This window comes from Plutella xylostella, chromosome 28 (genome assembly GCF_932276165.1).
Source record: "Plutella xylostella chromosome 28, ilPluXylo3.1, whole genome shotgun sequence".
NCBI classification, from domain to species: Eukaryota; Metazoa; Arthropoda; class Insecta; order Lepidoptera; family Plutellidae; genus Plutella; species Plutella xylostella.
Window position 1 is genome coordinate 5,236,984 of NC_064008.1, and position 72,089 is coordinate 5,309,072.

The 72,089-nt window shown below is 35.8% G+C and overlaps 1 protein-coding gene and 1 long non-coding RNA gene across 2 annotated transcripts; both read right to left on the reverse strand.

The window, feature by feature from the left end:
* Positions 1-3,013: 3,013 nt before the first annotated feature.
* LOC105392428 (zwei Ig domain protein zig-8) lies at positions 3,014-32,707 on the reverse strand. Its single transcript, XM_048631377.1, has 7 exons — positions 32,575-32,707; positions 20,937-21,070; positions 15,732-15,809; positions 15,403-15,535; positions 7,435-7,554; positions 3,803-4,000; positions 3,014-3,290 (listed from the first exon to the last, which is right to left on the reverse strand). The coding sequence occupies exons 1-7, from the start codon at positions 32,675-32,677 to the stop codon at positions 3,160-3,162; spliced, it is 897 nt and encodes a 298-aa protein (XP_048487334.1). The 5' UTR covers positions 32,678-32,707; the 3' UTR covers positions 3,014-3,159.
* On the reverse strand, positions 26,302-27,563 carry LOC105387181. The gene is made up of 2 exons (XR_960750.3): positions 27,113-27,563; positions 26,302-26,659 (listed from the first exon to the last, which is right to left on the reverse strand). It is a non-coding gene; the product is annotated as an uncharacterized LOC105387181 (long non-coding RNA).
* Positions 32,708-72,089: the final 39,382 nt, after the last annotated feature.

The window sequence follows — 72,089 nt, forward strand, 5'->3', positions numbered from 1 at the left end:
AAACAAATTAAATAAACACAACAAAGTACCAGTCACGTGACTCGCAACATTGGACGGCATCGCAATTTTGGATATTGCATCCATCTCATGCATGTTATATGAGGCCATCGGAGGCAATGCAATTACTGATGCGGGAATGTTCGTACAGAGCCATCCGGGTGGTATTATATAGATGTGCGCCACTGATTGTTGAGATTTTTAGTGAAGGCGACGTGGTATTCATGATGTATTGAAAAATATGTTTGGCAGTCGAAAATACGTAATCTAAGTAATTGTGGACCCGCGTGGCGTAACCGCTTATGTCCCGGTGACCCATTGGTCAACCAGACGCAATATATTTATTATCATTATATGTGAGGGGTAACCAAGGAATATTACTAGGTACTTTTTTATGGGCCTAAAAGATAATGAAAAAACTTCAAATATCCTAGTGTCTTTTTCACAATGTCTGGATAAAGTGCCGGTGTCAGATAAAACATCCCAGTGATAAATATTAATGTTCTGTCAAATCTCCTTGCATTTGTATTTTTTAATTTTTACCACTATTTCTTTACAACTTTAACATTGTAACTTCTGATTCACCGAACACAATGATCGATTTGAATTCGAGTCGATTCTGAATGCATATATTCTATTTATGTCCTATATTTTAGTCCGGTTAAATCCTTAAATTTTAAATTTCGACTCTCTGACAGCTTCCGTCTCATTTTCCACTGGTTTTTCTTTTATTTTGACAGTTTAAAAATTAAATCTTGTGCCTTCATCGCAAAAAATATTCATACAAACTTACTTTGGTAGAGTTGGACAAAAACCTAATGGTTTGTGACTTCTTTATTCTTGGGCAGGTGACTGGTAGTGGATGAGGAAAGCTGAGTGATGTGGCGCTCCTTGGTGACGAATATGCTCAGCAATAGGAGCGGTAAAAGCTCAATCAGTGTCTCTTGTACTTAACGATAGGGATAAATAAAATTATGTTTGAATGTATATTTTAATTAAAACTATGAAGTCGTCCCTTTGGTTGGTTAGGTATTTGAATGACGATGGCAAAATTTGCGGCTTAAATGATAACAAAAATAAGGGAAGGAAGTGTCGTGATGAAACCTGCACAATCATATAGATCCACATCATACCAACCCAGATTGGACCAGCGTGTAATTAATATTATTTAGTAAGCTAAGTGCCAATTTCTCCATAGTCGGTTATCTCACCGACAGGGATTGATTTATAAATTAAACGTCATCTCCATAATATTAAATTCATGACAGATATGTCAAAAATCAACCACTACTCCCTGGTTATGCTCTAACCGACTTTGGAGGAATTAGCACTAAGCGCTGGAGCTCATTGACCCAATGAAAAATAGAGGATGTCATCATTTACATCTGAATAATGACTACCTACTACATATTTTATTCCCGAGTAAATATGCTACTTTTTATCCCGGTATTCCTGGCTGTAAATTCTATTATTTAATGAAAGGTTTGCAAGGAAAAAGTATGAGAAAATGTAAACAAATATTTATAGAGTTACTATCTTTATTTGTCAAAGTTTTCCTTAAAACTAGAGTATATAAATTTCAATCTATAATTTTATTCTGTTTTGACCATTCACTTTAAATAACTGATTCATAATTGTTTCACTCTATAATCCATATAAATTATGTTTCATCTGAAATCATTCGGCTAATAATTTAAATTAATTGAATCGTCCAATTCGATACAATTATTTTATTTTAAAACTACTTTTATTTACAGTGTATTTACAATTTAATTTACAGAGTAAAATTGAAATCGTTATAACAAAATTTGTAATATACTTATAACAAACAAAACTAATGTATGAAGATACGGTGTAAATTAATGAACACTAAAAATACTGATATGAAAAGAAAGGATCACAATGACATTATTAAATAATGAAATAATTTAAAATACAAAGTTTATCAAAATGTAAAAAATATAGTAAAACAAGGTGTTTTAAACGTAATTAAGGTGAATTCCTTTTTAATAACTTTGCTGAAATAACCTAAGTAAGTAGTCATAGTTACTTTCTAATTATTAATAAGATTGTATTTACAGTTTTTCAGGAAGGCCATGTATTTAACATAATTTATTCCTTAAAATATGATCTACATATGTTTTGTTATAATTATATACAATATAATGTATAGAAATTTACCTAAACAGTGCATCGTGAAGAATTTATTTCATCCAAGTAGTATAACGCCCACTTATAAAGAAGCATTTACGAAAATGGCGGACGTTCTTCAAATTCATCTCGAGTCAGTGCTAATCTTAGATTAATAATAACAAGACGGTGTGTCACATACTAAAGCTGCGTACAGACCGGCCAAACGAACGCCAACGAACGGGTTTCGTTGACCTTCGTTGCTGCAATCTGCCCTGTATTATGTATGATAAATATCCATCGTTGTGCGTTCGTTGGGCCGGTCTGTACGCAGCTTAAAACAAAGCAAAAACCTGTCCGCATTTTGTTTACTGTCAAACTGTTTTAATTAAGTTCAACCTAATGACAACCACTGTACCAATGAATGAAGTCACAAATCTTCTAACCGAACTGATTCAAAATAAGAGTCAGTTGAAGAATTGGGGTGTTAATTGTCAAAACGTTTCTTTTGCACTGACGCTCGATCTCTAGTTTGTATTAAGATATTGTTGGTACTAATGAAACGTATAAACGCAGCTATATGCTGGGTATGTTGCTCCCACTTTTGTCGTAAAATTTCAGTGATTGCACGGACTTATGTATATTCTTACATCTGTAACCATTCTTAACCGCCATTTTCATATTGTTCTTTTACTTTGTGCGCGTTATTAAGTAAATATGTTAATCATAAACATGAACTTCATAATAACATTATTTTGCCGTGACAATACTGATAATCATGAATTTATAATTCACCACAATGCATGACAAAATCTAATCGAACATAGCCATCATTCAAATTCACTTTACAATTATCTCACTTGCTAACTTTAACGGTATCGTGTAATAATTAGGCTTTACTTATCAAGAAGTGAATGTCCACTAAAAACCACCGCACGTAAAACTTCCAACTTCCAAAGTCTTTTAAAACCAACTTTATTGCCACACCAAAGTCACTAGTCACAAATGTTCTAATTTCCCTCACTTTAGCTTTCACCTGTAACCGTCGACGGCAGTGTAGAAAGTGGCTAAAGTACAGTAAAGTGAGATGAGTAGGTTCACTGATAGAGCACAAGGACTTGCTGTGTTGGCGTTGCCGTGCTGCATCGCTGCCGGGTGCTCGCCTGGGGGGAAAGGAATAGTGTTAGTTTATGGTTTATGGTAGAAGGTTTAAATAATATTTTGCGACATTCAGTTACGCGTCAAAAAATCATATTGAGTCCAACAACTTTCCAAAAGGGAGATGGCAGGTCCGTTTAAGAAATTATCAAGAATAATTGCTGTCCTAAATATATATGTGTTTAAATTGCATCTCGCAGTCGTATTCTGCCAATCCACGACGCGTTAATGCGTCATTAGACACCAGCGGAAGGGTTTTTTCTGTGATAGCAAAGAAACTATACAGTCAGAATAGGGTCATTAGATGCATTGACAACGGTGGCAAAATCTAGACGCAAACACGTGTCATGACTCATGAGGCACCAGCAGAAGGGTTTCTTCCACGATAGCTATGAAAGAAAATCTGCGTTAGTCGCTTTGCGTGAGGATCCGTAGAATTGCGCTTAGCTGGAGTTAACTCTCTTATAACAGCATCACCTCTTTAGCATGTAGCACAAATGTCCCTAGAACCCCCTACCATTGATGACGTGCACGTGCACGGCGGCGGGCGCGGCCATGGTGGGCACGCAGCTGTAGTTGCCGCTGTCGCCGGGCAGCAGGCGCTCCACGAGCAGGCGTGACGTCAGCTGCTCCGTCCACTCCGTGCGAAGTCTGATCCGGGGTGGTTCTTCTAGCTCGTTGTCGTCTGTCTCTTTGTATTCTATTATGTTTGGACCTGTTGGAAGAAGAGTTTTGTTACTGTTGTCATTTGTTTCGAATAAACCGCTACTAGGTTTACGTGGTGTAGGTCGCCCTCCGGCTAGATGGGGTGATGACTTGCAAAAGGAGTCTCGTAATGATTGGATGCGGAATGCTATATATATATATAGACTGCAGAAAGACGCGTGCTTTGGGAAAAAGATTTGTCAGACTAGCGTCTGACACCCACCCATGTGTACCTACAGATGATACGTCACTTGTGAATGCTCCTTCTGTACATCACTATGGTTTGAATGCCTGTCAGAGACAAACACAAGTGCTAGGGTTTGTCACCGTAGTGAACGGCTAGATAGTTAGATTAGACGGTTAGTTGGTCAGGTTAGCTTCAATAGCAATGACTGCTCAAAGCTAGCCGGACGCACGTATTTCAAATTTACAAACTGATATGTTTTTGCTGCACCCAACTATCTAGCTCCCATTCGATTCTCGGAATCGATTTAATTTTCAAGTGTATATTTATAAAATTTATAGTTACTACTACCCCTTCACTTTATAGTGTGCCTATAAAACCCCCCATCCCTGTACAATTCTAAGAAACTCTCCCGTTTATCTGGCAATGAAGACTCGAATGCACACCATTTTCATTTCATTTAACACATGCAGTAATGCAAGTTGAACGGCGCTTTTAAGGAGCACTTTGTTCTCATTTTGAAAGGTCTATTTTACAAAAGGTTTTAAGTCGAAATTAAATCGGAATAAGATGGGGAATTGTTCGAAAGGAGCCGATTTGCAGATGGAGAAAATTTACTGGTTACTTGAAACAGAGAGTGTTATTTGACTATCTGTAGCTACGAAAAAATTGGATCAAATTTCACTGTATGTACCTATTTCATAGAAGTTTTGTTGCTCGCGTCACTTTTAACTATGGCAAATGTTGAGTAGATATATTATTCACTAATTTCCAACAATCATACAACAAAAGTTGCTCAGATGACAAAGTGAGTCACCCGAATTCGGCTTACTGGACCACTTTAGCAACACCTGTATACAGAAGTAGGTACACATTAAGATACTTTGTGATTGACAGAACTCCAGTGAAAAACATTGGGGGAAGAGTTTTCAAATTATCCTCAACTCTCAAGTTTCTCTTACTTCCCCGAAAAACCTATCACCATTCGCTCGCGAAAGCCCCTGTTTCTTCAAGTTTAATCAAGTTAGTTTTTTATCGGATATTCTGAAACGCAATAGCCTCGTTTGTGATAAACATTTGAAAGTAGTTCAATAAGGTAACACGCAACTTGTATGCTGAATTTTATTTTAACATTATTTTTCTGCAAATAGTAAACAACGAAACTATGTCTAACATAAGGAGTACATATTATAACGTGTGATCTTAATACTTCGACGACAATAATAACTCGCAGTTCACTGTTTCGATGAATTACATTGCAATGGATAGTTTAATTTGGAAGAAAAAAAAATATGCATCGATTCTCGCATTTTCGTAGGTAACCCATAAGTAAGAGAACTATTTATACGAAATGAGCATAAAACTGCTTGAGACACTCTTCAAACACCTTTTAACTAACGACAGATCATTTCAAAAATAAACCAATTTAATTCACCCCGGAGATTCTATAGGCTCTAAAGACATGAATATGTATAAGATAATAGAAAAAAATAATGAAATTGGCTTTGGAAGTACAATCTGAATAATTGAGACTTTCTATGTATAAATTCAGGGCCGTTCCAAAATTGTACTTCGCCCGGAAAATTACTTTTCGACGTTCCCTCTAAGCCGCGATTTCGAAGAGTTTCTGAACGACATCGGTGAGCCACTATCCGCCTTGGAAGTACCCCATTTAACCTGTATTCATTAGTAGTACAAAATTACACCATTTAGCAGCATAATACATTGTACTTTTTATATTGTGTGGCTATCCAAATTTGCAGTGGCAGTTACAGCATAGTTCAAAAATACACTCACGGGCAATGAAAAAGTTCCACTCACAAAAGGCAGACACTAAACAATCCCAATTCTTTCAAGCATTAAATTTAAAATTTTAACAAAATATTACCGTTTTAGTTGGTAATATCCTGATGCTCTGTTAAATATATTTCAATGTCCTTCTGCAAGGCGTTTTAGCGTTTAGGAGTAATTTGATGTTTTTCTCAGTGGTACCTTTTCATTGTCCGTGACTGTATCTACTTAATATCTACCAGTATAGAAATATTGACTAATTTATAAAATTAGGGTGTCCACTGTCCAGTACTGGAAAAAAATATGCAAAACACATAGACTAAAACTTATATTTAGCTATTTGACACATTTATTTATTTACATAGTAGGTACTTAACTATTGCATAGACGCTATGCTAATAAGTGGGACACGCAATTATACAGGTATATTCCCGTTGCTAATATAATAAAACTGCCAATGTAACAAAAACCCACCCAATATGAAAGAAACAACTTTCCGCACGCATCAGCAATCGTGACATGTCTATATTTAAAGCAATATGCCCTGCGACCTTCACGCGAAGAAAGTCTCACTTATTGCAATGTCACTAGGGGTGAACGAGTGTACGCGAGCGTTCGGAAATAAAACACATTTCTCGTCTCATATCCACTCGCTGTCAATCATACGCGCTTCACAGCTTTCGCTCGAACATTTTCTGCTTTGCTCCACAAGTTTTTGAACGGATCTCGCGCAGCAAGTTTTCCTTCAGATTTCATAACGATTGTGCTGATGTCAATTTTGCTTTGGATGTTCATGCGTCTAGTAATATTTATACTTACCTAAGTATTGTGGACCATTATAGGACACATTCATGACATTATAGTATGAATAATATTGCATAAGCCCGTTATTTTAGTCCTACGTAACCAATAGAGTTACTTGTACATACACGGTGTTAAAGCGGGTGACTGAAGACTACCTAGCCATCTACGACGATTAATGTAACAGTTCAAACTTACAAGTGCAGCAAAATCATCTTTAACAGATGATGATTATTATAATTAATCTTGTTAGATCAAAATCTGACGGCAGACTTTATATTTATAAATGCAATTCTGTAGCAATGTGTGTGTAAATTTTGAGTGTTATCGTTGAAGACTTTCTTATTTCTAACTGCTACCGTACCACCAACGACACACGGGAAAATAACAATCTTTAAGCAGCATCGTTTGCCTGTCAAACATCTGGCAGATCCATACAAGTTACGTCAGTTTTAACAAGCGAGTGTCGCTGCTTATTGATTGTTTCGCCCGTGTGTCGTTAGTGGAACGGTAGCAGTTAGTAAGAAGATTTTTTAAACAAAATAGGAACCTACCTTCTTTAAATTTACAGTAACACATTGATACAGTTTTTTCTGTAAGTTACCTAATTGATAATTATCGGTGGTGGTAGCATCACTGTATGTCGTATCATATACTCAATTACTCACCCTTATACCAGAAGATGGTCCCCAGGTCGTGCGGGCCCTGGCTCAATATGCACGTGAGTGAGAGCGTGCTGCCGGTCTTCACGTACAGGTCTGCCGGCCCGGGGATGTGCGCTTTCGCTTCTGTTGGCGAAATGTATAAAAGTATTAGTAGTGGAAATTGAATGAGTCAGGCGGCGATACGGCCCGAGACGTACGAGTATCTTGTGAGTACAGCGAGGTGGCTTGCTTGCAAGTGGCGGACGTTAGTGGAGACCCTCTGCAACTCTGGGGTGCCATAGGACCACAATACACATATATTAGGGCCTCCGCTGCGTTGAGTGGACGCCCCCAGGTGCGGCGTTACATGCCCTCGCGGGAGGCAAGTTATAGGCCTTATTTTGTCCACGCGACGGACTATATTATGTACCTACATATAATCCGTAGGTATATTGCAAGCGCTATTTTGACTAAATGTTGATTAAATGTATGCGTCCATCTATCGGTATCGTACGTATCGGACCATCATGAATCATCGGATAATATTTTTTCCCTACCCTTCTGTTGAAGTTATGTACTACGATTATAAAGGTAAACAGGCTTTCATTCATCATATTCAGTTTATTGTTAGAAAAATCCTAAAATTACAATCTAGGCCTAGACGTAACGTTAGCTAGATTGCTTTCTTCGATAGAATCGTAATTCTGCCTCTTGTGGTTATATTACGCTGTATTTATCAGAGCGAATCAATCCGTTGATTGAATATTAATTCCAGCCCTTACAGATTCAATATTCTAATCCCGTGCAGATGATTGAGGGTCAAGGGTGAAGGGAACTCAATTAACCGATGTATTAAGAGGAAATCTTTAGCCATAAAAATATTTTTGTAAGGTAATGTTATAAATAGATGTATTAATATATTTTTTGGGGCGCAAATGGTAAAAAGTACCTATTTAAGGCATAAGTCGTAGACTCGTAGATGGAAAAATTCCGATGGCTCAGTGCAATACATAGCACTAAATACCTACATCTTTCATTTATTAGGCCCTTATCTAATAATATTTTTTTACTATCATAATAAGGCATAAGTACTTAACCCTTTGGTGCGTTACTTAACCAGCCATTTTTGCGCTACGACAAACCCAATTAGAAATTAGGTAGGTTTTATAAATTAAAATTCGTTCAACAGAAATACCTCCCACCCTTTTATCAAAGTTCGTCAATGCTTAAGTTATAAGTCATAAAAGGTATCAAATTTTAAAATATGCTGAGTCAGTGAGCCATTGTCTTTACAAGAGTATAGCACGCGGGTTTCCTGAATAAACCAAAACTTCAAAAGTGATTTATGTATGCAATGAACTAAGACTGAAAGCGTTATTCTAATACAAAATATTCAAATATTTAAAATATGTTCCTATGTTGTAGTTTTTCCTCATATCTTAAGAAAGAACAATTATTTGATTTGGTTTAAAGTTCCAATAAATAAGTACCTAAGCTACTTACTATTTTGAGGGACTGCCTTCGTCTACTTAGTTACGAAAATATTAAAAAAAAATATAATAAAACTATTTTCAACCCTAGCCTCGAACTATGCTGCTTATCAGAATACAAAATATAAGATTCCCTACCTACTTGAAAATTATCATAATCCGCGTTATATTTTAAACATTGAATCCATTTTAGTGAGGTTCGTGGCATCAAAGGAAGATTAAAGAAGATCCTTGACAAACTTGAGGGCTTTAGATTTTGATAAAATCTTTTACACCACTCGATTTTTAGATAATGTATTTTTTATCGCAGAGAATAAATTTTAGTGTCGAGAAGCTAATTTTCAAAGTAAATTAAAATTTATATTGAATTCGAAAAGCGTTTGCTTTGATTTTTAGAAATGAAGACTTTAATTACCAGACAACATATAGTCAGAAGTTTTTTGTGCCATTGATTGTAAGCTTATCACATAGACCTATTACACAGCTTATCATCATCATAATAATTAGTGTAAAGGTACTCGTATCATTGTAAATACTTTATTTTATCTCTACCTAAAAAACATTATAATAAAGAAATACGAAACCACTGAACTCAAATGTACAAAAACGTTTGACAAATCTGTCTTGTGTAAATCATAAACGAAAACCGCCATCAAAATATATGTGACTAATGAGAGTGAAAGGAAAACAGTCTTTATTTCGAGAGTACTTAGCGCCAGCCAATTCTGCCTCCACTCAGACATGTCATCGACCTCCTTAAGGGGAGGCTCTACGAGTCAAGGACAGATGCGCTTAACAAGCTGACAGCGCTAGTTTCAAGTTACGTGCGCCATTCGATTTGAAAATAATAACCAATAAATGTTTGTAAGTTCTTTTAATCTTCTTGGTGTGTTAGTGTCATACACTAGAGCTGTACAGGGTGTGCAAAAGTGGCTATACTAAGCCGAAAGGGAGTGATTCTAAAAACTTTTGTTCTACAACTTTTGTAAATTCGCGAAAAAAATCAGCTCTACAAAGTAAATTAGTGTCACGTGACCAACAAAGTTTCTATGAATTAAATCATTTTTTTTGTGTATTACTTTTGCAGCCCCCTGTATAGGTAGATTAGGGTATATTGCGATTATCGTCTATTGATAACTGCCCCGGATACGCCAGACGTGTATAGGAACAAACCAACCAGTAAAAAAAAAACATAGGTACCTATGCAAGTTTGTGGACTGTGTTAAATAAACACAAGAAGATACCAACTACTAATTACTCGTATTTCAGAGCTTAAATACCTACAAACAATTAAATTAAACATTAGGGAATTTCAGCATAATACGATAACTACCTTTAGGTAACTTTCTCATTTGCAATGCTTGCTTTGTAACGTAATGGCTGTAAAAGCCATTTAACACAAAACACTTCTGAAAAATTTCCATTTAGGGTCTACTATTGACCTACTGTATGGATATAACCTGACGATGAAGATAGTACCAAACCTCTGATACAGTATCAGAATATTATTGTGTTACCATAAAAAAAAAACCTTGTTTAAAGGTTGTTAAAGACAAAATTTGACAGATTTATAAGGCGGATTTATAAGACTGCAAACTGACAGTGTTTAGCATGTGTCTAAGTTTTGATGGTAACACCCTATATTATGTTTTTAGGTAAATAGTGAACTAACAGCCGAAAATGCCTTAATTTCAGAAATATTTTATTTGAAACACTCACACCGTATTTCTCACGACAGGCGCAAAAATAACTGCTTAATTTACTGACAGAATCGCTACATGAAAATCAATGGCCGTCGAAAATAGCAGAACGTTTTTCTGCAAGTCACTGAAAGATCTCCCCGTCTCGGGAAAAATTGGGATCACTCAACCAATTTAAACGGATCATTGCATTATTTGAAGCTATTACTCACATTATAACGTTATCGTTATACGTAGGTCTTGACGCTTAGATATCCCGTTTGAAAGGTTTTTTGAGTTGTGGGATATTTTCATATCAAAAATTAGGTAAGTACCTAAACATAATTATATCGTTTTTTGAAGACGATAAATAGTTGCATTATGCTGCAAGAATGAAGCTGATACATTTTATATAAGCAACAAAATTATTACTCGTAAAAACTGCATCCCTGAACCCTCAAAACTTATACACCAAAACCAAAAATGCTTCGGAAATCGCATGAATTTTGCATGAAGACCGCCTCACCCCGCCTTCACTAATACCCGTGAGGTCATCGAATACGAATGGATACGAAAGTTTGTGCACAAAAGCAGGGGGAACTAATAAAATGAGCAAAATACGTTGTATCGACTTTAGTGCCCTCTAGTGGTAGCCATGTGACCCTATCAGCATAATTTTATTATTGGATTCGGTCTGTTTTGCTTTTTGTGGGCAGGACAGAGTGCAACCTATAAAGAATGTTGATGTTTGGCAGTTTGGGTGGCAGAGAACCCTTTGCTTTTATGGAATCACAGCAGAATTACAAGCGAGCTGTGACTTGTATTTTGGTTTTTATTATATTTTCTTATAGCGTTCCTTCTACTTTACGCGAATGGGTGGCAATAGCAATATAGAGAACTACAGACGTACTTTGTATTGAAATCACATTGGAAATCAAACTTATCTCACCTATTCTATTCTCTACGGGGGTGTTATGTTAGTGATTCGGCTAGCTCATTCAAAGGGAACCTTTGTGCATATCCCCTTAAGTTCTAGACTGCCGTCCAATTCCCACTTAGCTGGTCCACTGCGGATTGGTGGGTTTAGTCATCTAGAAGTGTTAAATCAAGATTTGCAGGTTTCCTCACGATTTTTTACTTTACTGTAAGAGCACATGGCATGAATACAGTATTACTTAAAATTCTTTTTAGGATCTTATCCGTTATGCTCCACTAACTAAAAAACGCCAAAACTCCATCCGCTTTTAGTTCGTTTCATCTAGGTACATATTATTTTGTCTAAATGAAAAAAACGGCTCTCTACAAAATTACCTCACATGCTTCCAATGCACCTAAAGTGGTTTCTGCACACATTTCTACCCCACACCGAGTTGGGGGTGCAATTTACCGCCCCTGTCCTTGTAACAAGCGCGAAAGTTTACCTTCATTGTCTATGTCTAGACTCTAGACTGCAGTCGCAATCCCTAGAGTGTAGAAGTGTAGTCTTGCCCTATAAATTAGGATGGTTATTGCGCAAAAAATGCATTTCGGAGACTGTTGTGATGTTGTGTTGCATACTACTATACATTAACTTCTCCATTCTAGGTACTGGGTATTGAAAAGGATTTAAAAATTATAATTAGCATGAAGAGGGCGTAGCAGTTTTTGGAAAAACACTTTCATACTGAAGTTTTTTTTTCAATGGGCATTGCCAGTTGTAGACTTCACCTTAAGACCTCATTTCAACAATAAATAGACGATTATTTTATGATTTGCCTTTTTCTTCATTGGTGAAATCGGGCCTAAGTATAATAAAATATTTTACTGTAATTAAGAAAACTTTCAGCATTTTCTACGAAATCTCGAATATGCGTGTGTACAAAATTAATTAAATGTTTACGGCTAAATTTAAGGAGTTGTTTGCCGTGTAAATCTTTTGTTTGAGTTTCAATATCTCAGCTTAGAAGCTTCTTTGAACCTTCTCCGAATTCCAGTTCTTGCGGGATGCGGGTGCTAACGAAAGACATCGTATAATTTTATTTGTTATTTATGATTTTAAATAATACATTCGTATAATATTGATTAATTTATGCATTTTTCATTTAGAAATGGGGTCCAAATACCTATTTCTATAAATTATAAAGGTCAACTTTTATTATTACGGAATCAACTTTGATGTGTGAAAAAATATCTATCGCTCTTGTTCGAATCTTGGAACAGCTTTTTTCATATTTTTGTTTTGATCTCATTACAAAAGTGTGTCATTAGGCCAGATTTATTCTTGACCTGCTAGATCAAGTTTACTGTTAAAACCCCATTTATTCTATTCTATTCTCTGTGAGGGTGTAAGTACCTGCACCTGGCTCTCTCGAATGGAACCTTTGTGCATATCCCCAAGGTCTAAACTGCCTTCCTAAGCTTGGACCATTTCCCACCACGCTGGTCCACTGCGGGTTGGTGGGTTCACATATCTAGATGTGCTAGATCTAGATATGCAGGTTTCCTCACGATGTTTTCCTTCACCGTAAGAGCGATGGTATACATTGTACTTAAGTTAAAAGAACTCATTGGTACATGTCAGCGCCGGGATCGAACCCGCATCTCAGGCGTGAGAAGCGGGCGCTTACCCGACTGAGCTACCACCGCTCCCTTACCCGACTGAGCTACCACCGCTCTCTAAAACCCCATATATTGTACCCATCTTATTTATACCTACCAATATCAAGTTCTAAACCTATTATTATAATTGATTTATTTATTGAAACACGTGAATTCAACTAGAAACTTGCCACGAACATCGCGTGTTCCGTGCTTCTTTCTCAGTGTAACAAAGTTTCTTCTCCATATTATTGGTTTTCCTCCTCTACTTAGTTCTACTCTATATTATGTAGTATGTTATTCTTCGAGGTTATTATTAATAGTATTTTTACTTTCGTATTTTATGTAGCCATCGTGTGATGTTAATCCTAACTAATATTATAAATTCGAAAGTAACTGTGTCTGTCTGTCTGTCTGTCTGTCTGTTACTCTTTCACGCCAAAACTACTGAACGGATTTGAATGAAATTTGGTATACATACGTTCTAGACCCTAGGAAAGAACATAGGCTACTTTTTGTCCCGGAATTCCCATGGGAAAACTTTTTAAGGCGAAGCGAAGCGCGCGGGAACAGCTATGTAGGTATATTTGGTAATCATGTAAATAGGCATACTGTATTTCCTGGTTGTGATGTGGTTTTCCCTAATTACTAAGAAACATGTGCAGATAAATTAATATACTCGCGATTTATGAAAAAGTTCCAGTAACATAGCACCAAATAACTCCTAAACGGAAAAAAAACTAGCTTGATGACGCCGCCACCGTCTGCACTATTAATTGTACATTTAACAGCGCATCTGAATATTACCTACTAAAAGCGTAAACAATGTGTTAAAATAATAAACTGAAAATTTAAAAAATGGGTCATTGATGTCTGAATTTAATTTAATCTTATTCTTAATCTGTATTTTGTCTTTGTATGTTTTTTTTTATGCAAAAAAGTGTCTATAAATAAATAAATAAATACTAGGTAATATCAATTATCTCTGAAGTATTCTTTTAAAAGTGTCAGCGACATACATCGAAGTACTTGCAAAGCACAAGAGACAAGGGTTTATCACAATTATGGAGGAATCAGACAGTCAGATAAGCGCTATTAGCTGACTTCCCAGGATGCCTTAGACGTACACCTACTATAATACCTATGATAGGAGGTACAAAAGTTTATAAATACGGAATTTCTTAGGGTATGATAATAATATGTGGGGACATCTCACATATGGCCATCCAACCCCAAGCTAGGCAGAGCCTGTGTTATGGGTATCGGACAGCTGACATATCTACACAAATACATAGATAGACATACTAAATATAGGTACATAAATATAAACATCCAACACCGGAGTACAAATATCACTTACACCCCTTTTCAGCTTAGTATGCCACGTTTGCATGTGTGTATTGTGTACTTTACTGAAATTAAATAACTCATGATTTCCCTACACAAATTCAATGAAACAAAAAACTTTAACTATTACAGACTACAGTGCTGAGCCATTTGAAACCCTTTAAAGAACTAAACCTAAAGCATCGATCCCAAGAGCAAAGACTAGGCGACCCAGATACGTCAACAGTGGCAATACTTCGGACCATTGTTCCTTTGAGAATAGAACCAAATAGATTAGGACAAAGTTCGTAAGCTAGTTTATCCGAGTAAGAGACAATTTATACTACAGTTTATCCTAACTGTCTCTGGAAGCCTAGTGGATCTCTGTTTCAATTTACAAAACTCGCTGAAAGTTATTGGTGGCGTTGCATTCGAGTTCGATTCTGTTACAAATGACGGAAAAATTGCTCAGACGTTTAGTATTGCTACAGAAAAACAAACGGCTATTGAATCTAATATATTATATAGGAAGGGTGCTGTTTCGGCAGCAGTTATTAAGCCTAGTCGGGACAGTCGGGTTGCCCACCTACCCGACAACTCTCTCAGCACAAGCTTGCTGATCGAATATTTTGTGATGTTGATGCTTGCTGATCTACAGGGTGTTGCAAAAAGGGTATACTAAGCCGAAACCAGTATGTGCAGCTGCATGTTATATCTAAGCCCGAATCTAAAATTAGAATTTCAAAATTCGCGAAAAAAATAATCATTCTCCATAGTAAAAAGTCACATGACCAACTAAGTTTCTATGGAAAATGAAATATTTTTTCACTGTTCAATTCTGATTTTAGTTTAGATAATAATATAACATGTATAACCTTTTTGCAACACCCTGTATAGCAGAGCTGCTTACTCTTACTTACCAACAATATTGAGTTGGAACGCCAACGACATCTTGGGTTCCGTATTGACTTGACACTCGTAGATGCCAGCGTCCCTCTCCTGAGGGAACTTGATCTGCAACGTCCAGTTCTCCGACTTGTCTGGTCGGATCACCTGGAAATTCAACTTTGTTATTATCGTGTTTTGTTTCATTTTCGATTGGTGTTTTGTTTTTGACTGATGGTGGTTGAGTATATTCGCTGCTTCTTTTAGATCTTTGTTGCCCTGGTACCAGGTAGCTTGAACTATGATATGAAATGGCATGTTACCTATTTATTAATTATTTTTTTGCGTAGTTAATGTTACGTACTTGAAACCTCTGATCAGAAGTATATGTGAGGATCCCCGCTGTTAATATGTGAAGATCTCTTTTTCTTATCCATGATACCTGAAACAAGTTAATTATGTATTGTGGAGATATTTGAATAATGTCCTTAGGTATAAATAGATGATTGGATCTAGTCAGAACCCAATAGGGATAGGCTACGCCACGAAATGATCATCTTTAAAATCAGATGTGCCTATAGAGAAATATTTTAAATGACAAAATGTACATCTAAATGTACTATTAGTCTGGTTACCACAAAATTATACAACAGTTAGTTTACCAACAACTAATTAAGTCCAAATTAACATACGGAACACAACACAATTTGCATAAATCAACACACCTTAAGCACGACCACATAAAATCTTAGCTTTCTTATCGAAATAAATCATGTCTGTAAAAAGGGATGTAGGGTTTGATGGGTGGGATTTTATAAAAAATATTCACTCACGGAAGGTCAATTTGAAAAAAAAAACAGCTCCATTACAGATTGAAGTATAATGGGGCAAAATGTATGAAATAGCTGGTTGTTAGTTTTAGCAATTCATTTGAATTTCATAGACCAATACGAAACTATAGAATCTCTTGTTTTCGGATAAGAGTAAAACTAACTTTTACAAACTGGCTATGCTGAATTAAAAGCTAAATTTAAGCGAGTACTGCGACCAACTAATAACAAAGTTCCTTAATAAACTCTCAAAACCCTCCTCCTTGGCAAAAGCCACTTCCTCTTTTTAAAATTGCGGAACTTTTTACAATTCAAATTCAAATCGCTCCTAGAAATACGAATCCAGCGATCTGGGTAGCAAAATTAGTATTTATTCGATACAAATGCAATTTTCACAAACCGATAACAAGGTAATGCCGTTCCGATTTCAAATAAAGACATAATAATGGCTGCCGTCGCGGCCCGCTTGGATAAATTGAACCCAACGCTTTGTGGGCGTTTAGTTTCGCTTCGGATATTCGAATATTTTGATGGAAGGCAGTTAGCTCGCTCCTCTGATTGCCCCTTTAGGGATTAGTGGTAAGTTTTGCATTTTAGCCTCGAGTACCTACCGAAGATTTTGCTGGTCTGTCTCACCTTGGAGATATGGAATGAAATCTAGACTTATATTTCAATAAAATTACCATTGCAATTACCTACAATAATCTTCATTTGCACCAAAGACAGAAGAATACAAGAAAATTTAAAACAGTACAAGAAGGCATACTTTGAATGAACCGCAACTTTGTCGCAATGCTTTAGATGAGCATAAGTAAAAAGTAGTCTTAAATATGTTTTGTAGGACGATGTCTTTCAAATTTGACTACAATTACAACCAACGGAAACATAGCACAAACTGTAAAGTGTCACGTTGATCCTTTCCCCCACTGTACCGAGTAGACGAGATTGGTCACGCTTCACTTAGCAAGTGGTGCACTAGGGGTTAGACCGAGCAATAAAATGTGAGACATTTTCTTGACGCACATTGTCTAGCGATAGGACGCGCACGTGAGCTCATAATGGGTATTGTTAAATGCAGTTAAGGAAATGTTATTACATAATCTTGGTGCTAGGATCAATAAGCAGCAAACAAGAATAGCGCAGAGATAATAATAATATGAAAAACATCGTATCTACGATTGTTTTGTATTTAACATTTAAATTGCTTGCTTTAATGGGAGCCAAAGAATTATGTAAACTTGTGTCTGAAAGTAAAAACAAGTAGTGTAAATTACGAGAAGTACTTACTAGTATGTTATTCTTTATTGATCGATTTAGCATTTTTTAATGACCCACTAGCAAGGCTCGTGGAGTCCGTGCACTCAAACTTATACAGGCACTATGCACTGTCTAAACATTATAAGAGGGGGTAGGTATCAGTAGTATCTCACAGATAACCTTTGTAACGAAACATTGTGCAACACAGGGTAAATAGGCATAAATATAAATCCATAAATACAATAGAAATAGCTAGCTTCAGTTGTAAGTTGTAACCCATTAACCTTGCCGCCCCTTAACCGCCTGTCCCGTGCCAGTGATATTGCTCTAATCGGAGACATCAACCAGCTACCGTACATAGACAGAGAGAACCTATTCGAACTAAGGTACAGTCGCCCAACACTGGTAGCAAACATCACCCAGGAGCTGTTGTGCTCATACAGAAACCCCATGGATGTTGCATACGCCCTAAGAGAAGTATACTCAGGCATATACGCAGCCACAACGCGTATCCAATCCCTGCAGCTGAAAAGGTTTACAGACGCAGCAATTCCAAAATCCCAAACCAACACTCTATTCCTGACGCATACACAGGAAGAAAAAGAGACCCTGACCAGCCAAGGGTTTGGAGAAGGAACGGGATCACGCGTCTTAACCATACACGAAGCACAGGGATTGACGTACGAATCCGTCATTATCATAAAAACAAAAGATAAAATAAAGTTGCACGATAGCATACCTCACGCAGTAGTGGCGCTGTCGAGGCACACCTCCGCCTGCACCTACTATGCGGATGACACCGAGGACGCTATCGGCAACCTCGCTAAAACGGCAATAACAGCACCGAAGAAACGGATCCTCGAGTACAACCTAATGATGGCAATAAAAAATCGGGACAAAGAGGTCGTTGCCCAGCAATCAAGGCTTTTGGCAACGCAAAATGGAGCGGAATAGGAGAATTTTGATTTTAATTTTATATTGACGGCCAAACAGTATTGCATGTATTTTATAGTTTTGTTATGTATAGTATATAGCATGTATTGTATAGTTTTGATATGTAGGTATTGTATAGTATATCATGAATTAATATTATCTGTATAAGAACTAACCAATAAAATTAAGATAGTTTTAAGAACACTGTCACACATTAACACCAGGCAAAACAACAGCGATGACAAAAGGAGTGTGTGGCCACTGACAGGCGTCTGTTAAGTTCTCTGAAGACAGCTGACACTGGCCCTACCCTTCAAATGTTTGTTGCCATTATAATTGTAAGTGTGACTGTGTGAAACAAAGAAAAAAAAAAAAAAAAAAAAAAAAAACAAGAAATGCACAACTGGGGGTTTTTAGTCGGTTAAAGGCCGACACTACCTGGGTCCCCTTCCCAGGTGTCTGTGTCGATTTTCCTCAAGGAGTGCAAAAAAAAAAAAAAAAATTATTAATAATATATAGGTATATAGGTATATATATAAAAGATAATATATATATATTATAAGCTTCCACATTGAGTAGTGAGTAGTTAAAAGATGAAGACAAAAAACAACCAAACTCTCACAATATATTGATCTCTCAAAAAGGCACGGACATAAAGTCTGTGGAGTGATAATAAAATCTTTAAAAAAAAAAACCCATTAACCTTCCACTAACGAATACTTAGTTCAACGTAAAGTCACAATTTAACGTCTAGAAACCGTTTGTCGGGAAAAGTGGCATCCATTTGCATCGCCCTATTCATAGTCTGGACTTGTTACTGAAATAGGAAAATCAATAGCCAGTCTCTCTCGCCATTTGTAAACGGCCTACAAAATTATTAGTGCAAATATTATGTAGATGTAACTTTGATTTGGAGAGCTTAGCAATCGTGTGGATTTTTATGTTATGCAGAGAAAATATCGTGCAGTAGCAAATAGCGAGACCAGATTTTATCTTCAGGTGAAATGAAGTCAGACAGATTTGCGTCATTCGCTGACTGCCCTGAGAGCGCCGGAAGATAAGCCATAAGAAACTGATGTTAAACGTCGCTCAAGGAGGATTCTATTCTATTCTATTCTGAGAGGGGGCGAAGTTCCTGTACGTGGCTCTCTCGAGTGGAACCTTTGTACATATCCCCTTAATTTCAGCTCAGCCCGCCTAGCTCCCGAGTAAACTGGAGCAGCAAGCCTGGGTGTTGCAATAGCTGAATCAGGAGACTTCTTAATTAGTAAAGACAGAAAATGAAGCAACCCACAGGCTTGGCCCTGAGTTGCTCAACCCAGCAGTGCAGTAAGGCGGTCTGTCAGACCACCGTCATCACATTCCATCACTTATGTAGCTAAGTAGGGTAAGGTTGCGTATATTGGACCACTTAACTTCTAATAGCTATATAAATTAAACTATGTATCATATTTGTATGTTTTTGGGTTCTATAGGTAGATTTTGTTTCCTGCTTTACGTTTTCTTTGTTACAAACTAAAATACAACGGCGTTTTGAAAATATTGTCAAAAAAGGGTTATATTTAAGGTTTCCTTCTTTGGACCAGGGTATCCTTTATTGAACCTCTCAGTTTCAATGATTGGACTTCGATAGAATTGACTTAGTGGTCCAATCATGGAAAAGCTACAGTAAACAATAATAATTGAAATGAAAACATCAAATTGGAAAAATCAGACTCTTTTTTTATGGCTTAGGTACATTATAAGTAATTAGTCTTAATTTTAATCATGTCGTCTTGTTTTTGTTAAATCGAAGGTGTTATATTATTTTCTCTGCTATTTAGTAGCCTTCTGACATCATTTCTGATAAAAAAAATCTTCCAACCCTGGACTTAAATGAGCAGAAGATCCCCTAACTCACTTTTCATCTTTGGCAATCTTATTTGTTATAATGCTTCCGTGTAGCTGACATGCTAAAAGCAATAAAATATTTTTATAAAAAATTTGACTTAAAAGTAGCCATGATTGGACCGGTCCAAATCAAGCAACTGACGCAGGTCCATTAAAAGCAACTTTCTACTTTTATTCAAAACAAGTGGCGAAAATTTTTTTGAAATAATTCCTAAATATCTTTACAAATAGTTTGACATAACACACGTGCAAATAACTGATAAAAATAATCATAATTGTAGTACTTACACGGTAAACAGTAGCACGTATTTTTAACATGAAGTAGGGTTGTGAAACATGGACGCATATCCCGACTTAACGCCGTCCTAGGCGCTACTGGGAGTTGAGGGGTATGGATAGGGGGTGTTGAGCATCACGTTTGGAAATACGTTGGATTTTTAATCCCAATAGTTTCGGAAATACTTCACTGGTCCAATCAATGAGCCGGTCCAATATACGCAACCTTACCCTAACTAAGGGATGAAAAAAGGTTGTCTGGTAGTGATTGCTTTAAGCAATAAAGCCACCTTTTTGTACTGTTATTTTTGTGATTTTTTAGTTTATATAAGAAGTTTTTTTGTAATATTTCGACTTGTTTATCGTATTGTAATGTAACTCACGGCCTTATCTCCCAGTTGCTCAACCCTGCAGTGCAGGAAGGCGGTCTGGCCGACCACGGTGGTCACGTTGCGCGGCACGTTGTACTCGAAGTACGGGAACGAGCCCACGCTGTCTTCGCCGTAGTGCGCTGTGCCTGGGGAAGATGAGAAATGCAAGAGTTAATAATAATAATAAATATAAAAAGGTATATTTTCACACGGGGTGAACGTGGAGAAGAGACCGCGACTAGGCAAACGTTATGTAGATGGAGTGACGACTTGCGTAAAGTTGCCTGGTAATGATTGCAGTGGACTGCTATAGACTGATGATGTTGATGATATTGGGACACGGCCTTATACGGATTACACGGCCTTGAAACTACACATACCTTGCTATAATGAGTGACTTGTTAAACGTATTCTGCAGTGGAGACCGCGACTAGGCAAATATAGTGTAGGACGCCCTTACGTCACGACTTACGAAAGGTGCCATGTAATGATTGGATGCGGAAAGCTCTAGCATCGCATCCAGTGGCGTTTCAATGTCAGATAGTATGGTAGGCAGATTAGTTCCCAATTTTGCCGTAAGACTTCAGTGGTGGTTCACTGTAACACCCCACTTCTTCTAACCGGTACTAAAACATGTTAGCATTTAGGGCTGTAACTTTTTTATGCCAAACACGATGTTCACTTTTATGATGCCAATAGTGTTATATCTCGTGTCCATAAGGACATAAATGCTTACGATAGTAGGCAAGAAGGTAACTTTTTATGTCAGTTCCTAATTGGACGAATTAAGGGTTGGCGACTTGGGTAGAACTTGTGTAGAGCTCTTTCATAGATCTAAAAATAATACAGAGAAGCAATGATACTACACTCATGGGCAATGAAAAGGTTCGAGTGAGAAAATTACCAAATTACTTCTACGCGGAAAAGGCTAGCTTAATGACGCCTTCTGCAATATTGAACTACATTTAAAAGTACACCAGAATATTATCAACTAAAAAACCGTAACATTAACCGTATATCAAACCCAAACCGTACCGTAAACATTTTGTTCAAATTTCCTATTTTAAAAGTGTAAAATAAGTGAGGTTATTTAAGGGCGGAATTTTGTAAGTGGAACTGTTTCATTGCCCGTGAGTGTATTACAGTTATTTTGAAAGATACAAGACAAGAAGAAGAATTATGATTTTTTAATTTACGCCCAAAAAAAGTTAAGTCTCAATTTTGTATAATCTCTACCAATACAAGTCTGGCTGTCGGTATAGTAATTTGGTATATGGAACAAGTTTATGATTTAAATAGAATGAGAGTTTTTTCATGTTTCATGTAAGTAAGTTAATACGTATGTCAGTTTAGAATAAGCCTTAATTTTACATGTAGTGTACACCTATAATTATCAGTGCATTTAGTTTTAAGTCTAGTTTTAAAACAGTGATTGTATAATGTAACTGATGTTGGTGAACCTAATAAATAAATAAATAAATAAATAAATAAATAAATAAATAAATAAATAAATAAATAAATAAATAAATAAATAAATAAATAAATAAATAAATAAATAAATAAATAAATAAATAAATAAATAAATAAATAAATAAATAAATAAATAAATAAATAAAACTAATTTGGCCGTTCAAAAGATAAGTACCTAGGTTTGTAACATTATGATAGTTTTAACTTCTGTAATGTTTCTTGATTTATGATGATGATTAATTTAACTATAAACTTTAATCACAGATACCTAAAGACGAAAATCGTTAAACTACTAAGGTACCGGTTACTCATAAAATCCAAGGGCTGCTCAAAATTGTACTAAACCTAGAAACTTGAGCGCTAAATTGTATTTTCTAGCCTTCCTCAGAAGCCTTATCTATTTACTTTTACTATCAACAAAACTTGGTATACAGTAGGCTACTAACTTTGTCGATAAAGGGTGTTCGTAATTTTATTTTGTCCCGAAAGTGTTTACAGCCTTTTGACCCATTTGTGTATTTACTGGAAAGTCTGATCACTCTCGGCTGCTTTTTACTAAAATATTACTTAAATTAATATTGTTATAATGTGAAAAATTGCATATAATTATTATGTTTTTCTTCACCGAGAGTACTTGGTCTAGTTGAATGTACTTAAATTCCTTATTTCAAAAGAATTTATTAGCAGGCAGGATTCAAACCCACGGCCTTACGAATGGAAACCGAGACCTTATCCGATACAAAACCACTCTTCGAAAATTCTAACTGATGATAATGCCAAATATGGTTGATAGTAAAGTTTTTAGAAGGGACAAGTTAAAATGACCAGCCTGCTCGGACATTTTTGAAGGGACGAGGCCATCGTCCATCGATGTCGACCTATCCAGTTAGACGAGAGATGAAAGACGAAAATGTGACCTTTACCGTAACATGCTAACGGTCACGTTTGAAGTTTTACTACTACGGCGAGAGTTTATCAGTGATCTAGCTACCACTGAGATTGGAATTAAGAGATAGACTACAAATTTTTGAAGTAAACAGATTTACTTAAAGAAAGATTTTTTTTATTTAGTTTCCCACTGCTGGGCAAAGGCCTCCCCTTTTTCCTTCCACACCGTTCGATCCTGGCGTAAAGAAAGTACTAATAATAATTGCTGTTATATTATCTAGTCGTATACACGAAATTGGCTAAGTATATCAAACGAAATTGTACTCTCGATAATAACAAATGTTATGACCAACAAAATTTCTATGCAAAAGCAGTTTTGTTTGAGAAAAAAATTTAAGTTGTGTAGGTATCTTGACCCCCTTTTACTTATTATTATTATTAAATTCTTTATTGCACAAAGTAAATTCGTACAAAGGCGAACTTAATGCTAGCAGCATTTTCTACCAGTAAACCTTTGGTGATGTTGAAAAAGTGATTGGTAGTGCTTACGATAGAAGATGGTCTAAATTGAATACTTACTACCTCTATATATACTTTTTTAATACCCTGGAAGAATAATACACTCACAAGCAATAAAGCAGTTTCAATAACTGGAACGACAAAGGAAAAACGAACTTTTTCATTGCTCGATAGTGTATTTAGTTAAAACCCAGTATTCCTGTAAGTGTGAAAATTTTAGCGACCTCCCACCACATGTTATTAGAACTTCCTTCACAGAAACGGTGATAAAGAAAGTTAACCGACGCACATTTACTTTCTCCCACATTTACATACGCAATTAGCTGACCCCCACAATTGTGGTTTCAGCGAAATAAGAACTCTCTTTCAACAAATAGAATTAACAAGTGGACTCCAAATTTTACACGCGCCGGCTTATACCGTTATGTTCGTGAATTTCAGGGTCGATTTCTTTTAAAATATTCAGCAAGACGCGGAGGATATTATGTAAACGTATGTGAAATTATTGTATTGTTAAATACTGTGACTAATAGATAGATAGATAGATGGATAATTCTTTATAGCACACAAACTCAAACGAATGAATCGCGTCAGTCATAATTATAATGCTGGCCTTTAAAAATAAAGTAAAAAAAAAGTCAAAAGTGCGAAGTAAACATCTCACATTGAATAGTGGCTCTGACAGTACCGGTACAAAATTAACGAGGCAAAACTCCGTTAAATATGTGGCATTGTTTTGTCAAACAAACTAAAACTGCTAGTTTGTTACTCGAGTACTGTTTTAGGTTAAATTGTACGAGCTTTTTTGGTACATTTTGTATCAAAGGTGCTGTTTGTAATTATTACTGTAGTCTTCCATAAGGTTTTTTTAACATTCAACTACTTATACAGGGTGTTGCCAAAAGGGTATACTTCTATGAACTTTGCTTATCACATGATTTTTAATTTGAGTTATAGTAGTTTTATTTTAACGACTCTCCAAAATTCTCGTCAAAGTTCAATCTGAGTCACCCCTTTTCGGCGAACTGAACTCACTTTCACTTTTGCAACACCCTGTAGCCCTACTCTATGCTCTACACTTGTTTTTACGTTGCTAGAGATTTTAATACTGAATATTGTATGCATCCCGCTGCAGTTCTGACGAACCGAATCCGGAATAGACGCATCTTTTTCGCATTTCACAATGAAATTGTGCTAAAACCCGAGTGGAACATTCGTGCAGCTAAATTTTTCAAGCTTTTAGCGAGTACAGGTCGCCGGTTCGTCACTTCCAATGGGAGATTTTCAACCATAGACCACAACCATAGACAAAATCCTATTATAGGTGGCGCTAGTAAAATTTCATACTCAACAGCACTGCATTTCTATTAGCCGGCATGGATACCAGTCCTTTCAGCCAATACACAAACCCGATGGATGTGAATTCAACCATATGCAGTAACTAGCTGTTATATTATGCATAATATTAAGTTTTAACTAGTTTAAGACAGCTTTGTACCATTTATAACATCTACTGTCCCCTCAAAAGAATGCAGCTCATAAAAAAACGACAGGCCGTATGCCATCTATTGGTCGATTTTGGAACTTTTAAACGTCAAAAGAAAATCTCCCATTGCCTGATGACGAAATGTGGGTACATCTGAATCTGTACAGAAGAATGCCCCATGACCCATTTCTTGCACCGGAAATACCTATAATGTGTTAAGTTTTGTCTTATTCATAGTTCTCCTTTATGTATAATTCACAAAAACTCAAAATTCAAAAACAAAGGTTCTGAAAATCACGCACAAAGAAAAACGGACTTACTGCCAAAAATAAATTTCTTCTAGCCAACCTTTAGCCAAAAATTTTGTGACGTTCATTAGTATTGATAAAATTCGGTCATTAACGATGACTAGTAGACATTATCATTTCACAATAATCCAGAGACTGACCTCTAAAGTTTCAGATATTGTATTCATTTACAAAAAAACCAGCAGAAAACTGCAGAAAATTAAAACTAAATTTGCATTACGGGAAAAAGGGCAAAGCTATGTAACTCGGTTTAACCTTTCCCAGTTCTAATTTCCACTACCATTTCAAACATTCAAAGCTTTGTTTTTTAAAACAAGCCACCTTGTAATCGCATTACTCGAGATAACTTATCTCTTTTGCTCCCGCTAATGTTCTTTTAATTTGCGGTCTGCAATAAGAACAGTGAGTCTTAATGCCCCTACTGTAATCGTGTTAGTACTTGTTTAATGCGTTTGTAATATGAGTCTTATGAGCTGCTGCGTAGGATTGCTTTTTGATTTACAGCTGTGGCTTTAAAGTTTAAACAGAGTTATTTGTCGGAGAAGAATTTGAAAGTGATCCGTTTTTAGCATACTGTCTTCCTCTGGTCGTTCGTAATAAGACATAGTAATAAACTTAATTAAAGAAATCTGCTCAGAAATGTTGACCGGGAAACTGAATATGAATAAAATACTAATCATAAAAATGATTCAACATGTATGGATCCAAAATGCTGTCGCCTAAATAAATCCTACAGGTGAGGAAATAAAAAGGACGAACATAATTTAGTTTAAAAAGAAGATTTATTTTAAATAAGTAGGTAGATAGGTCGTCGGTTAGGCCAAGGTCAAGGGTGTCACACGCGCACTGGTTCGGTCAAGAAATACCGCACTCTCCTTGGCTTCCTGTCGAAGTGCAGGTCCAGGTCCAGGTGCAGCTCCAGGTCTAGGTCCACGTCGGGGTCGAGGGATCCGACGAGGTCAGCTACTCAGGTAGCGGGAGGGGAAGCCCGGGACAGTCGCCCAGGGTGAGTCTTCCGTGGTCCGGAACTAGATTGGCCGATTTAATCGGTCCGGTAGTTGTTCCTGGAATCGCAGAGCAAGGAAGCGATTAGATTCCAGCAGCGATACGGATGGCAAGTTAGCCTTAGGTTCGTACGGGAAGTCTAGAAATACTGCTTAGCTTTTCCAAAGGCAAAAGGAATAAAGGTGGCGTTATGAACAGTAATGTAAAGTACATGATGATTGATGAATGATTAAGTTAGGTAAGATAATTTACAATGTAACTAAAATATATGCAACTACGAGATTAAGACTATTCTCATAGTTCATTAAATCACTAGATCCAGTGCATACTTAGGTATGCATTCATACAAGAAATAGATAACAAGCACTGTAACAAGCAAAAGGCAAGGCACTAATTTAACCAACGGTTATTTTCAATGACAAAAGGTCAACGGTTTTATATTTAAAAATGCACAGCATTAAACACAATGATACACAGCTAATTACTAACATAAGAAGGTTTGCACAACTTACCCAGATGGGAACAACGTATAAACACTTATTTGAGGAATTATAAAAATTATTAACGTCTAGATTTGACGAGTTAGGTACTCGCAGACAAGGTACGTATGATATTTATTATAAGCGGCTAGTTGCCAGAGCGGTGAGCAGAGACTGATCGCCGTGCAAATCAATGCGCCCCTCCCGTAGTCGGCCGGTCGCTTATCGCTAGATCTAAGGTGAACAAAGGGTGACGTCGCGAGTGGACGAAACTATTCGCTACTTATAATTGGAAACGGTTTGTCGGTGACAACGTACTTTAGAACCTACACTTTTATTATCACTTATCGTAATAGAACTAGATCACTTAATTAAAGTATGTTTATTTATTAGGTTTATTAAAATTAGGTTTTAGGTTTTATTTATTATAAGTTAGAATAGGTATAATAAGGTACTAAGATTAAGGCGTTTCGTAACGCTACGTTACAATGCATTTAAATTTATGATATAATAAAATTATCGCATGCTGACAGACTCAATTATTTCAAAAGAAGGATACGCCCGTCAGAACAGATTTATGCGATTTTAGGGCCAACGCGAAGGTGTCATTTTCTAGAGCGGTGGGGCCTGTTTTTACACTAGTAATATATACTTAAGTCAATGTGACAGACACACGGGTATGTTACACATACATACAAAAATAGACGTTTCTATTCGTTAATGTCTATTTTCATAACATTGCAAAGTCCGTTTCTGGAGAAACTAGTCTATTCCCGAAACGCCTTTTCGCAAAACAGCAGATTTCGTCTTAACTAGAAACTTCCATTTAATTCCCGATAACTAGCGATAATAGTTTCCTAGTACATTAATATAATACTACGTGTACCCGAAAAGCTACTTTTGAATTGAAGTTGGTTTCTGGAAAAACCTAATCTTGAAATTTCCTGCTCTAAAACAAATTAGATAAATAATTTAATATTTTAATCGTATTATAACGGAAAACCGAAGACATGCAATGGCGAAATCAACTCTGTATAATACAAAATATTCCTACATTATGTTATGTTTCATAACTTAAATAATATGTGAAAATTTTATAGATAGGTACCATGTCGCGTCGTGTTAGACTCCAAAAAAGCTGCATAAAATAATGACACTTTGTCTATTTAAACTATGCTTTGAACATCCAAAAAATCCGATCCAAAATCCAACGGCTGAAAATTTGTTGCTAAAATATTCTCCGTGACAAAATGTATTTTGATTATTTGAAATTGTGCCATAGTTTTTTTGCATACATCACAATCTGGATGCACTAAATGTGGTTTACTTATACAGGTTTTTTTTTTTTTTTTTTTTAAGATTTTATTATCACTCCACAGACTTTATGTCCGTGCCTTTTTGAGAGATCAATATATTGTGAGAGTTTGGTTGTTTTTTGTCTTCATCTTTTAACTACTCACTACTCAATGTGGAAGCTTATAATATATATATTTTATCTTTTATATATATATACCTATATATTATTAATATTTTTTTTTTTTTTTTTGCACTCCTGGAGGAAAATCTACACAGACACCTGGGAAGGGGACCCAGGTAGTGTCGGCCTTTAACCGACTAAAAACCCCCAGTTGTGCATTTCTTGTTTTTTTTTTTTTTTTTTCTTTGTTTCACACAGTCACACTTACAATTATAATGGCAACAAACATTTGAAGGGTAGGGCCAGTGTCAGCTGTCTTCAGAGAACTTAACAGACGCCTGTCAGTGGCCACACACTCCTTTTGTCATCGCTGTTGTTTTGCCTGGTGTTAATGTGTGACAGTGTTCTTAAAACTATCTTAATTTTATTGGTTAGTTCTTATACAGATAATATTAATTCATGATATACTATACAATACCTACATATCAAAACTATACAATACCTACATGCTATATACTATACATAACAAAACTATAAAATACATGCAATACGGTTTGGCCGTCAATATAAAATTAAAATCAAAATTCTCCTATTCCGCTCCATTTTGCGTTGCCAAAAGCCTTGATTGCTGGGCAACGACCTCTTTGTCCCGATTTTTTATTGCCATCTTTAGGTTGTACTCGAGGATCCGTTTCTTCGGTGCTGTTATTGCCGTTTTAGCGAGGTTGCCGATAGCGTCCTCGGTGTCATCCGCATAGTAGGTGCAGGCGGAGGTGTGCCTCGACAGCGCCACTACTGCGTGAGGTATGCTATCGTGCAACTTTATTTTATCTTTTGTTTTTATGATAATGACGGATTCGTACGTCAATCCCTGTGCTTCGTGTACTTATACAGGTTGTTAAGAAAGGGTACCTAGGTAAAGCCTAACGAAGGGAAAAATTGTTTAATAAGCTCAGACGTTATTCCCAACAACAACAAAGAGTAGTCCTCGTTTAATTCAATTTGCTGGTATTACTTTTAGACGCACTCGAAAATACTAGAACTAAAACAAGTAAAGCTTGAATCCTGCTAGCTGGAACTGGATCGCCTAATTCCATTACACATTGCCACTAAGATAAGAGTCCTTTACACCGCCGGGTCATAGTATACTCAGGGCAGTCAGCACTCTTTGGGAAAATGAATTAAAATTCAAATCTAATAACCATCTTCTTAGCTAAGGTTAGCTAGCTTGTCTAAATAAGGGATTAACTGAAGGTATACATTCTCACAGCAAGTGCTTGGTTCAAAAAGGCTTTTACTTTAAAATCATCATCATCCACCGCATTCTTCCCGGTCATTTTTTTTTATTTTCATGCATCTTTTTAGGTAAATCACACCTACTTTCAGAGCACGAGTGATTAAAATTGATTTATGTACTATCTGCTAAAAAACTTTTAAGTTTTAGCATAAAAAACTTACACCTAGAATCTTCCGAAGTTCAAAGATAACCTACTGACATGATTGTTTTAAAGCAGAGTGCACACTACACACTCACGGCACCTGTATGCAGTTTTATCTTTAAGCAGCTTAGGGCTTAGACTATTAGGTCAAGTGGTCGGTTCTGGTGTGGTTTCATCTTTAAGCGAGTTATATTACTTATGGAGCGACGGGAGCGAAGCCTTATTATGCGTTCTGCTTTAAGATTGTAGGTTAAACGGATTTTTAGTGGAGTAAATTGCGTACCTCGTACCACGGTACTGTAATGTTCAGTTGTCCTTTGTTTTAATAGAGCTTGAAAGTTTTTTGGTACGGGGGAATACCTACTTGCATATTTATTTTATTTAGGTACTATCTCTCATACAACTCAAGACGTGATAGCGATGTTTTTTGAGAAAAAACACTTTCTCCACAACACCCAAGGTTATCTGGAAGAAAATAGTCTATTAATAGCAATGTAAAGAATCTCGCTCTTCTGCTCAGCTTATTCAAATGTAACTTTTGGACGCGCCACTAAAAGTAACTTAAGTTAGCTAATATAAAAACTCTTTGCAGCAAACTCAAAAGGGTGATTCAATTTTACATTTCATCGCGCCATCTAGCTCTGTCCCTTTCTGGTGTTCCTCGAATGCAAATGAGCAATCATACCATTATGATAATTTAATTTAAGAGGCTTGAGGCAGTCCTGTGTCACAGTCGTGTTATACAGGGTGTCGCAAAAAGGGTTTTGGGTCCCAGTGTATAACAAGTTATTCAATAATGTAAGAGCAACATCTGAGTCTGATGATCTAAAAATTAATAAGATTTAAGGTAAATGCGCTTGTCAAAATTATTGGGCGAAAGGCACTACTGTCCGCCTGTTTTCTGCTTTCTTTTATAAGATAGGTAATATGAATTTTCTGTCATCTTCAAAATGTATCCACTCAGCTAATGTATTTAAATTCCTTATTCTGCCCTTACTGCAAAATCCCTGCATATCTACGGGTCGATCACTGATAAATTTTCTCATTCAATGTATTGGCACGACAACATTTCAACGTTACAGCGCGCCGCCTCTTAATTAAATACGTTAATAGTAACTGCTACGCTAAAAATGCTTTCTATTCCGTTTTGTATTATTATTATTTCGGAATTACATATTTCTTCGCATTGTTCCCGTTCTTAGATTTCGGATAATTAGATAATTAATTTCGTCGTGAGTACGTCGGAGTTCCTTTATTAACTCGACTCACGTTACGTTAAACGTTACGTGTAGTTAGGTAAGTACATCAAATTATTTATATTAGTAAAGAATATTGAAAAGGGCAAAGGTTTTTGTGAAAAGTTTTTAAGTTATGTTAGTTTTAGCTGAATTTCCCTCTTGGGTACAAAATAGAATTTTTGCGTAAGAGCCGGTTATATAGCCAAAACAATTTGACTCTACATACTGTATTTAAATAAATCACTTTCATGATGAAAGTTGAAAAAAGCTTGCATCTTAGGCGTCTTATTACTTTTCCTTACAGCTTCATAATATGTTTCCTATCTCCTGTAGGTTAACTGGTAGAATAATGTTCAAGATGTAGTTTAAGATTTTTTTTAAACTCTCTTTAGCAATAGTACAGTGATTTTTGTATTTTTACAATTTATTATAAGTACTCTTAAAGTTTACTCATTTGAGAAATATAAACAGAAAACTAGCCAATTTATAAATCCAGGCGGCAACATTGTCAAAGGACCCTTTTAACTATAAAGGGACCATCTGTGCTTGGAAAAAAACTTGATAAATCACATTAATTTTGTAGAGGTACCTAGTTGTGTACCTACCTAATGAATAAAATTTATGTAGACAATTGAATGGATATCATGCAAACGAATTCATTACTCGGTACAGAAATGAGATAAACAATTAACGGCTTTTGAATCGCATTTGGGTAAATACAATGTATACTTGTATAGTTACTAGTTAGGCATATCATATAATCACCATGTTATTAGAATCAAACATTTCACTCATCTTGTTTGCTAATTAACAATTCGGTCAATATAATTAAACAAATATTTATTTATACATCAATAAATTAATGCTATCATTTTATCGCTATAGACCAAAGTAATTTTCAATAAACTATTGTTACAAATATTATGAAAGTTATGGCTGGTTATTTACCTAGTTTAAAGTATAAAATTAATGAATAGATTTCACAAAATTAAGTTTTGCGGGTATCAAATTTAATATTGTTGCCATTATTATTGAAACAAACAAAAAAAATAAGATAAACATAAAGATGAAAATGCTTTACAAAAAATACATGTGTTTATGGTTGTATTTTTGTAACCAACACATTTTTAAAGATGGATTAATTTCGAATTTACCAAACCAATAATGAAGCAATGCATAATTTTTTTATGGTATGTTCAATAACCCAACCTAACCAACGTTAAACACACTAAAAGTAGCATAACTTTTGAACTGCTGATCCAATTTTCATGAATCATGGATAAGAACCCTCGGTGTAACATTATCTACAATCCTATAAAAACAAAACCAAAATCGATACAACTATTTGGGAGCTACGCTGCCACAAACAGATACACAGACACACATACACTTTAAACTTACCTTGAGACTCATTGAAGAAGCCCAGCACGATGACCACAAACACGCACAGGCCCCCCTTCATCCGGTAGCCGAGCGCGCGGCCCCGCGCCCCCGCCCCGCGCATGGCTCAGAGTCGTCTGCGCCATGAGTTCACGGTGGACGGTGGATAGGTGACATATACTCAATGAGAGCCAAAGAATAAGTTTCCGAAAACTAAAAGTCGCATAACTTTTGAATTGCTAAACCGATTTTAATGAAACATAGCTTAGAACACTCGTAGTAAAATTACCTACGTTCCTAAAGAAACAAAACTAAAATCGGTTCAGCCGTTTAGGAGTTACGCTGCCGTAAAGAAATACACAGATACACATACCTTGAGACTCATTGAAGAAGCCCAGCACGATGACCACAAACACGCACAGGCCCCCCTTCATCCGGTAGCCGAGCGCGCGGCCCCGCGCCCCCGCCCCGCGCATGGCTCAGAGTCGTCTGCGCCATGAGTTCACGGTGGAGTAGAGCTCTGGGCGCCGGCTGTGAGCTGAGTGGGTCGGCATCATCTGGAAGAAGAGAAGGTGGGTTAGGCTTGAGGTGAGGATATGTGTGTTGATGGCATGTGTGGAAGTCAGGAACTAGCCTAGAATGGGTCGCAATACGCGCGATGTGAGTGAGCGCGATGAAAAACTTTTGAAGGTAGAAGTGAATGTCCTTAGTATTGAGGTTAGAAGACAACATATGTGTAGAAAGGTATGCTGGTTAATCCTTTCGGCGACAAACCTTAATTCGGCTCTGGACGCTGGACCAGGTCATTCGTCTCTCTAGGAGGCTTTTTTCCAGAGCAGAGAACTGGTAACTGATTAATATACTAACAATCTAAATATAATTTATACGAAGATGTCACGCGTTTCCCATCTCCAAATGAAGTAGCTAATATCAGTTGTGAATTTGTAATTTATAGCATCAATAAAAACTTGCAATCATAAAAAACTCATTTTGAAAGTTGGAAGTGTCTTTTTGTGATACACACTGAATTTTGAAAGGAAAAGTTTGATTGTATTTCTACCACCTAAAAGACTGTTTTTCATAAATATAAAAAGTGAGAATGAAAAAAAATGTTTTAAGGAAGCAATTATTTTGTCGCAAACATGACGCGGGATGTATACGAAGAATGAGGGAAATCTGATGTGACAAGGTTCTGCGTGAAATTAACTAAGTTGTCGTTTCCTTATATATTTTTTATTCGCATTTCCCTTAGAACTTCTCAATTAGCGAGTTTACTGCTTACAAAGAAAGTTGTGAAACTTCCGTCGGGGCATTAAAAGCGTCTTTAGAATCACCCGGAGTTTGTGAAAGTTTTAATGTCTTCTAGTAAAATTTTCTTTGTGTAGCGGTCACGGTTGGATGGGCAAATAAAAAACAGATTCTGCGACTTGCCTGCGACATTGCAGCCGGATTATATCTTTAACCGGCTGAGTTATCGTGCTGCCCTAGTCGGAGTATGGCTTTAGATCGTAATAAAATTTAAACCTATTGTTGGTTTTTAGGTTTGTTTAATAAAAATGGAAACTTATTAACTGTAACATGGCTGGCGTTATGTTATTCAATTATTTACACTCTCAGTGACAATAGCACCAAATTACTCCTAAACGAAAACGACTAGCTTAATGACGCCGTCTACAATATTGAAATTTATACATACAGGCTGTTGCAAAAAGGGTATACTACGCCGAAAGGGAGTGGGTGACTCATGGCGTCTTTCTGAACAACTTTTTTGCTACAGAGACATTTTGTAAGTGAAACTTTGTAGTGTAGAAAATATTGACATATTATTATTTCTCCGCTGTACAGAAAACTTAAAAAAATTACTGAACTACCCCATTGCTACTAATCTGTGGATTACGTTGATGCTCTAATGGGCTCAATGGCTCAAGAAACATCATAACTGGGGGAGTTTAATCAAGCTACATACTTACTGGGTAATTGAGTAATGCGATGTGAATAGATTAAACATACTAACTTGGTCATGGTCTTTCATTTTACAAGCATAAGTAGGTTCATAATGAAAATTATTGAGGGTGGCTTATATCTAACATTTATTTGAAATACTCTATTCGTTTCTTGCTTGGACAATATAGCTACCAACAGTAATTAAATTATAATAATAATAATAATAATAACGCGGCAGGGCAGCTTGTGGCGAGCTGTTGGGCATTAGCGACCCCTCCCACCCGATGCCGGGGAGAACCGCTGTTCCTCATCTCTGGCTTGCCTTTATTGGTTGTCCAGAGTGAACACTGACGAGGAACAGGATCTCCCACCTCTTGCTTGCCTTCATTGGCTGGCTTGAGTGGTGTACCGCTAGAGCAGATATGCTCGGAGGAAGGAAGTATATCCAGTAAGTGCTTGTAGGGGTCTTGACCGCGCGATTGCTCTGAGAGCCTTGGTATACCTCTCCATCCTCAGCACCTCATGCCATGTTGCCCCCTTGTTGCTACGTCACTGTAATGTGCTAGCGACTGTTTTGGGGGGCCCATTTAATGTGTGTGCGAGTCACCCCCTGCCTTTTTATCCGTGTGTGAAACATATAGGTCCAGGCAGGGGCCATAGTCCTTCCATAGTCCCAGATACCCAGTCCATTTAGCACCTCATTCCATAGCCCTGTATTAGTTTTCTCCATATCCTACAATAGTCCTGCACTAACCGGGGATTTTCCTTGGGTTTACTCCATAGTTTACACAGGGAAAATCGTCGGTTTGTGTCACACTTCATATAGATTAATGTTGTCAAACGGGCCTCTACATGTTGGCTTCGGCCCCATGCACGCCTTCCAAATGCCCGGGACCCCATGGCCCCGTGATGGTAAAGACACAACATAATAATAATAATAATAAACGTTTATTGCAGGCAGTTACCCATAGTTCACAAATTACATAAAAAGTTATACATTAAAATTAAAATAATACATACAGTGGTATATAAAAATAATTAAAACACTAGTTTTCTACCTAAAACAGGTAGGGTCATTTTCGATTTGCTGTCAACTGTACAAAGAGCCAATGTTTTAGAATTGGGCACCTATAATCATCTGCAACATTTGTTAAAATTGCATTTCCAGTGCTACGCAGTCTGTGCCAGAAAGAGGCTATCCGGGACCTCATGATGGCAAAGAAGTCTGGCACCCTCGCCTCGGCGAAAACGCTCGGCATTATAGCACAGATAACAATTAATAAGTTAATTATATAGTAGCGAGAGTACAAATCTGACATTTTCACCTCTAAATTCATTCGAATTCTTATTAGATAGAAAAGTGCCCTATTTTTTATATTTGTAAATTTTTTACATAAAATGTCCTATGTTCCGGCAAATGCTACTATTAACGTACCTGTATACACTAACGAGCAATGATAAAAATCCAGTGATACTCGTATACATATGGAACGTCAATGACAGGTGGAACTTTTTCATTGCTAGTGAGAGTTTATTTATATCTACATAGGTAGAGTAAATATTCAACATAACATACTTTCGGTACTGTATGTGTGAGTGCTCTTACGTAGACAACGATAGGGACAATCGGGGAAATCAATGCTTGTCCAATTTCAAATCCCTTGAGAAACTCTCCGTGCGAGAGTGTGGATAAAATGTATAGTGATCTGGGGGGCAGGCTTGAGGCGGTAAAAAGTAGGTAGTTTAATTAGAGACTGGAAAATAAATTATATATATATATATATATATACATTACATTATATACATTAGCTTAGTAGGTATATAAACAGTACATGGACAAACTGACTGACGGCTCAACAAACAAGGCTTATTCTCAGAGTTCCATCGGATTTTTGTGTGTACGGAACCCTAAAAATAGCTTCTTCCAAAACAAACGAGGACAAACGAAGTACAAACAACTTTTACACCGAAGTTTCAGACAAAAAGGAAATCATAATTGTTTAACACCGGAATTGCCCCAAAACTTTTACTTTCTTACAAAAAAATTGGAAATTAATGCAAAGATTATACTTGTTTGTCGAAAGCACTTCTTAATTTGTTACAAGTCGGACATTTCATAGGACCAATAATATTTTGTCCAACTATAAAAATATCAAAAATATAAAAAAGATTTATAAAAATTGTAGGTGTATAAGTATATCAGTTTGTTTGATTAGTATTTTAGTCAGAAGTATAGTCTTTTAGTTTAAGTTTTTATTAAGTACTATTAAATATCAAATCTATGGGGAAATTTGTTCAGATTGACCCCCTGAGTCACCCTTTCTGTTGGTCCACTATTTACGGGACTCTTTGTATACACACAAAAAACACGCACTCACGCCTTGTACTAATGTACTCCCTTGCGGGGTAGGCAGAGGTGCATTGCTGCACCCACTTTTCGCCAGAGTGTTATGTTAGTCCCAATGTAATAGGGGGCGGGCCTATTGCCATTTTACGGGCACATCCAAGACCTGAGAACAAATATCTGTGTTTAAACAAATATCTGCCCCAGCCGGGAATCGAACCCGGGACCATCGGCTCAGTAGTCAGGGTCACTAACCACTACGCCATTCGGTCGTCTTTGTATACCTACACTTAAATTCAAATCACAATAATAATCATAATAAAGCAGCACTGAAATTTGGGGCATTGACCCTAGACGTGAAATTTGATACCTAATTCTCCTTTCTTTTTTTCATTATTCTGGAATCCGAACTCCTTGAATCGATTTCCAGCCAGTCAAAGAGCCACCTCGGGCAGCCAACCTATTTACTACCGACCTCCTTGCAAAATACTTTCTAGATTTTTATTTGAATTCTTTTTTATTCTTCCTGTTTTAGAAGCTTCATCCTATTAGGTTGTACGTGCATTAATAATGTATTGTAAAGTTATATACTTATTAAGCAAGTACGAGTTTATTTTTAGTTATTTCATGTTGGGATTATGATCCTAAACAATAATTAAATTAAGGTAACTTAATTTATCTCTGTGTTATAGTTATGATTGTTTACAGTAAAATATACCTACATACAATATAAAAACTATAACACCTAGAAAAGGTAAGGAAACAAACAGCGGCATAGGTAATTTATTGTTTTGACGCACACAAAACAGAGCACAAGGAATCCTAAAACCGGACTTATTTGAATATTTCGGTGCATAACAATCGGATGAATAATTCAGGACACGCCGGATTCATGGCCGGAGACCTGACAAAAGAGCCTCCTTCGACCAGCCTTTCAGCCCGTGTCTGTTACCCGAAAAAGAAGGAAAAAAACGGGACTTTGTTGGAATATAATCATGAATAAAAGCCGTTCGGAAGGGCTTCTGCATAGTCCCTTCGAAAGAGATTTACTCCCATTACGGGGGAATCGATTGCAAGTTAAATCTGGTTTGCATACCTGTGTAAATAAACTGGGAAATTTAAACAATAACCATACTTACACTTGTTTTTTATGCAAATACAAATCTTATCATCCTGACGAAAGTGATAAAATCAGCGCATAAATTTTTATGGCAGCTCATGTGTAGTACTCTTTTCACAAATGAATTTGAATCCATTTTATGTCTTGTATTTGTCTTGAAAATTCGTGAAAAACCCTTTACAATCAGAAACTATAGGTGAAAAGGTTATGTGAACCCACCAACCACATAATGGTCCAAGTCTAGAAAAAGAGTTTCGACCTTAAAAATATATTCACAAAGGTCCCATTTCTTGTGAATAAGGTGTAACCCCCCGCATACAACAGAATGCCAACCTAATGGCATCAGACAGGTGGATTAAGCAAAGCTGATTAGCTGCGGCATGGCATCTTTATCGACGTACATAAACTAGTTAAATACACGTCCCACCAATCACATCACTGTATTTAATGCTCATCGCGATATATCGACGGCAATAATAAGGCCATATAGCGAGAGCAGAGACTATACACTAGTTTTATAAGCATTATGAGAAGACTTTTTAGAGTGTTTTTGCTGTATATAATAATATTTTTTTAGAAAAAAGTGATGTGCTCACGAAGTATTGTTTAAATTTCTCAAAAAAATATAATGTTTTGATTTGGTTACAATACCCTTCCATTAAACTGAAGCTTGGTCTCTCGCAGCAATATAAACAGAAAACACAGTGATAATGTACTACAAACAATCTGAGTTTATTTTGTTGCTCGGGACTTGTAGTAAAAGTAAAATGACACGTTATTTAAATAAAGACAGACAAAAAGAAAATATGATATTCCTTATGGTAATACGATATAGAAAAGGGGTTTTTCCATGCTGTGTCAACGAGACTAGACAAATAAAATATCATATAAAATTATTGTAACTGTCAAGTCTATTTTATTGCGCATAAAATATCGTTTCGCACCACGAAAACATTCAGAAAAAACCAGCATCCTAGGACTTACCCAATCGATACGCAAAAATGTACCTTAAGGACTTTTCTTTCACTTTTATAGTGTTAGTACTATCCATCTTTTATTTTCCAAACACGATGGTACAAGAACGACAAAAGACCACGTGCAAAAAGGGTTCACAATCGAATACGCGTTGACGATCCGTAACTAAAAGTAACTAGCATATTTTTACCGTATTTATTCATATTTGGAATGTTTCCAAATAGGTTTCTGGCCGGTCGTACAACTCGTACCAGCCAGTATTTATGACGTCACATATTTCCGTCGCGTAAGTTAACGGTACGTACGCGAAAAATATTAAAATGGGACTCGGTTGTGCGACGGGACACGCGGTTAATTCACCGGGAATTATGCACGGAGCGGCAACATTGCGTGAAGAAAGGAATCTTGCCTTAGATTAATGATATACGAATAAGATGGAGTGTCAGTAAAAGATAAAGGTACTATTCCGTGCATCACGACAGTCGTCGTTCGCGCGCGACTGTCATTTTGTCCCCTATATGTCTGTCACAGCAGTGCCAGGATACATTTTTATACTATGACAGTCGAGTCGCCGCGCGCGACCTACGACTGTTGCGATGCACAGAATGGTACCTTAAATGTCTTGACTAATAACACCCCACTACTACCACTAAGCTTTTATTTTGAATTAGTTTTGTTATGATTTGTGACTTTATTCATTGGACAATGATTGTCATTAGGTTATTCGGACAGTTTTTGCATGTCAAACACCATCTTGTTTGTACATTGTTAATCTAAGGATCTTGCACCCTTGTTTTGTATGTGGTTACGATTTTATTACGTTTTTGTTTTATTACCGGAACTCACTTCTGAATTAGATAGATAGAATATTCTTTATTTGTACACACACACTAAAAGAAACTTACAAAACTTAAATACTAACAAATATGTACAAAAATGGCGGTCTTATTGCTTAAAGCGATTTTTTCAAGACAACCTTAGAATGGAAGGATATTGGAATTAGATAGAGTAGGCTTTTGTTTTTATTGTTGAAATGTTCTGTAGTGTGAAATATTGAACAAAACAAACATAAAATTAAACAAAGTTGTGCTTCGATTCACGGAAATAGAGTAAACGTAATCGCAGCTACCGGCAAACCCGTTGTTTTAAATAATTATGAGTGGAAACTGTAAATAAAGATAAATATAATTATAGATCAATTCTATTCATCATAAATAAACAAAAAGCATTCAACCTGCTTTACCATACGCAGATGAGTAAAATGCTATCAGATTGGGGTCAAACTTCTTTGGCCCAGACTGTGCGTAACGTTTACTTATACTCATAAAGTTATAACGATTCAGCAGCAGCAGATTAAAAAAAGTTCACAAATCTCACCGAGTGTGCCAGTTAAAAGTGACCGCGAACTCGAATACACATTTGCTCTAGAAACTTCTGGCAACATCAGGACTGTCGGAATCACTCGCTATTTATTTAAACTTTACCGTGACCGCAGAAGAGCGATCAGTGTTGAAACATTTGCTAACTGACTTTCAAACGTTTTGTTTTCGTTGCGTTTTTGTTATTTTTAAAACGGTTGGTTGGGGCTTTTTCTAGTCTTAACTAGTGCCGTGAAGTTAACTTTCCGTTGACCCGAGTTTCACATCACCTTTCTTGAGAATTTACCAAAATCATATCCAAGTTAACCTTTAACCCTTTGACTTTGTTTGAAATACTTATCCTAAACATTCATAAACTAAAAAAAGTTCCTATGATGAATTAAATACTTTACTATATGGCAAGATGTCTCTTTTAGTCTTCTCATACAACCCTTGGTTATTTAAAAGCAAATTGGAGATAAGAATGCTCAGTTATTTAACTTTTATTAAGCTGAATATAAATATACCAGCTTAGTTAAAACAAGGCAATGTTATCTTGCATTACTTACAAGAGACGTAAAAGCACGCAATGAAGAGGCGAAAGAGAAAAATAAAAGGCGAAATGGTGCCAATGACCTTACGAGAATCAACGTTTCTCTCAACAGTGAAATGCTCAAAGAAAAACTCATTTAATATAAGGCTTTACCATAAAATTACGAAATTGCTGGATACGACAAAAGTGCCTCGGCTTTTGTGATTCTGAGTACAATGGAACAGTGTCGGTAAAATTATTTTTTATTTCTCTACATATTATTATTATTTCAATGGCAATTATTGAGCCAAATTTAACTACCATTTCTTTGTTTGTTTCAGTCAGGGACTGATGCTAATCCTGTCACCATGGTGACAAATCTTAGTAAACTACTATAGGAAATACCATTAGGTTTAGGTACAGTCTGCCATGCATAATATAATTCTCACCGCTCTTTAGTAATTCAACAAATTGAAACTACAAAAGTTACATTACCAAAAGTCGTATCACACTTATTTATGTGAGAATTCTGAGATGAACCGATTTTCACTGAATTGGTTAATTAATACTTAATAAAAAAAAATTTCTGAATGAATGAAATGTATGCTTATATAGGTATAGGTACACTCTCACATGGATACGGTAAGTGAGATAAGTATTAATATAAGTTTCTTGATGGCGACGTCGCCACGGCGTCCTAAAGTCAGCGCCACCACTGAATTCTTTACGGTAAAATCGCGAACTAATCTATCCGTATCCATACCATATGAGTGTAGACGCGGATATCTGACTTCAGTGGTGGCACGGACTCTAGTGAGGTACAGTGCAACAAACTTATTTGTTCCGGTGAGAGCGAACTAAATTAATCCATATCTCAATATTTACTAATGAATTATACTTATATTGATATAGATTAGATGGGTTTATTGAAACCAAAAGAGCGAATTACCACTACTGGCAAACTTAAAATCTTATCGAATGAAGAAATATTACACATTTACGTGAGCTGTCACCGGAACAGATAAGTTTGTGGCACTGTAGGCCTCTTGTGGTGTCAAAATCTAAGCCAGTAGTGGCAGTGGCACCCTCGTTTAGCGGCAAACTGTCAAATCTGAACACAATCGCCGATCTATCACAGCCAAAGCGACATTTGACGACAGAAAAATTAAGGAAAAATCGTTTTTAAAATGCCCCAACAGCTCCATCCGTTCACTTTTTTAGCACATTCCGCATACTCCCACTCGGTGTCAAACGAGTTTAGTCTTTTTGGAAGTCACGATAAGAGTCGCGAGCTTTGGTCGCGATCTAAACGTAAGGGCCAATTTATAATGAACGGTGGCGATGCCATCAATCATTGCTTCTTTCAGCAATTTTTCACTGTCTGTTTAGGAAATGAAGACTCTGTGCCGCTATGGATGTCTCGTTATAAGCCCAGTGTGATAACTTTAATTAACTTTGTTTAATCTAGTCACATTAATCTTGTACCGAACAAAGTTTTTTTATGAGGTGTATTTTATGTTCCTGAATGATTTTTCTTGGTTCCTGTTCAAAATATAAGAGAGTATTTTGCATTCGCAAATTTATATTATTAATTTACTGTATGATAAACATGTTAAATAAATGCCTAAAAAAACTTATATTATACCTAATGTCGTCGTAATTTTCTAAACGAAATCTCAACAAAACATAGCATAACAAATAGCCAGAAGCATCACTTTATTACAAGTTTATGCAAAATATTTATATTCTTCTTAACGATCCTGTAAGTAAAATACTTGAAAGATCTCTTACAGAGTATAATATTATAGGATAATCTCGAACATTTTAATCGTACTAGTCCCTTAATCCCTTTGCCAATTAGAATGAGCTCCATTCACTGATTAAGACGCAGTCATGGGGAATTATGAAAAGGAAATCTTATATTAGGAATCTTTTACAAGCACCTTCTTCATTGTACCGGCAAAGAAACGGGGAAATAATCAAGCTTTTTGCGGAATAATCCGGCTGAAACCGGAAAAAACTGTAATTTCTCTCAATTTACTCGGATTCCGTATGTAAATTTGGGGGTTGCAGAGTATTCGGACCTGAAATACTCTGAAATATTTATATACTAAGCCGGTGAACGGTTTTTGTTGAGGAATGTACTTTTTATGTTATCCCAATACATTCTGATAAAGCGGAAGGAATTTATGAAGGAACATGTTGGAACGGTATCACTGCTCATAACAAAATACATGTACTGGTGCTCACCAAATATTTTTTGTTATTATATAAAGTTAAGTCTTAGAAATAACAGTCTAAAAGATTCCCCTGGTATCCAAAGTTAAAAAGTAGCCTTTAACTTCTAAATTATCACAAAATAACATACTATTTGCAAAAAAAATACATAAATAAAACATGCGCATGTACTTATATTATATCAGCTGTGTAAAGTGTACTTCTGTCGTAATTTTCAACTTTTACAATCACCTAAGTAATTCTACTTTCCACCTCAACTCCAACGGCACTTACAATCTTTACTACCTCCCAGACAGACTTTGTCTATGGTTAAACAGCCTCCTTTCACTGACGGCAAAGAGTCCCCATGCGGAAACCGAATAAAGGGCCAGGGGCGAGCGCTAAAGGCTGTTCGCGGATAAAACCTTTGCGTTTAATGAAAAACAAACATTTGAAACCTAGTTCACATGAACAATAGGGGGCATTCAGGGTTTAAGCCCGCTTTGTGCGCCGCCAACCAGACGTATGGACGCGGCAATGCCATTATCAACACCTAGATAGACAACCTCTGTGCTGTAAATAACGAAAAAAAAGTTTGGTCCAATCAGTTTTATGGGTTTTGTAAAAAAGGTGTTAGTACAGACGTTTAATGGTTGTACGCGGAATATGGAGTGGAATAGATTTGCGATAAAGATGCGCGATTATTACTAACCATAATCGAATAATTCGATTATAGACTTCATTCAAATGATTCGAATAACCTCATCATTCATTCGATTATGAAAGAGTGAGAAGTAAATACAATAATGTAGAGTGTCGTCTCATTCCTCCCTATTCAAATGTCTACTTTATATTCGATTATCAGTCTTTTCATCTTAAATAATACTCTATGCCTTAAGCACAAAGTTCATTTTTGAGTGTCAAATAGAATCATTCAAACATCAGTTCATTCGATTATCAGTCTTTTCATCTTAAATAATACTCTATGCCTTAAGCACAAAGTTCATTTTTGAGTGTCAAATTGAATCATTCAATCATAAGTTCATTCGATTATCAGTCTTTTCATCTTAAATAATACTCTATGCCTTAAGCACAAAGCTCATTTTTGAGTGTCAAATTGAATCATTCAATCACTCTTATTCAAATAGTGTCATTCGAAGGAAAGTATTCATCATTCATCATTCATTTCATCATTCGATTATGAAAATTAGTGGTTAGTGGTTTGCAAATTCGATTATTGGCATTAGTGGTATCAAACCATTCGATTGTTGCTGTCATTCATAATCGCCCATCATTAATTTGCGATGTGAAATTCGGTCTTTGTATCAGATTTTTAGGCTTCCGTTGCCTATTATTTGCTAATACACGGACCCTCTATTTAATAAATAACTAAGAATTATTTTGCCAAGACCGCCTGTTCAGTTCGTGCTTACACAAAGGTTGAAAAAAAAATGTTTTCAAATTAAGTTTCAGTTCTAATTATGAAGAGCTCCTTACAATTGAAAAGTGATAATTAATATAGATATTCGTCACATACGGATTTGTGGATTTTCTAAAGTCATACACAAAAAATTGTTCCGAATTAGCCCCAGAGTTGCAGTTGCCCCTTTCTACTAACTGTAATTACCACTTTTACAACACCCTGTTATATAAATAATAACAAAGCTTATATTTTCATATTTTTTACATAATTTTTAGACAGAAAGTTTTCAGTTCCGAACATTTCCTTTTCCTCATTGACAAGTCAGGAAGCGCGTCGTAAGAAAATGTTAACGTAATATGTATTGGCTGTTTGACTGACATTCTTTGCATCTACGTAGTGACAGAAAAGCGCGGCAAACCTTAACCAGGCTCGACAGTTTGTCAAAATGGCGTCTGGCTTAGCAAATATTTTTGCTTTCCGAGCTAGATTTTCTTTGAAAGGTATTACGTGTTACCCGTATTGCAATATTTTATAATGTAGGTATTGAAAATATTTATTTTAAAATCAAAGTAGGTAATTTAAAAAATACTTAACTCATTCTCATTAGCTATCAATGTAGCTATAATGTATAAGTTTTTTTTCTGCTATCGTATTAGGGAATATCGTATTAGCGATAAGACCGCCATTTGTACATATGTGTTAGATTAAGTTTTGTATTGTTGTCCATATTTTTGTGTGCAAATAAAGAATATCTTATCTTAGGGAATAGCGAATAGTGTTTATAGAGATAGGTGCTGGAACATTTACTTTTCGTCTGTGTTATGAACAATTCTCTAATAATATGATCATGACCCAGACTCAGCGCACAGCAGTCTGACCCTATGACTTTTCGGTGAAACATAATATAATGATGAATAAAATTATATTTTATTAGGTAAAATTTACGCAATTAGGTCACCTCTATCACCCATCATGGTCAATGGATCTTAAAATAAAGTATTCGCGGTAGGGCGTATCCACATCTCTTTAGCTGACTATACCTAGTTGCAATGTAATAAATAGTAAATAGCAACTCGGTCTTGCTCATGTAAGCTAAGTAACAGGTCCTTACGTCAACTCACTGTATTGAAAGCAAATGTATTGGCTCCTACCTTCATCGTGCTTAGGTAGCTACGTCAATTACGTTAACGGAATTATCAGAAACTGGGTCAAACAGCACACTTCAACAAGTTTGCCTCAGACACCATTAAACAGATTAGGAATTAATGTAAATCATTATCATTATATTGTATAGGCTGTTGGTTGTTGGTGTTGCATAATTAATTCTGGATAATGAGTGTGGACTGCCAAGTTTAACATATACGGAGATCGTAGAACGTTCAGCATTAGGACCAAAAATAAACAGAATAAATAAATAAATATGTGGGGACATCTCACACACGGCCATCCGACCCCAAGCTAGGCAGAACCTGTGTTATGGGTATCGGACAGCTGATATATCTACACAAATACATAGATAGATAGATACTAATTATAAATATCAACACCCAAGACCCGAGTACAAATATCTGTCTTTTAAACAAATATCTGCCCCAGCCGGGAATCGAACCCAGGACCTTCGGTTCAGTAGTCTGGGTCACTAACCACTACGCCATTCGGTCGTTATAAAGTTTGATTATAATTTAAGTAGTACATACCTTTATACTAGAACTCCCATAACTTATGTTATTATCTCATCCATCCAAAGGTTGTCTGATTGAAGCAATAAGCTAGCCTTTTTTACAAGGTATTTTATTGATAAGTTGTCATTTTGTATAAGTTTTTCACATGGTACAAAAAAAGGATACCTATTCTATCATTCCGTAGAATCTACGTTGAAATGAAGTCTATCATAGTCATTCGTGCATGGTATGTCCAGCAGTACTTAAATATAAATCTGGGCATGGTTACAGATTACTACCCATTCTTCTAAGCCGTGGTAAAAGTGCTATGATAAATACATAATATTCAATGGACAAGTTACACGAAGCCGCGAACTCGTGAATGCTCCAGGGACACTGTAAGTATTATTTATTTATATGTCTCTCTGCAAGATACATTATTTTACTTCCTTGTCAGGCAGGTGTTATACATGGTGTTGCAAAAATGCATGAATAGCGAATTTGTTTCACTATTCAGAGTTGGTGCTGTAAGAAAAGTTTCCATGGGAAACTCTTGAAAGGCAAAGAAAATCGTTGTCGAAAAATACACTATACCATATTATTAAGAGTATACAAAATATTAATATTATAAAATTCTTTATTGCACAGAAAATAAAAAAAAAATACTAAGGCGAAATTAATGATAGTAGCAGTCTCTACCAGCTAAACTTCGGTGATGAAGAGAAGGTGATTAGAGTAGTGCGATAGTTTGAGAGAGGAAGGGTTTTATGTGTGTTTATTCTGTCACTGTGTAGTGTAGGTATAGATTAGTAAATATCTATAGTTATTATTATTATTATTATAAATTCTTTATTGCACATAAAAACATTGTACAAAGGCGAACTTAATGCTAGTAGCATTCTCTGCCAGTTAACCTTTGGTGGTGTCGAGAAAGTGGTTGGTAGTGCGATAGGCTGAGAGGAGAGAAGTTTATTTACTGAAATTGAGACACAGAGATATACTTACTTATACATAATAACTATACAAATTATATACCTACATAATATATAAATATATTCCTACATTATATTATAATATACCTAATACATACTAATAATACAAAATATAATAAATTAACTATAATTTAATATCATCGTCATCAAATAAAATATATTTAAAATAATTTTTGTTGATCGTTCTGCACTTGGAGGTAGTGTAGATAGTTAAGTTAGGTATGATGATTACTCATCTATACCTACACTACATCTATATTTAAGTTAACTATAGTTAAGTTAACTATAGATACTTACTAATCTATACCTACACTACAACTGAAATATACCTACGTTACACAGAACAGTAATAGATCGTATCGAAACATAAAATAGTTCATCAAGTAACATTATTCCAAGTCTAAAACCAATTACAGATGCATTATGCATCAGCCATCGGGAATCCAATACCGTACTAAATATACATATCAGGAGCGATGCAAATTGTCCGTAGTATGGTAATATCCGGTACAAATGAGAAAGAACTGAAATAGGAATTCTTCGCCGCTGCATTCATTATGTAAATACTAAGACTGGGCAAAAGACGTGGATTCTCAACTGTTTTGAATTTGAATTTTTTCTAAGCAGTCACTGGATTAGTCAAAGAATGAGTTCAATTATAATACAATACAATAGAATACAATCCTCTTTATTTGAACAAAAAAATGGAAACAATATAAAATAAAACTTAAAAATAAGAAAAGTACAAAAAAGCGGCCTTATTGCTTATAGCAATCTCTACCAGATAACCTTTGGATGGAAGAGAGTTATATAAATTAAAAAAATAGGATTAGAGGTAGTTGTGGTGCAAGAGTAGGTATAATACACTACTTAAACGTTATGTATTCGTTTGGATATATTGTGGCATAGCCTGTGATCGTAGATTAACCTATACAAAGTGAATTGAATAATTCAATTTATTACTTTGTTGCTTGTTAGGTAAATAAATACTCGTAAATGAAAAACCTAACCAATACCATATCACATAAATCAGTATTTATAAATGTAATAATTTTCTTGTGCATTCTACACTTTAAAAAATAAACATACGAATTGAGAAGCTCCTCCTTCTACACTTTAAAAAATAAACATACGAATTGAGAAGCTCCTCCTTTTTTTCAAGTAGGGTAAAATGGGAATTCATGCTTTAAAGGTAAGCTCTTCTGATTCCTAACTGCCATTATTTTCATCGGCTCCCTATACTTACTTTGTAGGTACTTGTATTTTTCAATATTTGTCGAACAAAATGAGAATCGGCAGTAGCAAAACGAGACAGTCCTTACATTCCCAACTTTTTACTTCACTTTCAATAATTCTTATGTCGATAGCAGAATGGTTAATTTTCTTTGGCCGGGAGATGAGGTAACTTTGTGTCTACTTATTGACTGTAAGAGAAAAAGCTATTTTATTTAGATTTCTTTGAGGAAATTATGTATTTGCAAATTTAATTGACGGAATGGATGGCCGTTGTGGGCTTTACCGCCATTTTGTTTGCTCTTTTTTGGTGAAAGCTATCGATTGTTTATGTTGCGGGGGAAAGTTGAAAGGTTAATTTGTCACCACGCTTTGCCGACGCCTATTTTAAGTGTTTACAAACAATGTTATCTGGCGGCATGGGAGTGCCCCCGCAAAGACGAGGCATTCGTCGTATTTTTCTTTTTTTCCAATTCTTGTAGACCGTCAATTATTAGGTCTATGATCCTACTTATACAGGGTGTTGCAAAAAGGGTATACTAAGCCGAAACCTACATGTGCAGCATGGTATATCTAAGCCCGAAACTGAAATCAGAATTTGAAAATTCGCGAAAAAAAAAACATTAAACATAACATTTTCCATAGAAACTTTGTTGGTCACGTGACTTTTTACTATGGAAAAGAAAAAAAAAAATTCGCGAATTTCCAAATTCTGATTTTAGTTTCGGGCTTAGATATACCATGCTGCACATGTAGGTTTCGGCTTAGTATACCAATTTTGCAACACCCTGTATAATAATATAATCATCATCATCATCAGCCAATAATCATCCACTGCTGGACATAGGCCTCTCCCAAGGAGCGCCACAACACTCGGTCCTCGGCCTTCCTCATCCAACCACTACCCGCCACCCGCCTAAGGTCGTCAGTCCTGCGGGCAGGAGGGCGTCCCACGCTGCGTTTGCCTGTTCGTGGTCTCCACTCGAGAACTCGTCTACCCCAACGGTTATCGGTTCTTCGGCAGATATGACCAGCCCACTGCCACTTCAGCTTGCAATTCAATAATATAATATTTAGACTTGTTACTTTTGATTGAATATAATACACTCACGAGCAGTGAAAGCACCATATAACTCCTAAACAGAAAAGGCTAGCTTACCATAAACGTAAACAATGAGTTCAAATTAAATGTGTGTAAATGTACAAAAAAATGTGGCCATTAATTTTTAGTGTCTCATTTTTTCAGTGGAACTTTTTCAGTGCTCGTTTGTGTATTAGGTATAGGTAGGTACTTAATATTTGTTACATTGATGTCTGGATTAATTGAATATCTCCCAGAAACTATTGTATCGCTCATAATCCGCAATGTTGTTTGAGTATAACCATTTGACCTGTCGGCCCGTTTAGCTAATTCTATGTTCAATAATTAATAGTATCGTTTATTATGAGACTGAACCCATTTCAACTGAATCACCTGACTCTAACCGTCTGATTTATGCTGCGTTGCCTAGACAAACTCTTCGCCCGTTACTATTCTATTCTATTCTATTCTATTCTATTATCTGTGGGGGTGTGAGTACCTGCACCTGGCTCTCTCGATTGGAACCTTTGTGCATATCCCCAAGGTCTAAACTGCCTTCCTAAGCTTGGACCATTTCCCACCACGCTGGTCCACTGCGGGTTGGTGGGTACACATACCTAGATGTGCTAAACCTAGATATGCAGGTTTCCTCACGATTTTCCTTCACCGTAAGAGCGATGGTACATATCAGCGCCGGGATTCGAACCCGTATCTCTGGCGTGAGAAGCGGGCGCTTACCCGATTGAGCTACCACCACTCTACGCCCGTTACTTAAAATATGCTTAGAGATACGCCTCTAATTCAGTCTTTTGTGAACAGTTAGCCTAATGAGAACGTTTTTTTCGATTTACGCAAAAACACTACACTTACTTATTGCAAATCCTGTGTCCATTAATTACACTTCATTGGATACGACATACGACTCATATAGTCGATAAATAAATAAAAAAAAATAATGTTTGTACTTACAGTTCTCCCATATTAATAATGCGCATGCAAATCTTCGCAAACTGTCGTATTCCCGGAAACACCCGAATCAGTGCCTTAAACAAAGCACTTGCATTTTGATCCTTGTTCGAAAGAAATATTAGTCAATATCATGTGACACATAATCGAAAACAATTTGGGCGGTCGGTGGCTGTCACCGATCAGTCAAGGGTCTCAAGGTCAAGATCAATATTACTTTTGTGGAATTATAAAGAGCTGCAATTACACATCGTTCTTGTTATTTTTTTCAAATGTGAATTAAAATTTCAACTTTAATTATTTTTGACGATGCCATATTATGAGGCACATTTAAGAATAAAATATGCGTCACATTGATAGACTTCACTTTGCCAATAAAGCCACACCCAAAAGACCAAGTTTGTAATTGTAATATTATTGTTAATGATCAGCGCTGTAAATTCTTTTGAACTGAGATTTCAATTTTTTTATATAAACCTGTGTTTGAAATCCATTTCTCCTTATAATATAAACCTTGTGTTATTCAAACCTTCTTTCATCCATCTTTACATCAGCTTCAGTAAGACACTTGAAAAGTACCTACTGTAACATTTGCGAAGTAAATTTTAATATTATGGAATATTATGAATTATCAAATCAAATTTCGTTACTGATAAATCAATTATCTCTTTTAGCACCAATTACATAATTCTACTAAAATTTCATGAAGAAAATGCACTTAACCACTCTAAATAAATAATAGTTTTGTAACGCTCGGGAATACGACCGTTGCCGAACAATGACGAAGATTTCTATGTGCATTATCAATTTTGGGGAACTGTACTTAACGTCCTCATTAGAAAACAGCCACTGTATGCTATGAAAAGAGCGGGACCACCTGTCACAAGTATTTTTATGCTTACTAGGTGGTTCCAACCTTGTATGTAACTAGTCATAAGTTTGTTAAAGAACTAAACAATATTTGATTTGATTTGATTTGAATTTGATAAATAAAATCGATAGGACTTAAATATGGGATATATAAGTATATATATTAAAATACCGTAAAACTAAAAACATAACCATAACGTCGCGGGACAGAAATCATCTTAGCTGAAAAAATAAATAACTAGAAAATGAGCCTTGTATCGAGTGAACCGATTCTTCCATTCCATTGCAGTCCTGATACTCAACAATCTTGTTATCATTCAATATACTCCCTCGTTGAAAGTCTTATTTTCTTGCCGGTTTTTCAAAAGTTAATAATTCCGCTTTGCGCTGCCGTTTAATCAAACTCTTATATTTTTCCTGCGAGAGATGTTGGCTAATTTGAATTTTTACTTTTGCGTTTTGTTACCAGCTCAGAAAAGGTATAGCTTAGTTTATTTTTTATGATGTGATGATAGGCTTTTTAGTTTAATTAAATAGTTTTTTTTATTTCTTGGAAACATAGAAGGGAGACGTTTAATCCTCAACACATTCAATCCTTGTATTAGCTCTTAATATATATAATAAAAAATATAAAAACTACTCATCATACTGTAAATCATAAGTTGTACAAAATTAATCCCTTTCAGCTTACTGTGCCCTTTTTTAACATCCTGTATAACTATATGGAACACTATAACCTACCGCAAACAAATCTATCAGGTAACCTAAAAGTCATTCGAATAGAAGAAGCATGTCAATTTTCAGAACACCGCTTAACATTATTAGCCGACTAATACCACATCGATTTACCTCAAGAAAATTGGGATCGTACCTATTCTGAAAGCATAAATCACATAATTGGCTACCCAAATACACCTGATTACATCACTTCAGTGGAATTACTTGGGATCTCAATGTAATACCCCACATTTGATAATTTAGACCTCTGTGAATAAGATATTGCCTTAGGAAGGGTAACTTGAAGACACGGCATATTATGGGTCGGTTTATGTCAACGGTATTATAATACGAACTAGATGGAATTATTTATATATTTATTTATTTATTTAATTCTTTATTGCACAAATATAAAATAAATGTACAAAAGGTGGGCTTAATGCTAAGAGCATTTTCTACCAGCCAACCTACAGGAGGTACAGGAAAACCGGTACAAAGATGTGCAAAAAAATAAATAAACATGAAAGATGAAAGAACTAAAAACGTCACTTAATAATTATCTAAATATATATAATAAAAATACATTCTAATACTTATATAAATTTATATACAGGATACATAACTATAATAGGAATGTCAGTGCAAAAGAAACATCTCGACAATTAACACCTCACTTGTACCATTGAGCTATTTATTTAGAATTAATTATTTATTTATTATGTTTTGAATTAGTTTCGTTAGAAGATTTGTGATTTTATTCATTGGTAGGTACATTGGTAATTATTAGGCTGAACTTAAAACGGTTTGACAGTTAACAAAATGCGGACATATATTTGCTTTACGTTTGTGCCGTGCCACACCTTCTATTCTATTCTATTCTATTCTATTCTCTGTGGGGGTGTAAGTACCTGCACCTGGCTCTCTCAAGTGGAACCTTTGTGCATATCCCCAAGGTCTAAACTGCCTTCCTAAGCTTGGACCATTTCCCACCACGCTGGTCCACTGCGAGTTGGTGGGTTCACATATCTAGATGTGCTAAATCTAGATATGCAGGTTTCCTCACGATGTTTTCCTTCACCGTAAGAGCGATGGTATACATTGTACTTAAGTTAGAAAGAAAGAAAGAAAGAAAGAAAACGTTTATTCAGTGCACTGCAAACACACACCAAATACAAACAAAAAAAAAAAGTTAAAAGAACTCATTGGTACATGTCAGCGCCGGGATTCGAACCCGCATCTCTTGATTGAGAAGCGGGCGCTCACCCGACTGAGCTACCACCGCCACACCTTCTCATTCGTATATTATTAATCTAAGGGTACGTAGAATTATTAAAATAAGTAGCACAGGGTAATTGGTAAAAAGTTCCTTCCCAGAATCTCTGTACTTGAGTCATCGCATAACCTTCAGTGAACACGATAAAAGGAAATAGCTAATGAAAAACGTATGTTCATAGAAAATTACTCACTTAAAAGAAAAACAAAGAGATTAAATTTGTGTTTATATAATTCAAAAGAAGTCTCTATCTTTATAATACTTACCTACGTTTTAAAAAAACAAAACAAATCAAAATAATAGAAGAAAACTCTACAGGATTTTAAAATTTCCCTGAGCGGAACATGAGCAGACATTATTTTAATTTACCTTCTAAATGCTACAATAAAATCTAGTAGTTTTGCACAGCTCTTCTATTTCATACCTCGCATTTGAACTGGACCAGTTTATGCTGACCCCCAGAAATAAGAGCCACTTGGTGAAGTTTTGCTTTGTGTGTGAAATCCGAGATATCTTGGTACGCTGGTCGTTTTGTGTGCGTTGCCCTTGCAATAATAGTGGAGTTCTAAACTGGAGCATATACATAATACCTACATGTGTGGTTTCTGTTTGAAATTAAAATGAAATAATGTTAAGAACTTTAAAATTAAAACATCAAATTGGTTTTAACTATTTTTTGTTGTAAGTGGAATAAAAATCATAATAAGAATAAAATTATTAATTACTAACAAAACGTTGACGACAGAAAATATTATACATAAGTTAACTTATTCAGACTACAGTGAGCGTACGTAACAAAACAAAACAAACATAATAAATTCTAGGTACTCACATTTCTTTCGCATGCTTTGAAAGAGTGATTAAGTAAATATACGCGTACTCTTACGAAGGGAATAAGGAGGGCGGGCCAGAAATCCAATATACTCCCAGTAGCCCGCGGCAAGGCAAGTCTTGTGTACATAATTATGTATATAGGCACTTATGTACAGCCCGGAGAGTTTAGATCAAATGAAGCTCCCGACATGCTTCTACGGATAGCTTTTTGCGATGATTTTTTATACACTCACGAGCAGTGAAAAGTTCCACTTACAAAACTCAGAAAACAAAATACCATTTTTTTTACAAAAAAATATAATTATAAGATTTTAGTAGGTAAAATTATAAGATTTTATGTAAATATAGGATAGGTAAATATTCTGATGCGCTATTAAATGTACTTACTTAAAAATTTCAAATGGCGTCATTAAGCTAGCCTTTTCCGTTTAGGAGTAATTTGATGCTATTGTCACTGGAACTGTTTTATTGCTAGCGAGCTAGTGTATAACTGTTTGGGTGGTAAAAATTTCAAGCTAAATTGGTAGTGGTGGTGGCTGTATATGACGAAGAACCGATGACCGGCCCGTCTAGTACAGATTTTGCAATTTTTGAAAACAATAAAAGTTTACGTTTTCTTCTGTTTTCTGCATACATTATCTGTTAAAAGTTGCATGATAGTTTTCGCTAGAGGCGCCACTTTGTATGCGAGAAAACGTAAACTTGTATAGTTTCCGACAATCTAACAAACCTGTACTAGACCTGCTGTAGACCGAGTTTTTGAGTGGAGGTCACTGGCAGAGCGTAGCGTGGGACGCCATCCAGCCCGTTTTCCCACGAGCATCACAAGTAACCGGTAGTAACTGGATGAGGAAGACCGAGGACAGAGTGCTGTGATGCTCTAGCAGAGACTTATGTACGGTTGATGATGATGATGATGAGGTGTGATTTATAACTACAATGTTACTTAACTTTAAGGGTCACTTTTACCAAACGCTAAACGTATTTAAAATTGTATTTAAATCAAATTTTAAATAAATTCTGTACTGACAGACGTTTGACAGGCTACTAAATACGTTGGTGAAATTCCACCTAAGACAATTTTTTTAAACATAAAATATGGTAAATGATATGCCAAAAATAAGTATTTTCGTCGCCACATATTCGCTTAGTCTTATACAGTCTTATAATCTCAAATCAGCGTAATATTTTTTGTTGCGTCGATGAGCAAAAATGCGAAAGATGATCGTACTTTTTGTTTTAAAGAATACACTGACAATACGTAGCCCAAAAACTGCTCTGAAGGTTCATAAAATATTGCAATCAAACTTAGGAATACGTAATTGCTACGACGCGACGTACGTTACGATGTAGGGACTAGGAATACAATACAGTTACCACATACGGAACATGACCCAATATAAATGGTCAATACAGTTACGATGTAAGCATGCAAAACTGCATAGCATTTATACTGCTACGATTCGTCGTAATGATAATGTCCTCCTAGCCGAATTTCGACCACGGCGGCCAATCTCAATTGAGATCAGCCATCTACGCAGGAGTAGATTATAGTGCCCAAGTGTGTGCGCAGTACACAGGAGCACTCTCTGTTCCATCACTCTCATAGCCCAATGGGACGGATTGACCGACACGACTGGAGAGAGCTAGGCGCAGGACCGACAGCTTTACATGCCCATCCGACAGCATGGATCGTTTCACTGTTTCGGACATCAGGTGATCAGCCTTCTATGTCCTAACCAAACTTAGAACCACAATTTAGAAACACAAATTGATGGTCCCACCCGGGAATCGAACCCGGGACCTCTGGGTCATGAAGCGAAGCTTCTACCACTAGACCACAGAGGCAGTTTATTCGTCGTAGGCCTACGCCAAGACGTAGGCAGTAGGCCTACATTGCTACGCCGATATCGTAGGCAAGCATAACCATTCAGTACAAAACTTATTATCTTTTCCGATCCAAAGACACACACGTGCATTTTGTTGGTCATCGTTATTTAACCCAATTCTATTAACACCTACCGTAGTTATGTACACCTGGAAAAGGTTCACAGTATCATTAACCCGGTACAGTTGGCCATACCTTCAATTTGGGTCAACCGGTAACACACATTACTTCTAGGTGTGGAAGGGTTTTTATTTTATTTACCTTCCCGGAAAAACCACGTCTGATTTTTTGAGATGCGGTGGCAGGATACGCTATTGCCACTGACTTATAATGACTGCTCAAGAAAATGGCACACACGCACTGGCCCCGAAATCTCATATTTTGAATTAGGGCCAGAGCGCGCGGGTGACATGTTCTGATGTTCTCCGCGCATCCTTTATTTTGAAATCCTTTACTATTGCAGTGCCGGTCACTGAATAATGTGTAAAAGATCAACGGGTTAAATTCGGGATAAGGTTTTTTTTCCATTTGCAATGACAAAAAAATTACGTCTTGGTGGACTTTCAGCGGATCAGTGAGTAGGGACATTCTGCAATCTTGGAAAAGAGTTTCGATTTAAAAGGAATAAGGAATATGCCACAAAGGTTCCTTTCAAGTGAGCTAAAATTCCCTGAGGAAAATAATAGAATAGATGGTTATCATATTTCGTTTATCGATAAACACACAACGATATTTTGTGTGTACAGCAATGTGTGTGATACATGATCATTATCATTACTATAATAGCTTTAGTATTTACCGATATAAAGTAAAATAACGACATCATTTAAAACCACCTATCGTTAACAATTCTGACAGAAAAGTAACAAATAACCTGATAGGAAATATGAAACGTTTCGTTACAAAGGAAGATAAATTACAGTAGAATTAAATAAAAACACAGTTTAGCGAAATAAAATGGCTTTGACTACTTTTTATGCCGTTTTAGTTGTATTTATTTAGAGTTGGAAAAACACTCCTGAATTTTTGACCTACGGAAATACAGTAATGTTTTTATAACTGTCTTTTGACGATACAGAAGTAGGCCACTTCACTTCCAAGTCACTTGTCGTGGGTGAAGACTCATCATAATTTTTTCACCAAGGTGATAAACCCTAGTCTATAATATAATTATGTCAAGAAATCAATCATAGTGCCCTTTTGAGTTTCAGTCTAATTACAAAGAGTCCAACTTCGATGCGATGACGCTGAAAACTTGTAAACTGACAGTTAGTTCTTTGAATTCGGGAGTAAGTTGTTTAATTTTCCGTATTTGTAAAAAACAAAGTACAAATAATCGGTCGGTCCAGCGCGGCATCATAACTCGGGACCAAATAAACATTATTTCTGTGTTACTTTTACTCTTTTATATCTTCACTTTAATTGGACCGCTCTCACTGTGAACTCTCCGTATTGATTAGTTCTGCTCTGGTCAGCGACGCTTCTCACAATAGACCACCTATCGATTTACTCTTCAGAATACACCCTTTTAGAGCAAGTACTGTCAACCGCATGTGTTAATTTATTTTGAACACTTCAAAGCTGTTTATTTAATGTTCGCATCTGGCTAAGAGTACCGCGCAAACATTTGTCATGCTTGGTAAGTGTAAAACTGTCTATTAGTTTTGTTTACAATGGCTTCCGTTGGAAGCGTGTTGTTTTAGGAAATAAACTGAAGTGGTTTGTGTTTATGAGTAATTGTGAATGCAAAATTGTTGCTTTAGCGCGGATAAAATAGGTTACCTATGTTGTAACGAAATTTTCAAATGTGTTTATAATTTGCACGGTATATATTTATTAAAAATACAATCACACAGTACCGTATCGTATAAATATGTTAATTGTGCTTAATACATACACATAAGATACAGATAAAATCCTCAATGACCTAGATAGTAATTTAACTCTTAACCGAACACACACCAAACGTAGCTAAGCCCTTTTTTCTACCGCTGGTAAAAAACCCTAAAGGTAAATCCACATAGAAAATTGTGGCCAATTTCTGTAACGTCCGACCCTTCATAGAACTAACTAAGTGATACTTACGTCAAGTTGTGAGGGTCTATCTCAATTGCAACCCAACCACTCCTGGCCTATCCACAAATGTACAGGGTGTTGTAAAAGTTGTAAAGTAAATTATAAAAAAAATATATTGTGTGGGGACACCTCGTATTTAAATGGTTTATCGATGTTCTAAGATTTTTTGGTAATTAATTTCTGTGCTAACATAACCTTTTGAATAGGAATAGGTGCACGAACCCGCACTAGTCCAGCGTGGTGGACTAGGCCTAAAACCCTTCCTTCATCGGAAGGAGACCCGTGCCCCAGCAGTGGGGACGTGATGGGTCGTGATGAGATGCACGAAATGATTATATAAGTTACAAAATTCTATAATTATTTCCATGGAAAAGTATTTTACAGCCAAGTAAAGCTCGCGGGAAAAATCTAGAGTCATACACTTTTTTTCTGAAATGAAATCGTTTATTTTTTCGACGAAGAATATTAGAATTACTTGTCAAAGTCATCTACCACCATTTCACAAAGGCCCCGTCATTAAGGAGGAAAGAAATGGCGAAAGTCTGTTTTTACTGACCACGCTTACTGTCTTTAAAATATGGCCTCAACGGCTGCCAAATCTGGACGCGTTGTGGTCTCGTGAATCACAATATCAGATGAGAGCAGAGTTACACGGTGTTGTAGGTACGAGCCATAAAAGGCCATCTTGTTATAGGTTGTTACCAGATCTTGGCACTAGCTGTTGGGGTTATAGCAGTTACTGTGCCGACATTTCGGCGTTTTAGTTTTGAACACAAGTACGATTTTGGTTGATTAAAAAACTAAATATTAAATATGTATAGGATATTATTTAATTATAGGTCACCTCTGGTGGATAATAATAGCATCCATTTAACTCTTTTCGGGCACTGGCTGAAATATTTCCACCTTATTTTGAAATCTATGCCATGGAGTTAAGGAGTAAATACAATGAACTCTATTTAATTACGACGACCGAATGGCGTAGTGGTTAGTGACCCTGACTACTGAACCGATGGTCCCGGGTTCGATTCCCGGCTGGGGCAGATATTTGTTTAAATACAGATATTTGTTCTCGGGTCTTGGATGTGCCCGTAAAATGGCAATAGGCCCGCCCCCTATTACATTGGGACTAACATAACACTCTGGCGAAAAGTGGGTGCAGCATTGCACCTCTGCCTACCCTGCAAGGGAGTACATTAGTACAAGGCGTGAGTGCGTATTATTTCTATTTAATTATGAAATGCATTTCAACTTTTTTGCCTTAAAAAGGGTTAAAACGAGACGGCATAACAAGAATGACCACACAATCTAGCCTAGCTGTTGTCTTCTTGGCTAGAATCCATTTCTTGTATACGATGCATCCTAAAACTTGTAGGTCACTAAACTAGAACAACAAGAGATATATCCTCTTAGTTGACTGTTATTAACTGGTAGTTATTCTTATAGTTTGGAGAAAACTTTGAGGTCAACTGTCCCAAGAATTAAGACCGTCTTTTGTCTTCGAACTAGGATGGAGGACTTTAGTTTTCAACAGGAAGTAATTTGTTATATTGTTTGGACGAATTTTGCTTGGCAACATTCTTGTTTGTTCGGTGGTTGTGATTTTGGTTGAAGTGTTTGTTATTTAGTCGTTACTATCGATGTGTGCGTAACTTAGTTTGGTTTTGTTATGTTTTGGGAACGCTACGGTGTCTAATTTATTTATTAATAAATAAAATAAGTTAAAACCAATGTACCTTTTTTTTACTATATAGCTGAAAGTGGTCCAAAATCAGCTTCTAACCTGTAATGAATAAAAAAAATTGTTAGATGTTATTGTTACAATTTAGTTAGTTTAATTGTTACATGTTTACTGAAACATGTACATTCTATACTTGCGAGCAATTAAACTTTTTTGCTATATCACTGGAACTTTTTCATTGCTTGCGAGTGTATTTTACTGCCTATTTATATCAAACAATGAGAGTCATAATACACTCACGGGCAATGAAAACGTTCCACTCACAAAATGCCGACACCAAACGAACCTAACTTTTTCTAACATTTAATCTAAAGGTTTTTAATCTAAAGGATTTTAGTAGGTGACACTCTGATGCGCTGTTAAATGTACTTCAAAATTGCAGAAGACGTCGTTAAGTAAGTTTTCCGGGTAGGAGTAAATTGGTGATTTTCGCACTGGAACTATTTCATTGCCCGTGAGTGTATTATTATATGTCAGTGGCTTGCTGAGCTGAAATTATGGGGATATGTACAAAGGTTCCACTTGTGGGAGCCACGTACAGGGGCTTCACCCCCCTCAGAATAGAATAGAATAGAATATTATATCCCTGTGGTCTATCCCTTTGAACATGACATCAATATCAAACGTAATATAATACCACACTTAGATCACATAAACAAAGCATAAATCTAGTCGTAAATACATTAATATTTACGTACATGCATTGACCCAGAATCCTTTTATTAACATGTTAGACAATGGAACAATAGCAACACACTGGGTCCATTCAATTAAACTCTCAAACAAATCCCAGATCCGTCGGTGTAGAGTGTAAACCTATAATTTGTAAAATATAGCTTGAGTGTTTGACAGATGTGAAATCCGTATATATGAAGATTTTCTTTCTTTACCTATGACGGTTACGGTGCCTACGAATTAAGCAGTTAAATTAAGCATCATAGTATCTTTAACACCCTGTGTATTCTGTTAGGGGTCAAATGCAGCTTGCCTCCACATCTTAAAATTATCACTGTAATGTAACCTACGAACGGTAAAAGAATCATTCTTTTATAACCAAGCGCACAATTCCAATACCACCGTATGCTTAAGCAGCTCTACAAAGTCTACAATTACACTGTTGATACCATGATTATACATAAGATGATTATACACATACTCTATGTTTTTACATATAGGTACCTACCTACACATATCATAATATCATTCATTTCCCATAATATAATGATGTAAAAGGCCCCTGAGGCAGCCCGTCCAGTGGAGCTCCGAATAATTAAATTAATTTGCGAACTACAAACTAATAATGCTGTCGTATCATATAATGCGTCTCTTCGCCATATTGGCCTGTCATTCTGAATACTATACGACGCCGTTGGATGAATAGAATGGCCTCGCTCAGCTCAAGCTTAGCTCTTGCCAGTATATAACAGTAATGGATTGTATTGATAGCCAATACTCGATGCTGGGATAGGAAACTGCGTGGTCACTTCAGCTAGGCAAATATATATGATTTTCTATTTTATCGGATATTGTGTCTGAGACAGCTAAGTCCTAAGCCCTACTAGAAAAAATAGTTTCAGTTATTCGATTCGAATTCGATTCGATTATTCGTTTTCTTTTTGTTGAACCGGACTAACAATTACTTGCTTAAAATAATCACAGTGGTTCGTACGTGTAGCTACGAAAAAGCTTTGGCTTTTCTCGAAAAATATTCATAAAGTGGTAACAAACATTGTTCGTTAATAAGTTGAATGTACTGGTTTTTTTAAACAAATAACGTACTTTTTTGAAAAAAAAAACAAAACATATTTTAATTAAAAAACAGAACATATACAAACTTAGACTGCTGAAAAGTAACGTCAGCAAAACACTTGTAACTGTTTCACAAAGGACAATGACTGACTGGCAGTGAATGTTACAGACGTGAACACACAAACCAGACTCAAGTTTAATAAAACTCTTCAGTGTTTCAACTGTGGATTTTGATAGCGTTAAACACAGTTTTACTCCATACAATTTAAATGGCGCATGTAGCAGAACTATAGCAAGACTAGTGTAGTGACAGATAATGTATTTTGAAAAAAATACAGACAGAAGAAATCGAAAACTACACTCACGGGCAATGAAAAAGTTCCACTCACAAAATGCCGTCACCAAACAACGCCAATTTTTTCAAGCATTTAATTTAAAATTTTAACAATATATTGCCTGTTTTAGTAGGCATTAACCTGATGCTCTGTTAAATTTACTTCAATGTTTCAGAAGGCCTTATTAAGCTAGCTTTTTTTCCTTTTGTCCTGTTTAGGACTAATTTGGTGTTTTTTGCAGTGGAACCTTTTCATTGCCCGTGAGTGTATTTCATTTATAATAACAATCGCCAGTCCAGCGGACCGGAGGCCGTCCCACGCTTGCCACTTCGAGTCTCTATGTCCAGCAATAGACAATTGATTGAACAAAAGGTCCATGCTATCACGTTGGAGGTAACAAAACGGCAATAATAGACTGTGACCTTATTCCATCTGTGTTAGTAGCAATATTGTTATTGTACTGGCATTGCATTATCTACTTATTGCCAGGTTATATGGTTAATCTTTATTCAATCGGACATATGTTTGGACTGTGAAATGTGGAAGGCACAGTCAGCAAAATATATTATAGAATAGAATAGAATACTACTTTATTGACTAAACAGAACACAAATAAAGTGGAGTTAAAGCAATAGGCCGCCTGTTATTAGTTTATCGCTAAAAGCGATCTCTTCCAGGCAACCTTTGGGTGGAGGAATGACTTAAAGAATAAATGAGGAAGGTGTACAAATATAGTAGTAAAACTATGTACCTATAATCAACCAACGCAATCACTCAACTTTGAAGATCCACTAATGGGTCTGTTAATTCGTCACAAAACATAAATTCGTCACGACAAAATACGTGTGTGTGTATACATGTATACGTGAATCTTATACTTCCCTATTTTTCTTTTAGCAGTTAGTATTTCCTTGCGAAGTAAATATTGTCAAACATAACATGGCAAATAACAAATTGCCTACATGGTTATCAAATTGGTAAACAGACCGACATAGGCTTCGCAACAACGTCTTCTATTATTATTATAACTTAATCAAAACTCGGTGAGGCAGTATCTTATAGGGCGTTGCTATGATGTATTATATTATTATATGATGCAAATTACGCATTTCGCTACATTCAGATTAAATATAAACATAAATATGTGGGGACATCTCACACACGGCCATCTGACCCCAAGCTAGGCAGAACCTGTGTTATGGGTGTCGGACAGCTGATATATCTACACAAATACATAGATAGATACTAAATATAAATATCAACACCCAGATTGATTGAAGAGTGAGTGTGTCGCCTGCGCCTTTTCTACCCCCAATGAAAAAGAGTACATAATTATCTGTCTGTGGTAGCTTAGTAACTGAACCGATTTTCGATTTGTATTTTTTTTGTCATAATTAACCCGCCAGTGCTCGCGTCAAATTTCGTGACACAAACAGTCGCATGTGGGTCTTTTAGACCCGAAAGTAAATTGATCTATTTTCTCGAAAAAAAAAGAAAATTTAGATATTATTGTACATCAAACGTAAGGTTAGTAATAAATCTATATTCAAATCAAAATTATTTATGAATTTATGGATAAAAAAATATGTTTTGACAGTTTCAAAAGTACAATGCTTCATGTTCTTATTTATCTACATAGGAACATAAATGACAGCTTATTTTTATTAATTTTATATTTACCAATAAAAAAAACTTAGTTTTATCTAAACTAATAACCATTCTTCTCAGTAACAAAAAAATAATTAACTTTTTATATAAAAAAATAATCAACAATCAGCCTTCAAAGTTAACATAAATTTACATACAAAATTACTTCTTCCTTGTATTGATTAAGTATATAATTAGGTATTTTCTTCGGTATTTTCACATATTCGGATTACAATTAATGCATAAAAATGCAGTGTGATCTCTACAAAGATCGTCTAAAAGGTTACGTGACATTTCTGAAAAGAAAAAATAATAAAATAAAAAAAATATCAAAAAAATTATACTGACACAAAGCGTCGCTCATGGGTCGAAAAGACCCATACTCACTTTGAATATCCATCCTGCCCAAGTGCCGCGGGCAATCTGGTCGGGGTGGGGAGTGCGGCTAGCCTATATGGTTACTTAAAGGTACTAGGCACGCCAATTAGTAATATCAAATATTTTAAAAGTTATCGTGGTATAAATAGAGTGCTGGGTCTTTTCGACCCACGCGCGACTATCCGCGGGTTAAATACGGTTACCCCGACTGTTCTTAAGAAAATTTACAAGTGCTTACAACAAACTACTCGATAAAATTAAACGGAATTTCTTGTATAAAACCAAATGGTAGTTGTTAGATAGATAGATAGATAGAATATTCTTTATTAGTACACACACATAAAATAAACTTACATAACTTAAATACTAATAAATATGTACAAAAATGGCTCGCTTAAAGCGATTTTTTCAAGACAACCTTAGGGTGGAAGGATATTTTGATTAAAGAGGGGTCAAGTGTACTAAAGAATTCTAAAGGAAAAATTAAAATAATGATTTAGTTATTATAATTATAATGTAAGTCCCTTCAAACTAAGTCTATATATTTAATTTTATGTAACTTACATGTATTTATAATTATATACATAAAATAATGATATATATTTTATAATAGACTACATAGACCACTAGACATTGTTAGGTTACAATTTCATAGCACCTTGTATATATATCTATCTCTATCTCACTCTCTCACGCGTCCCAACAACAAGACGAAATAGATAAACAATCCACTCCGTACACTCAAAGGCCTTTGCCCAAAATCTCCAATATGAGGTTATCCATATATTATGTCAATATTAATTTGAGAAGATTGATTAAGTGAGCTGAAATTGATAGAAGTGTGAGGTGAGTATTGAATATCAGTGCCCTACCTAACCCGATATCCTATCTTTAATATACATAACTTAAGTAGTAGGTACTCTGTGAGTTTTTCAATAATAAACGAAAATGAAAAAAAATAGGTTTTCTTCAGTAATCTGAATTATTTGATAAAAGTTTCATGACAGTTTCAGCTACAGGCGCCACTTTGTAGCTATGCGAGAAAACGTAAACTTTACTGATTTTCGATAAACTATCAAACCTGTACTAGACGTACAGACGTACAGAATCTAATTCGTTACGGCATTATTCATTTGACAGGCTTCATCAACACACATTGTTACCAGCTAATATCGACTGCCTTTGACTTGTATCTATCTACGTAAGTTAGATAACTATGTACAGTAAGGGGCAGATAAACCTGACCCCCCTCAGAAGCATTGTTACTATGAGAGGGGGGTCAGGTTTCTCTGCACCTGACCATTGTACAGTCAGGAAAATATACTTGTATGCCACCCCAATAAAGGTTTAATTCAATATATTTTCATCAATCTGCCACCCATGAGTCCTGGATCAAAATGTTTGCGCTGGTTTGGTACTTAAACATAATTTTTTTTTTCTGACTATAACTGTGTATATTTACTTATTAACAAGGTATTGCTGAAAACCTGCTACCTACATAATATAATTTATGACTGGCGTTTACTCTACATCTTGTGGCGATTTTTTATCGATAAACGTTACATTTATTTTCACACGGTACTAACTACACAAAAAAAAACTTTCGACTCTATAATGGATTAAAATAAAGATAAAAACTCTTTATTCGGTGTCCAGCACCACACACCAAAAAATAATAATAACATAAGTAGGTAAACAAAAAATAAATAAAAAGCGAAATTAAAATTTAAAGTAAAACAAACAAAAGAACATAAGAATAATTACTATAAAAACCACCATCTTACATGAATCATAAAGCGGGTGTTAATGTTAACATAATCTAATATGACTTTATACCGATATTTTCATGATAAAAAATCATTATTGTCTTTTCATCTTGACTGATCATAAACTAATCAAAACGACGAATGTCTCATACAATTCCAATACGCCGAAACAAGATGGCTTATAACGTAACGCGTCCCTATTCCGAGGTAAATCACAACATTTGAAAGTAAGTAAGAAAAATAAGCATTTGTAACCGTCAATATTGATGTGAAACATTGTCTTCTGTAAGAGTATACGTTAAATTTTATATTTCTTAACACAGATTCATTGATAACACATTTATTATACTTAAAAAAATATAATTTATTACACATGTCGATTTGCCCTAATACCGAGGTAGGATTATGGTTTCTTCCTTATACCGAGGTAGCCTGTTCCATATTCCGAGTTAGGCCTGTCAGTGGCTCCATGAGTGTGGCCATGAACGTAAGGAAACTACAATCGAAAATATCGATATACTTTTTTAACCTTAAAGTACTCTAAATAAATTTAATTATACTAAATAGTGAAAAGAATTAAATACTCTCCATTTATGTTGGTTTTCGTGATAATTTCTATTATTTATGTAACATTTTCATAATTCAATATTGCAACTGGTAACATTGGGTAGAAAAAATATTCATAATGCTTCTATGATGTTCTATGGACTTTTCCAAGCGATTAAAAAAAAATAGAGTAGAGATGGGGTAAATTGATGAATAAGTGACAGTAATCGAATATAATCGATTATTGAACTCGAATGATTAAAAAAAAAATTACTATAGTTTTTATCTAAGTAAGGTCTAAATTTTTTCCACGATATTTTATGTTCTTACTTAAATGTTTAAAAGTTGATGATACGTAATAAAAGTAGATGTGTAAGGGATGAGGAAAAGTATCGAATACTTACAAAAGCACACATACCTTATCAGTACTAATTTCCAATGAGTACCTTATGTATTTACCATAAACGAATATGATTATAATAAAAGTACCTATCTACCCAGGAATCGATCCAGCATCGATTATTTTTTCATTCAAGCATAGGTCGGAAGCAAGGAACATTGCACTAGGTACATCTCTATGGCGCATGCGCGCTGGACTGGAGGCGCGCCGGCCGCCGGCGCCATGTTCAAGTTTCCGCCGAAAAGTTTGCCGCTATTCTTTGAAAGTATTTTTGTTAAGTCTTTACATTACAAAACAAACATCTTTTATTAAATTATTATGTTTGTATTTGCAATATGCAATTGGAAAATCGATAAGGTAAGGTTGTGTGCGAATTATTTTAGGAAATTACCTACGTAAAATGGAAATATTTTTATGTTTTTATTAGTAATTTGGCATCAGTTTAGTTACTAACCTAGGTTTTTGTTCTAGCGTTTTCGTTTCTAAACTCACTAAGTTTTGTGAAAATGGGTACCTACTTATAAGGATAAGCTTAATTCTGTCAACTATCCAGTTCTATCAATTTACCTACTTACTTTATTTTTCAGTGACAACAACAAGAAAATGAAAAAATCAACCAGACCCCTAAACCAAACATGAAATGCAGTATACAGGACATTTATTTATCTGGGAATTCTGGGATAAAAATATTACAACGGCCATCAGACCACGAAGTAGAAGGATAATGGAAATAAAATTAGGCAATTGTGTATATAAGTGTTATAAAAACTCAACCGTCGTGTGTGTTATTTTATTCACCCAAATAAAGTTTTACGTCTACAAATTTCTTTCTTTCTTCTTTTAAAAAGAGTAATAAGTAGTATCTAGTAGTAGTTTCGTAAAGTCAGGCATATCTATCCAGACCCCTTTTAAATTTAGGAAGAAAGTCGCTAATTCATCTTGATTTTATGGTTTGATGACGGCATCGGATGACACTGCGAAGGTGTGATGTAGAGTCATATTCCGATTTCCGAGGTACTTACCTACCTATGTAAAATGTCATACTCCATATTAGGGGTTAAGCAAGTATTTTAATAATCCATATTTCGAGCTATCAAATTATTGATTTAGAAACAAAATAGATATGTTACTCAAATCATGCATAAAATATTGGTAAAAATATGTATCACTTACGTTAATAGCGATAAAATAACACTGTTTTTTATCATTTCAAGTATACATACTAAGTCAAGGTTTTCTAGGTAACCATGATTTTTGCGTCAACAATTATCGTGTCATATTAAGATTCCTAGAGGATATTTTGTACCGCCGAATTAGGTTATAAGCTTGTCACGTTCATCATTATTATTATGTAATCAAGCATATACTTCAAATGTTATTATTTGTTAAGTTATAAGCGAAAAATCATGACATAGTATTTTTCCTTATACCGAGGGTACCTCGGAGTTAGGAACAACGTATAAAAATCAGGCCCTTATACCGAGGTATTTTGTTTTTGAGTTTAAAGGGGTTAAATTAGTTTAAAAAGAGTTAAAATTTAAATTTAATGTAAGTATAAGAATATAATAAACTAAATATAAACTATTTACAAAGTTGAACGTCGTATAAATATTAAAAAACACAATTATTAAATATGGCTGGCCTTACGTAAGCCGGGTCGCGTTTGTATGAAAAACATGGCGGCGTCGCCCTCACGGCACATTACATGAGGTTTTAGTAATTTTAGGCAATTTTAAACATATTTACTACATCAAGTAGTTTCAGTTAAAGATAATGAACGATTAAATGTAATTTTAGAGTATCCAAACCTATTAAAATGAGTAATAATCATGAAAATAAATATAACTCGAAATAAGGACGCCATTTTGAATACCGCGAAATATGGACTCTCTACCTTACTTACGGTTATGTAAACACAATATCACGGTGTGAATAACGTATGCAGTGAACAGCTGAAATATTATCTGACGATGCCTTTGACAGGCTGTGACTGAGAGCCTTAAAGTAGCAATACTTTTCCAACGAGAAAATGTTTCTATCGCGATAAGGAGCGAATAAGATGACAGAATTCAAACTCGTTGGACTAGATTCTAAAGAACCCTTGAAATGTCATGGAGGACAAAACAATGTGTTTCAATTAAAATTGAAATATACAGGACACCTTCTATAATAATGATGATAATAATACGTTCATTTTTATATATTATGTATGTATATTATACGATCAATAGTATAGATTTCCCGTCAAAGAGTAACAGAAATCTTTTGTATTTACAAACTTTTGCTTAATTTAGTTATTTGGATATGAAATAGGTAGGTACAGCCAAAATTTATTAGACTGATCGAAGCGATTCCAATACTGATGTTAATAATGCAAATATCACTAGAGATTCATTTCGTTTAGCCAACAAGAACCCAAGTAAATCTAGATTTTCACCAGACATCCACCTGATCATTTGTCAGATTAGTCCATTCAAGTTTATTCAGCAATGCAATACCAATTTCTCAAGTTTTATTTGCCATTCCACTTATTTATTGGCAGACTGAGCATCTAAGCTGTCTAAATCTAAACCATTATAATAAATTCAAGACAAAAACCGATACGAAACATCGAAAAACGAAATACTGAAGCAAAAGAGGTAGATGTGATTTATATTTTCGACCAAGACAGCGATAATAATGGCTTTTTGGAGAACTCGAAGCACGATAAACAAACGAATGTTTTTGTTTTCTTTCACAAATAATGTTAGGTGGTTTCGTATTCCGTATTCATTCTTATTTAGCACCTATTCCAGTTCTAAATGTTGCTGTATAACCACAACAAAAACGAACGGGTGGATAAATTAAGTAGGTAGGTACTATGTTAACGTATTTAACATCGAGAAACATTGCTAGCTTGTAAAAGTAAACACACGTAAATTTCAAGCGCTGTTAAAGTTAAAAGCCATCCAAGAATCCATCAGTAAAATACCGTACGTCAAATCTCCGTAAAACCAGAATGTAACTTTTTGTGTATTACAAAATAGTGTCTTTGTTACATTGTTTTACTAAACTTTAATGCTAAATTTTAGCGTTTGTTGACGTATTGGAATTGGAACTAGATGGAGTATCAGTGCAAAAGAAACGTCTCGACAAATAACACCCCAAAAAAAAAAACACTCACTCACGCCTTCTACTAATGTACTCTCTTGCGGGGTAGGCAGAGGTGCATTGCTGCACCCACTTTTCACCAGAGTGTTTGTCCCAATGTAATAGGGGGCGGGCCTATTGCCATTTTACGGGCACATCCAAGACCCGAGAACAGATATCTGTGTTTAAACAAATATCTGCCCCAGCCGGGAATCGAACCCGGGACCATCGGCTCAGTAGTCAGGGTCACTAACCACTACGCCATTCGGTCGTCCAAATATCAATATAATAACACTCCACTTCAACCATTATTCTTATTTTGAATCTGTTCGGTTAGAAGATTTGTGATTTTATTAATTGGAACAATGGTTGTCATTGTATTAAACATACTACGGTTTGACAGTGAGTCGGTGAACAAAATGTGAATAATTGTTTGCTTTGTTTTGTATGTGACACCATCTTGCTCGTATATTGTTAATCTAAGCTTTCGTGTCAAAGCTTAGAGTTTGTTTATTGATTGTTCCTAAGCCAATGAAACTCTAGTCGTAGCTGCTTCACGATGTGACGGCGTATGCTCCAATGATTTAATAAGATTACAAGAGGATCGACCCAGTGGAGCGAGGCAACTTGGACTACGATCAGAAATAGTTGCTTCGCTATTTATCCGCCGCTTCTGTGACTAAGGGCGAGGCCCCATTGATGCGGTGCGTCGCCGCCCTGCGTTGTTTTGATGCCATATCCTAATCCTAATCCTAACTTAATATTATAAATACGAAAGTAACTGTTTCTGTCTGTCTGTCTGTTACTCTTTCAATCTAAAATTAATGGACGGATTTGAATGAATTTTGGTGTGTATACAGATGGTCTAGACCTTGAGAAAAAACATAGGCTGCTTGTTCAAGCGTTCATTCAATTCACGCAACGCACAGAGTGTACGGAGGGTCTAGTACAGGTTTTATAGTTTGACGAAAACTATAAAAGTTTACGTTTTCTCGCATACTAAGTGGCGCCTCTAATGGAAACTATCATGAAACTTTTGACAGATAATGTATGCAGATGACAGGAGAAAACGTAAACTATTTTAGAGGCTCCGTATTTTCGTATACAATACAGGGGCAGTGTGATACCCATCTTTGCAGACATTCTTTAGTATTCGGCAGACAACATTAGTTATTTCAGTTCCTCCCAGCCATTTTGAAAATAACAAAACACGGCTATAATCCCGCCAAAGACGCGAAATTCGAGGTGATTACCGCAAACAGAACAATTCAAATGATAAACAAGTGTTTTCCCAAAAGGGATCAACGTGTTTTTGTATGAAGAGTGTTTTACCGCACACAGAAGATAAAAGAAGTGTTTATAGTTTCATAATTAATTAGCCAACTGTGAAATACACTCACAAGCAATGAAAAAGTTCCACCTTCCATTGCCGTTACATATGTAAATGGAACTTTTTCACTGCTATTGAGTGTATTTTCCTGATGGAACTTGGAAGTCCAACCATCGTGTATTGACAATTTTACAAAAGTACAAGCGAATGTTACAGCGACTGATTAGTGTAGTGGTTGGTGACCCTAACTGCTACGCCGCGGTGTGAGGACTGTCAAATACCACTAACACCAGTTGTATTGAAGACCGCCTGTAGATTTTGCAAATAATGTCAATGAAATAATGACACTGGAATCACATCTCCCACCATCCACTGTTCATGGCGGTTTCACGAGTATTCTTTTGTACGATAGTAAATTATTGTGCATGAAGCGGGAATTTTGCGCTTTTCCACTTTTTCTTTGAGGGGATTACCCTTTTTAGTGACAGTTTCCGTGTTCGCATGATGGGCAACAATTTTTTATAGCATTTTGTTGGTTCTTGTTATTGTTTTGGTGGTTGCATTTAGTTGCGTGGCTGCTGTTTTTGGGGTAATTTGCGGTATTTGTTCTCGGGTCTTAGATGTTATGCATTATTATACTGCGATCCAGAAAAAACAATAGCCGATTCTATGGTATGAAAATACATTTTAAAAAAGTGCCACCGTAGAAATATAAAAATAAGTTTAATTTCCTTCTATATTAGTATTAAAATTACAGTTAGTGTAAAAGAAAATCTACTACAGTACAGAAGGATGCCAGATACAAAATCTTTCCTATACTACCTACCTGTATTTTTAACTTAATGCGAAGCACACAATCCAACACAAATTTACATAGAACACAAAACAAACGCAACTTAAATTCACTTTATACGTATTAGGATTAATCATCCCCCGTCTTACAGCTTTCTTGTGAGGCTCTGAGAAAGTTCGAGACTAATTACAAGTAAATACTCAAAGTTGAGCGCGTTA

Excerpts from the sequence above, each read along its gene's own strand:
- LOC105392428 (XM_048631377.1), bottom strand. The coding sequence starts at position 32,677 with ATGCGCGGGGCGGGGGCGCGGGGCCGCGCGCTCGGCTACCGGATGAAG. Across the intron at positions 21,071-32,574 it reads CTTCTTCAATGAGTCTCAAG|GCACAGCGCACTACGGCGAA; the intron begins GTAAGTTTAAAG and ends CATCTTCCCCAG. Across the intron at positions 15,536-15,731 it reads CTTCTGATCAGAGGTTTCAA|GTGATCCGACCAGACAAGTC; the intron begins GTACGTAACATT and ends TTGAATTTCCAG.